The sequence below is a fragment of the Nymphalis io genome, chromosome 9, assembly GCF_905147045.1.
Source record: "Nymphalis io chromosome 9, ilAglIoxx1.1, whole genome shotgun sequence".
NCBI classification, from domain to species: Eukaryota; Metazoa; Arthropoda; class Insecta; order Lepidoptera; family Nymphalidae; genus Nymphalis; species Nymphalis io.
The window spans coordinates 9,371,691-9,432,638 of record NC_065896.1 but is presented as its reverse complement, the minus strand read 5'-3'; the positions used below and the strand labels follow the sequence as shown (position 1 = coordinate 9,432,638).

Below are 60,948 nucleotides of genomic sequence, written 5' to 3'. Positions count from 1 at the left end.
TTAAAAACTTTCAACTTATCGGAAAATGCTTTATAGCCAAAGATCTATTATTTAATTATTGGGAAAACGAGTTTCAGACAGAAATTGCTTAATGAACTTGTAGAAAATAAGAACATAGCAATCGTAAATCACAATTTTATATCGGCGAAGAAAATATCAATTTCCAATTTAGAAATGTATATATATGTTTTAGTTGCAATAAAACTACGTCCGGGAAAAGTAATTTGAGCAGATCGTTAGAGGATCACCGCTTCGTGTATGTTTTAGCCCACTTGAAACGTAAACTTCCGCCAAAATAATAATCTGGAATGATTTCAAATATCTATGGTTTTCATAAATGTCACTATAATTGGACTTGCGGAATTTAAGGAATAATGTGGGTTCGTGTTGCATGCAACATGCTTTGGCCTAAAGGTTGGAAAAATACTTGAAACATTTCAAATAATAGATGAGAAATTTTCAATGCTTTATAAATGCGGCATTTATATAATACTCATAATTACCAACAAGTTATTCTGGAAATGCTTGATTAGTATTGTTAATAAAAATAATGTCGAAATCAATACAATTTTTATAGCAAAATGTATAGATTTTTTTTTGCAGACTTCATTTTTGAAACATATGTGTAAAAATTGAAAACGAATTACTAATAAATAAATATAATAATACTATTGGAGTTAATTAAACATTGCTGTGGATTATTTATATTTATCTATTTAAAAATATAATTACGTAGTTTTAAACTGACCATAAATATTATTGGTAAAATTCGCAATACACATTACAGCGTCAGCTTACAATTTGCGTAATGTGCTAGTTGCGAGCAAAATGTTCATCCGTACTTTAAGCTCTATCGAACTTACTGAAAATTTCATGTAACATCCATATAACAATACACATAAATCTATATAATAATAGATAGTAATTCAAAGCGACACGTGCATGTGCTTACAATGACGCTATGTACTTATAATGTAACACTCAGAGGGATTAGTCGAAAAACCGACAATAGGGTGGAGCATGCGTAGCTCGCAGCATACGTCTCGGCTCGCACTACTGACTATACGAACGTTCGCATTGAAATACATTACATTACGTTAAAATAATACAGGTCAGTTGCAAGCTTAAGACTGCAAAGCTTTCAACGATTTCAATTATCAACCGTGACATATTAAAGTGCCTACAAGAAAACGAAAAGCAACTGAATATACGTTATGTAAACCTTGCTACGGTTATTTAACGACTATTTTATGAGGTAGTGGAGCCGGTCTGACTCAATGTCACATGTGTCTGAGACTACTAGAAGCTACTTTTGTGTGTATTATCGATTTAAATATGAAATAAATTATAATTTTTATAATCTAAATAAAATATCCACAACATAAGATCTTATCGTATACTTAAAAAGTTATAATCTTAGTAAGTGTGTGAAATTATTTAAAAAAAAAATTAAACGTTTCATGTTAAGTTGAGTGCTACAAAGCATTTGAAGAAAATTTTCGACTAAAGTTTTATATCAAACGCATTTGTATCGCTATAAACTTTCAACCCCCTTTCAAACGCTTGTAAAGAACTCATAAACGCTACAATGTTAACATTTTAGGATCTCATAAAAAATTTAGACAAATTGATGTAAGCATAATTCGTTGGGGGGAAATAGATGCTGCAGAAACCGGTTCAAAAGTAGTTTAACGCATTGTACATAGTTATAATTGTTATTTTATAACCCATCGAATATTAATAATAATAAAAAATGTAGTCTCTGCAGATCAAATTAGGTGCACCAGTTTTTATATAAAGCAGGTTTGTTTACTATCCAATTCACTAATAATCAGATGGAATGGAAATTCAATATGTCTGGAAAGAGGGCAAGCACATCACCAACAGCTTTACGTGCTAACCGGGGCACGGGCATGTAACACGCTCTTACTCAAGCTGCTATTAAGACTTTCTAAGCAGAAAAACTCAGTATCTTTTTGTTGGCCCGATTATTTATCAATATATACTTATATATTATTTGAATGAAAATACAATCAGTTGGTCCCATCGTGATTGATTTTGATGATGGAACCAGGAAGTGGATAGCGGAACTTTTTAGGCGACTATCTTCATGCTTAGAGTAATTTCTATTTCACGAAGACCCATACAAAAAGTTCGTGTTGCATGGAACATATTTTGGTCATAGGTTGGAAAAATACATGAAACATTTCAAACAATAGATGTGAATATTTGCAATGCTTTATAAATGCGGAATTGCATTTTTATAACACTTATCTATTCAAACAAAACTTGTCTATTATTGTGAATAAAAAGAATGTCGAAATCCAAAATTGTATTTTTTAAAACATATGTATAATTTTTTCTGCAGTATATTATTCAAACATAGGGCCCATTTCAAAATAAGCGTGTTTGACATTTTTTTTCTGTTACCAAGCTGCGCGCTTTATTCTATTTAATGTATTATTTTTCTTTATATAAAGATCATGTCGATGTTCTTAATTATTGAAGGCATGCATATATATATATGCATATGCATAGCTAATCTGAAGCCGATCTAAAGCCGCTTGCATTTTACGAGATAATGCTAGTGATTACAAAAGCATACTCTACTACTCGTCTCCTTTATAAATTATAGGCAACTTAATATTACAGTGAAGGTACAACTTATATTACGAATATTTTTCTAAGTTTGAAAGGAGATCGCGATTACGCTGGGGAAAAGCCAAATAAAAGTTTAAGGTGAGAGGTCTATGAGGAAATTGACAATAAAGGCAGGGAGCAACAAAGGTCATGAATAAAAAGTTAGCAAGCGATTTTCAAGATAGTCTTGTGTTTTTTTTAAATATTAATTAGAAATTTGTATTTACATAAGCATAATCTGTATTATAGACTTCACTAATATTAATTTAACAGAATTCATTAAACTATATAGATATTATTCTTTTAATCATATCTTCGTACATCTTGGAATTTAACGCATAGTTTGAAAGATAGTAAATCTTATACCTGTTCACTTCCCATATTTTATTATAATATCTGAAATATTCAAGAAACAATATTTTGCTAAACGGTAATTAAAAAAAAAAAAACAAAAACTTACCAAGCTTAAATATTTTAAATTTACAATTAAACATAATCTAGTAATAGTTTTTACAAAGTTGTAAGGTTTAGTTACAAAGTTGTAAGGTTTTTCTACACTCTTAGATAACATGGCTGTTTATTTTTTGTTTTAACCAAATAGCGTTTTATCACTAAATGAATGAGATACGAGTCCTTGGTACTTTTTGTGCTAGCTCGTCTGGATTGCTGCCTGCCTTCCGTAAACAACAATACTTAGTTTTGTTGTTTCAGTTTGAAGTGTGAGTGAGCCTGTGTAGTTAAAGCCAAGGGAGATAGCATCTTAGTTGCCAAGGTTGGTTGTGCGTTGATGATGTACACACGCACACATCATCTACATATTACAGTGCCAACTTCGACATCAGGTGGTCAACTTGCAAGTCTACGCCTACCTATTAAATTAAAATAACGAGATTGAAATCAAAACCTTTCGATCATCGTACAAAATTATGAAAGCATTTATACATTATATTTACTACAATATTGTCTCGATCATCGATCAGCTGAGCGACTATAATTACGATAGACCGAGTTGTTTGTTCTCCCCATACTATCCGGAATTACTGTTTGTTCACAAAAATAAACGCGATATTTTCCGTTCTCGTGACGCAATAAGCTATAAACGCGCCTTTTCTGAACTATAAAATCTTATTTCGTGGAATAAAACTCTTAAATGACGGATCGATTTTATTCGTCGTTACTATTGATATGTAATTTAAGTATAATAAAATTATAGGAAATATAATTTTCTTTATATTTTTTTTTTTAAATTATGATTGCTTTATTTCAACTATTTACTTAAATATAATTAGGAAAAACAAAACAGTTCAGTATTTTTTTTTTCATCTGTTTGTCAAACGATTTCATTTGGTAGCTATAATATTGACGCGCTTTTTTTTAATTGATAAATACTAAAAAGTATTTATAATAAAAAAATGCAAAAAAACAGTTTCGAAACAAGTTCATATACATATGTTTTTTGAATTTTTCAACAATTGTTGTGGTCCGATTTCGGCAGTAAACTAACAATAGTATTATTACCCGTAGCGACGTAATACCAACTATAATACGCTTGCGCAGATAAAAATTCTGCCTTTAAATACTATGTCTCGCGTTGCCACCCTTTTTGGCACATTTGATACATTAAATTCAATAAATAAATTATATCATAACATACGTATTTCATTTAAAAATGTATGGGTCTGTATGACTTCTGTTACAAGTAACTTTTATGTTATATGTATCTTTGTTATGTGTACAACATTATATAAGCTTTGTAAGTTAAGAGACTATTTATGTCCTACTGTTGGGCTAAGAGCTTATTTACGTTCCTCCAATACGGGCTGGTTGGTGGATACACATGTGGAAGATTTTCATCAGATACGTGTAGATTTCTTAGCAAAATTTTTTTACCACCACAGTACGAATTTTAATACAACCTCAACGTTGCTGGCCGATTGAACCCCGTAATATTTGGTTAAGTTGCACACGTCCTGCCCACTGGACATTCTATAATGTTCTATAATATTCAACAGCCTCAATGTTGGGAATAGCCTCCCTAACTAATACCTGGCCCAACTATATTATATATGTATTTTTTCAACAAATATTTATTAAAATAGCTAAAAAATTAATTAATAAGTTTCTTACCAGTTCTTCTAAGTGGAACGTAAATTCAGAACGTGCTAACATTACGTTTAATCATGTAAATTGAATGAACATGTATTTAAGCACAATACATTATCATAGCAGAGGTTAAAAGCGTGCACAGGCGGCCATGCTTCTCTCACGATGTTTGCCTTTATCACCATTAACGAGATGAATTATAAACACAAATAAAGCACATGAAAATTAAATGGTGCTTGCTCGAGCTTAACCCTGCAATCTTCGATTAAAATTCACGTATTCTTGCCACAGGGCCACTACGGCGCTTTAAAAGAATTATAATTCAAGTATATACATGAACTTAGATTGCTCAATACATCTTCATACATTAGAAAATAAAAACGCCTTAGTCCCATCGTTTATGTAACGGTGCTACGTGGTACGGCTTAAGCCAGTGTTATTAGGGGCATAGGAGTACATTTTTTACATTTGCAACTTTTGGACTGTGTTGTTATAAGTTACCCTATATCTGCCTTTCTGTTCGAAATTAAAATAAATATATTAAGACATAATTGTAATCTTACGAACCTGAAATTGGTTTCGAAATTTCAACGTGTATCTAAATATCTCGTGTTCTCGAGATAATTAATTTCCTATAAAGTTCGTGTAATAATAATTGAAGCGTACGTCGAAATTTTCTTTCCCTTCCTACCAAACATGTTAACAAGCCATATCTCAAGGTTAACGTATGAACATATTCGTAAAAAAAGTACAATTATGTGTTTATCATTAATTCGAGTTACTGAATCATAGTTTTAATATTTACATATATAACATAGTTCAAAACGACTATTAAATAATGTTTAAATAAAATAAAATATTGTGAACGATGAAGAGCATTGTATAATTAATTTTAAATTTAATTCAGGTAATTACTATAAAAAAGCACTTTACAGTTTTATCTACTTAATTCTGAGATAAGAGCTTTCAACCATATGCCATATCCTCCATGTAACATAAAATATAAACCTATCAAATATTTATAGCAAGTATTATATAAATTAGTTGTAATAAAAAAAACCTTAGGCTTGATTTTATATAATAATATCGTGTTCTTATATTCGATGAATTCCTTTCAAACAAAAAAATATAAAATTTTTAGCTTCGCAAAGGATTATGAGTGCGTACCTTTTTAATGGTTGCGTTGCGTTGCGTTTTAAGGTAACGGATTGATAATTATTCTAGAAATGTCCTAATTGGTTCCATTTATCGATATTTTTCAAATATCACTAGGTATTAGTTTCATTACTATTTCATTTATTGACAGTGGCGTCAATCTAAATTCCAATTATATATACATATATTAAAAAATATAAGCATTCATACGATCACCAATGTAGGTCGGTTTTACCAATAAATGTTGTTTAAAGCGTGATTAGTTATACCATGACTGCCTCGTTGATCTAGTGGCTTGATGTAAGGTACTGAGTTCAATTCCCAGGTCAGACCAATAAAAAGTTATTGGGTTTTTTTGTCAAAAAATTCTCAGTAGCAGCCTGGAGTCTAGAAGTTGGAAGTTCTCGTGCTTCGGAAAGCACGTAAAGCCGTTGGTTCTGCGCCTGAACTCTTTTCGGTCGTGTCGGATTGCCTCCCATCGGATTATGAGAGTTAAGGAATAGAGAGTGTTCCTGTGTTTGCACACACACTTGTACACTCTCTCTTGAAATTGGCCGCCGTGGCCGAAATCGGTCTGGAAGACATCGAAAGTTATATCATGCCGTGTCTTCTTTTGTCGAATGTCAAATTAATGTTAAAGTAAACATTGATTTCTTTTTACTTTCATCATTTATATAAAGGTTTATAAGTAAGGCCATATGAGTTTCTAGAATTATCTAGCTAATTAGTTTGTGTAGTACACAGTATATTCAGTACTTATGTCTTCTAACTTTGAAATCGCCATTGGTTGAAAGTTTAACCCTCACAGAAATGTTCGTGACTAGTCTATGTGTACATGTGTTAATTAAAACTAAATTTAAATAAAAACAAAAAGTAATAATACAACAACAAAAATATGTTTATATATTTATTCAGAATACTTAACTAATTACACTGGCTCACTCACCCTACAAACCGGAACATAACAATACCAAGTACTGCTGTTTTGCGGAAGAATATCTGATGAGTGGGTGGTACCTACCCAGACGAGCTTGCACAAAGCTCTACCATCAGTAAAGTAGATACATCTAAACATTGAAATGGTTGAAATTAATATCCACTTAACAAAAGTAAAGTAAAAGTAAAGAACAAAATAACGACGATTAGAAACGTGTGGACAATTTTGTGCCTAAAGAAATATAAATAATTCTATATTCATGTATATCTTGTGTACTATAACATCCCCTTGTCAGATGGTTAGTCTGCGTTAAGAACGCCCGCTGTGACTAAAATTACTCCGAAGACAATCTTGTATTGAATAATATGCCTTATTTATTAGTGTAAACAATTACCGTGATAAAAATATAACTTTTATTGTAAAAAAAACATTGATTGATCTTTATGATAAAAATACTCGGCAAGTTATCTTCACTACCGTTTAAATAAGTAATAAAAAGAAATCAGTTTAATAAGTAAATCTATCGTGTGGAGTTTTAAACCTAGAAAAGCAAAATGAATCCGCAAACTACACAATTTAATTCAGTTGTTAGAAACTGTTAATCAATCACCGATGCTCCTCTGGGATTAATTGGAAATTGTAACTGTATTCACTGCTGTGAAATCCTAATTAAGCCACGTCCTAACAAATGACCAACCGCTGAACGCAGATAATGAAATGAGATTAAATTTTAATTTTCAAATCCACATAACAAAATCGCATTTGGTTTCATATAGGGCTTCTTCGTTTGATTAATTTATAATTTCATGCTAAACTGACTAAACTTCTTAACGCTCATTAGTCGCCTATTACGTCATCTTCAGCTACCGACCAATGTCTATTCAATTTAAAGTAGTTTAATAAAAATTAGTTAGTCTAACTTTGATCGGCATTTCAGAAACTGGATGATAGTATATTTTTAATTTACACGTATAATACGTGTAAATTAAAAATATATTGTTTTACTATTACCGTGTTCGCACTGACGAATAAAATCTTTTTTGTTCTTCATTTCGAAGTTTTGGTCCTGTTTCCAGAATGGAGAAACATGTCTCTAAGTTTTTAAGTTGATTCAGTATAAAAGAATATCTGTGTGTGTATGTATATATATAATATTGTATGTACGTATGTAATATCGAGTAATAATAATTAAATCGATAATTTTATTTCACCTTATTAAGTATGAAAAAAATGCTAACAAGCTATAATTTTTATAGACCCCTTGTAATGTAATAATGTAATTATTTATTACAATGCAAAAATCTTTTTACACCATTAATATATTTCCATTAATAACATTTCACATACTTTTGTTTCTTAGTAGCATATTTTTAAGTTATACTCTTTATTTAATGTTTTACATTGAAAGGCTTTAAAATATAAAAAATCAAAATTTAACATATTTATATATGTTATTGAGTCACATTTTGTTTAAAATACTTCACGTTTTTAAAGGCTTAAATTGTTTACCACATTTTAAGCGACAACAAATTTTACATTTTTTTTGTTTTAAATGCAACTCATTTTATGTACAGTCATACAACCGAGTTAACATTTAATACAAGAGTACTATTTAATTCCAGTTTGAACCGGTTAAAATCGTTCATTATAAATAAAATCAACGGCGATACTATAAACTCCACATGCACTATAATTTATTTTGTATTATTGTTTTAAAGTTTTCGAATCTTTATGCTTTATTTAAAAATATATTATTATTTAATTGTAAATAACTAATAACCTCGTATTACATTAACAACACAACATTTGTTCTAGTACCTCATAGAAAACCTAATAATTTTACCAAAAATGGACGTTATTGTTGTTTTCTCTGACACTTTTTAGATCTGTATTTAACAGTAAGTAGTTATGTCACGTCTCTCTTGCGTTGTCATAGAACAAAAAGTTGTAGCTTATGTTAGTAATATGATAATGCGAGGTTATTAATGTTTTACATATTATGTCAATCGTTTCCACCTTATTTTAATCACTTTTAAATGTTTGGCACAACAGCTACAATAATTATATCGTGTTTACTTAAGTTTTAGTAACATTGTACAACTAATTGGTAGCGTAGAAGAAACGCGTAAGGACCATAGACTTAACAACATTAGTATAAATAATATTCACATTTTAATACCCTTTGTCTTACTTTATCGGGTGACATTTTCTTCGAAGTTAACTTAGGAAGAATTGATTGGATGAACGATGAGTTTTATTCTCTATTAAAATGATATTAAATTCAACTTATTGTACAGTTAACTTTTTGTGCAGTGAAGTATATTTTTAGATAATTAATTTCATTTCACGCTATTTTATTTCACATTTTTCGCCCGTTTGAGTTTTAATCAAATCAAGTGGCGTTCAGCGTTCTCGTATAAAGTTTATAACTGAACTTTTGAAAAACTTTTGAAAAAAGAAATTACGTAATTGAAGAACTACCGAGGCGTATTTGATTAAAGAGCTCGGACTCCGATTCAACTTTTTTCATACAGCAAAGATGTAATAAGTTTTTATTATCAAGTCTTTTCTTGTAATATTATTGAAATTACGAAGGTATAATCGTAAACTAAATTCATATGGCTTAATATTATATATTTTTAAATTTTAGTATCTTTAAAAAAAAGCTTATTATTATATATTAAGTCTTATATAAGCATTTTTATATATAAGCCTACTTACGTGTGTGGACTTTAAGTTTTTAGCTTTGCTTAATATTATTATCATTAAGAAAACAAATTTCCTTAACTAAAAGCTATACATGGTTCGAAAGAATATCAATGCTGGTGATATTGCTGAACTGCATCACACTGGGCATGTACCAGCCCTGCGTTGATGATCAATGCGTCACCAACAGGTGTAAGATTCTACAGGTATGCCTTTAAAATAATTTAATTTTTTATTAGTTTTACTAAAATTTTATGGTCTGTATATAAATAATTTTGCACATTATTAATATATAATAAGATATTACTTCTTATGTCACTAGAATTAAATTACTTAACGAAAAAAATGTGTTTCGCATTATGTTGGAAATAATTGATGGATGGGTTGTCTCAGCTTTAAAAAGAATATTTATGTAAAATTAATGGTTATTGTGTAATTTTGTATGAAAAATTAATTTGTTATATTAATTTTATATCTAATGATTTTTAGGTAAGTGTACATTTCTCTAAAAATTTGAATATGTTTATTATTAATTTTCAGCTGATGGCAACATGTTATAAAATTGTTTAAGTACATTTGATATCACAACTTATAAAAAAATACTTTATAAAATATACCATACTGCTTAAAATCTAATTAATTATTATTATATAATAATAATTAATTATTATTTATGAAATATTACTTGCTTCATGTTTCATTACAAGTCAAACTAAAAATAGATTATGTCAGAACAATTTTATCAACAAAACAACTTATATATAATATCTTATGATAAAAATATTAAAACAAATTATTATTGTGTGATATTAAATGGTTTGTAATGTTCCAGGTTTTCGATGACATAATATTCGCATTCTTCACCCTTGAGATGACAATTAAAATGGTTGCGATGGGTGTTTACGGGCACGGCACGTACCTTGCCGACTCTTGGAATAGATTAGATTGCTTTATTGTTATGGCTGGGTAAGGCATTATATTATACACAGTCTGAATTAAGAATACAATTTACTGGTAGAAAGATTTCCTGTTCATCAGTTATTTCGCTACTAAACAGCTATACTGGTTTCATTTGAATTTGGTTTGGTTAGGTGAGTGGCTGAGTCAGCTTAAGTATAAGCATATAGAACAAAACATCTTAGATCACTACATTTGCAAGGCCTGAGGACTTGTGTATATTTATTAAAGTACTCATGTCTATTATCAAACTGCGGAAATGAATAACTTATCGAGTGGTATATTTACTCGTGTCTTTAAAACAATAATTAAAACATTAATGCCAATTTTATGACGAAAGTGTATGGATTCCCAGAACTATACCTAGACTATACAATTTTAGACAAAAAAAAAATCTCCTAAAATTTAAATATATTGTTTGAATAATTAACATTATTTAGTTGGTTATGTTAACAATAAAGTACCCCACAAATTTTCAAATTCATCCTCTTTATTTATAGTATAGGTAGGCGGACAGCCCACCTGATGGTAAGTGGTCATCAACCTCCATCGATATTGACTTTGTAAGAAATGTAAACCATCGCTTTCATCACCAATGTGCCACCAACCTTGGAAACCAAGATGTTATGTTTCTTGTGCCTGTAATTACACTGGCTCGCTCACCCTTCAAACCGAAACACAACAATACCAAGTACTGCAGTTTTGCGGTAAAATATCTGATGAGTGGTTGACAGACGAGCTTGCACAAAACCCTACCACCAGTACAAAATTATATTATATATGTTATATATTTTACGCTTTTTAGTAAAGAAAATTATATTGACGTGACGTGTTTTGAAAGAAATTATCTTAGATGTTACCTAAACTGCTCAAATATACTGCTGATTAATTAAACAGTAAATATTAATATTTTTATCAAAATCCAACTTGGTTATACAAGGAAGATTCGAATATTTCTTAGAATATGGGCGAACTCTAATTAAAATGTAAAGTGATCCTTTTATTTGGCATCTCCTTAATTCTAAACATTTTCTTTCTAAAATTTCCTTTAGATCTATAATGGTTTTAAATTTTCAGGGCTCTAGAATACGCTTTGAACGTGGAGAATATTAATTTATCTGCCATCAGGACTATAAGAGTGCTTAGACCATTGAGGGCCATCAACAGGATACCTAGTAAGTATAATTTCTGCTTATAGTGAGGTATTTGTTCCGGTTTTGTATTAAATTATTATTTTATATATGTACACAATCATAACAACATTCACTTGATCTATAACCATCATGGTATTTTTGTCATTCTACGGTTGAATGATTAACAAAAACCCTTCAAACATAGTTACCGTCGCAACCTAACAGGCTATTTGTCTGGTTTTAAAGAAAATCCTTGTCGAGGCACTCACAGAAATTAACTCTGAACAAAATTGAAAGCGTGGGCGGACGATCGATGAGCAACAAGTAAACCCACAAACGTGGATACGGGGAATATTAGATCAAGAGAGCTATTCTGCAAACAAATTTACATTACCCTCGAACGAATTTCACGCGTACTTTTTCGTACTACATATTTTCACTGCTTTAAATATTGATCGTCATAGTTTGTACGATTAACATATTTTTTACGAAAACATCGTCGAGAGAAACGAAGAAATTTTGTTTCGGAAATCAAATCAGCAAACTCGTTACAATAGGGTCGTAGGAATATTTGATATACACAGTGTCGCGGGATGTCAATTTGTATAATAACTTTACAAAAAAAAGGTAATTTATTTGTAAAATTGACAGAAGGAAACAAAAAGCTAGTTCAAATCTTTATTTAAATTAATTCTACGATAGAAGAACCTACCCTGGTTATTCTATCTTAGCTTTATTATTCAAAATGAATCAAATAAAGTGGTTAATACAACTGTTAATTAGCGAATGAAAGCGCCTTTAATTTTGATTAATTCAACAATAGCCCTTGTCATAGAATTTCTAAGGATCTTAAGTAAAACTAGAGCGAAGAAAAGATTTTTTCCGGCTAACGTTTTGTTTGGCCCCTTCGTATACGGAACACTAAAAATTATCCCACAAGTTCTTTGTTCACACGCACAAATGGATGTTTCTCTTGATTGCGAACTTCATTTCGAAGAAACAAAGGCGAGGCTTTATTAAAAAATATCTTTCATTCATAATTACACGTATAGAAACTAGATCCTACTTCATATTGTAGTAGTTCTGTATTTAGTACAAATGACCTGACCTTAAATTAATTACGGATGTAAGAAAAATCATTTAAAACATTTTCAATAACCAAACAAAAAAGTTGTATAATAAACTAGTTTTTACCCCTGTTATATTCCTTCCATTTTCCGGGAAAAATTGCGTTGATAATATTATACATGCGTGGTATCTCATGTAAGGGCCATTCAAAGTTGGCCCCTCGTATATATGACTGCACCGTCCGTCTATTGGCTAGCCTATGAGGTCGCAAAAACCAAGATCCTCTGAACCTCGGATCGAGACATAAAAAAGTTATTGGATATTTTTCTGTCGAGAAAATCTCATCAGCAGCGTCTGAAAATTGGCAGTGGTAACAGTCTCAAAAAGCACATCAAATTGTTGGTCCCGCATTGAACTCTTTCTGGTCTAGTCTCTTTTGAGAATGGCCACCGTAGTCAAATATGGTTGTGTAAAATATGGTTTTATTATATACTCGTCTTAGTGAGATAAAATATATACCAGTTTTTAAACGTAAGCTTTAAAATGCGTTTCATCAAAATCGATCTTTTAATTCTACTCGAATATATAATTTTTATAACAGATAGTAAATAAAAATAAAAAGATACACAATACCAAATTTTTCTTTAGCCCTGTGGTAAGAACGCGTGAATCTTAACCGATGATCGTGGGTTCAAACCCGGGCAAGCACCACTGAATTTTCATGTGCTTAATTTGTGATTATAATTCATCCCGTGCTTTACGGTGAAGGAAAACATCGTGAGGAAACCTGCATGTGTCTAATTTCACTGAAATTCTGCCACATGTGAATTCTACTAACCCGCATTGGAGCAGCGTGGTGGAATAAGCTCCAAACCTTCTCCTCAAAAAGAGGAGAGGAGGCCTTTAGCCCAGCAGTGGGACATTCACAGGCTGTTACGGTTACGGTTGAATTAGCTTGAATTTTTTTTGTATACTAAAATAACCCACCTTGCTATATTGTTCATGAAACAATGCAACTGAACAACATATTAACTTATCTTGTTGTAACATTAAGTTTATTAGTTAAAATATTTTATTTTAAATTAAGAAGAAAAATTCGGAATATGAATAAATTAATTATCACACATATGTTTTTGATATGATAAATTACAGATCAATAATGATTTATTTCTGAATAATAAGAATAGAAAAAGTTTTTAATCAATAAACCGTATAACATTTGAGACACTAGTAGCAAACCTTGCTTGTATTTTAAAATGTTGAACATATTTTAACACGTATATAAGGTGAGAAGGTATAAACAAAGACACAATATGATGTTTTACATGCTCCCATCGAAACCACTCCGCAAAATATATGCTACAGCAAGTATAACCCGTTCAAATATTAAAGTATACTGCAACGTACATATTTGCTATATGTGTCAGTTGGTTATTAAGAACTTATACAGCAAATCTAAAACTAATTTTCTTCTTCGGCTTCGCCTTCGTTTAAGGGCGTTTCTTGAAAATCAGATCATAAAAAATCGCTCTGTCAAAAAAGCAAAAAAACTATGGATCCCAATTTTACCGAGCTGATATGTTCCAACACAGGCTATATATAAGCTCGCTCGGCTCGCGCTAGCTTGAACCTTTTAACTCGCCATAACTGTTTTATTAACGTTTTTGTTAAAATGAACGATGAACAAGTAAGTACGCTAGTAATTTGGTGACCTGTGGCTTTCTGCATAGATAAAAGCTATAACCAAATCCGTGATAACATAAAATAAATTGGATTTTATTCGTTTTCATAGAAAAAAAAAACGTATTCTTTATATTCGTCGTTTAATTTTGACGTACTTACTTTATTGATTACAGTGATTATTCGACTTTTCCATTGCGTACAAAACACAATACGGAATTCTCTGTAAAATCAAGAGACAAAGCATTCTGTTTACAAAGGGGTAAAAGCAACGAAATTGTATAAATCACACCATCTAGTTGCACTCTGAGGTCGTTAGTTGAACTCGACAAAGGTTAACGACAAAGTTTCACAAAACACTGGAGAGTGAACCAGGAGAATAGTGAATGACAACAAAGACAGATATCACTAGCTTACACAAATTTTTGTCTTTCATCTATCTATGCATTTTTAATTGCTAATTATAGTTAACAACGATCAGCTAACGTGACTTTTATAGCGTTGTCCTTGAAAATGAGATAGTTTTATGTTTAGTGATATTACACTAAATATTCTTTAAAATAAAAATAGGATGGGTGAGATAAAAAATTATAAACTTGACTATTCATTTAGTAAAAAAAAAAACAAAAGGTTTGCTTTTCACAGGTTTGGTTTGTCCGTACGCTTTGAAAATTAATTATGAAGGACATACGACTAAGCAATAAAATATATAGCAATTTTATACACTAGTTGACTGTACTAACAGCGTTTGACATTTAAGAGTATATAATAATTATATTTGAATATAATAGGTAGATTAAAATCATCGACGCGATCACCTCTCTTGATCGGCTTCATAATTTAATCTAAACTAATAAATCAAGATAAAAGAAAGTCTACAATATATATAGCTTAGTACAAAAGAACGAGCTCATCAGCACCCTTGCGTATAAAATGGCTAAATAAAGACTCCCTCTGCCCTTCAATATGCTTCAGTCTACAAATTAAATAAGTATTATCAGCTGGCTTCGTAAAACTAAAATTCACATTAATGTACTAACTAGAACGTATCGGAAAAAATAATTTACTTTTCTTTACAATATTTAAATTTGTTTTCGCTATTTTTGACAAATTATCAAAATCATATAATATAACATCAGAGTGAAAAGAATAAGATGGGATTCTTATAATAAAAATCTTCGTTTATATGCATTGCCTTATATCCTCAATTAAACTAATTGTATAATTAATAAATAATAAATTTATTTATTTAAACACAAACATAATCATAAATTGATACATGGATTACAAACTGGTAAGCTTATGTACTAAGGCATAACATTATAAGTATCATTAACAAAAAGATTTGGTTTTGCTTTTATTTTATTAGGTGACTGGAACTCACTATCTTCATGGGTTATTTGAATAACCTGTGTTAAGGATAGCAATTTCCCTAGTATGGGTAAGCAGTAGGCGTAGAACTACATGCATGTAAATATTATCTATTTAAGTCTTAAAGTAAATAACAGTATTTCTATCCACAAAAAGAAACAATAAAAAGGCGATTTATTTTGAAATATATAGATGAGAAGGCTTGAAATTTGTATTCGTGAAGTTTCCTGGAAAAAGAAATAATAATTTAACTGTATTTCATTATCATATCGATCTATGAAAGTAAATTGGTGTAAAAGAGTAATTACTAGAATCTTCATTCCGATCAGGTAATAGGTTTAGGATTAACATTCAATTTAACCCTATACGACGATTTGAAAATGCTTGAACAGCTTACTTGAATAAAGGATATTTTGATTTTATCCTAAAATTAAGAAGTTTATTTGAGGAGACCAACCATATTCCACAATTCAGTCGTTCATATATTTTAATATTTTCTTTCACAGGCATGCGTATCTTAGTGATGCTTCTCCTGGACACTTTACCGATGCTAGGAAATGTACTACTGTTATGTTTCTTCGTTTTCTTCATATTCGGAATTGTTGGCGTTCAACTCTGGGAAGGCATCTTGAGGCAGCGCTGCGAACTTGTCCTACCGCCAAACGTACTACGACCTAAGTATGTTACTTAATTATTAGCACGACATTTAACGTATTGTTTCATATGATCCTGTTTATATTATGGTTAAAAGTATTGAATTAGGAATGTTTACATTTGAAAATTAAAAAAAATAGTATAGTTGTCTTAAATTTATCTGTTATGGCGTTAAACTTTATCTTGGATTGAGACTTTGAAATTGTTAATTTTGTTACCGAATTAGAAATTAAAATACAAAAATACAGTATTAGAGAACAAATACGTACAGTGCCTTGGATAAAATAGCAGTATATAATTAAATTTTTATTTTGTACCATTGCTCGAGGTTCGCTCGTTTTAGAGGCACGTCCCATTGCTCAAGTTGACTGCATGCAATATTTAACGCTTACATCACAAAGAGCACAACCAGGGCTGCTCCACGTTACGATATTTAATAAAATGACAGACTCTTTCCCACTATCGACATCACAGACGCGCATGTTCAGATAGCTAAACCACACGTTAATATTGCATTCCGTCGATATTCACACGAGACCCAGTTCGGATACACGCATGACGAATCGTTAACGTTGTTGCAAAACTAGACGTATCATGTAGTTATGAATGTCATGCATATCTGGTACATAACATCGTTCACAAAGTAACAACTCTAGTCTCGCTTAAAGAACTGACAATTAACACAGTAATACCAAGTCTAAGATATAGATTTTCGATGGTACACTATGTGTAAAGTAGAACAAATAACGTGAAGCCAAACATGTAAACGTAAGCGGATATGATTAAAAATCATTATACAAATAATAGTATTTACATATTTGGTTTCTTAATTAATGAATAACAGAATAAACCATACATATAATTAGGATACATAACACCCGTCATTGCTTCCAAACTTTATTTTCCAGAGACCTGTCCGAATGGTACAGAGTGCGCGTCAGAGTGAACTCGTAAGAATTTAGGATCACAATAAGTGTTACTATTGAGAATATGAAATCTGTTGTAACGTGTACCTTTACACATCTGCCGTCCAGATGTGCTATTTCTGTTTTTTTTTTCTCCACGAATTGGCAGTTTTATGACCAATGTTAGGGTTAAAGCAATTGAATTAAAATCACTAAATTATTAACATTCCACAGACATATGAGTAAAGAACTGCCAGTTTGTTAAATTTTGAATACAGATAACATTAGATCTTTCGGTTACTTCTTAATTTTTCGTTTATTTACACTTTTTTTGGATACAACTTATTTCCAAGCCCAATTTTGTTTTAAAAATACAAGCACTGTATAAAAATAATGAACACCACACAGATTATCGAAAAAAATATTTACGTTCCCTTTACAGATACAGAGAACACAGTTTTTAAATATCTTTAAACATATATAATATAACAAAACTAAATTTACAATACAACATTCTCACTTACCTTATTTAAGAATAAAAACGTTCTTTTTAGCTAATATTTCAAAATATTGTGTGAGAATATCGCAAAAGGTAAAATCACAATAAACCTTATGGCGGTCATCAAAAGGACAAGTATCATAACGAGCGAGGACCTAAATGATTTGGGTTTCAACTCCATGTTCCATTTGTGCCGTTAACGGATAATGGGCAAGGAGCCATTGCCGTTAATCTTCTCCATCCACTAATGTTCACCTGACTCTCCCAGTATTTCTTTATCGGCTCTTTTATTAAGGGCTATTGCTAATAATTTTCACCAGTTTAACCCTCCCTTTTGCTTTCATTGTCTGCATGCTATATTTAATGTACCATTGGTTCTGCATTAATTGCATGAATAACAGTGCCCGCTGGTATAATTATTTGCTTTCATTAGAGCTCTATATAGTCGTAATTAGTATAATGCCTTCAATTAGCAACTAAAAAATACCTACATATAAATAATATAACAATAATTTCCTAATAACTACTTTTCTCATTCAAATTTATCAACGTTAATATTAAATAATATATGAGCTTATTATTCACTACCCAAACTCATCATATTACTACCAATCTAATTCATTCTAAATATAAATTATGTTAACTTATCCATTACCGAAATTATATATATAAAGGCTCAATTATCAAAAAAAATCTATATTATATATAAAGAGATTTTTATTAAATATTCTACCGGAGCTAATATTTGGTGCAGAATTGATATATATATTTCATTGTATATAGCATCTCGTTCCACTACGAGTTCTCGAAAGAGCTAGACTACATATGCACAACGCCTGAAGACAGTGGAATGCACCTGTGTGGAGACTTCCCACCGTATCGATATGGACCTCTCGTATGCAATGAGTCTGCCAGGCCATTTTCTTACAACCATCCGACCAATAATTCTTGCGTTAATTGGAATCAATACTATACGAACTGTACCCAAAGAGGCTCGAATCCCTTTCAAGGCACCATATCCTTTGACAATATCGGTCTTGCTTGGGTTGCAATATTTTTGGTAAGTTTTATTTCATCAGTTTTTGTCGTATGAACTATATCGTAAAAAATATAGTGGAATTACTATACTAATGAAATACCACTTTTAGGTTATATCCTTAGAAGGTTGGACGGACATCATGTACTACGTTCAAGATGCTCATAGTTTTTGGGACTGGATTTATTTTGTTCTTCTTATTGTGGTAATTTTCCATGAATACTTAAAAGTGTTTATTAAGCTCTTTAAACATTTATAGTACAAATTAGTTATTTTTTTTAGATTGGATCATTTTTCATGATAAATCTCTGCTTAGTCGTAATTGCAACTCAATTCAGTGAAACAAAGAAACGTGAAATGGAAAGAATGCGAGCTGAGCGTGCACGCTTTACATCTTCATCAACGCTAGCTTCGTCGACTAACAATAGTGAGCCGGCTACTTGCTACGCTGAAATTGTCAAGTATGTCGCGCACTTGTGGAGAAGGTTCAAAAGGCGGATGGCGAAAAAAATCAGGTAACAAAGGAAATATAAACCGGAGTCATATTTTATTTTTCACCAACAATTTTTAATTAGCAGAAGATTGTATATAACAAATTAATTTTAGACATTATTTTAAATTTTATTTTAGGGTATATAAATATCAACGAGCTCAACTGCAATGGCGAACAAGTCGTGAAACACTGCAATTACCATCAAATCGTCCGAAACAGCATCATCCTTGCTGTCCCCGTGTACACCCACAGGTATATTTTAATGTAGATCAGTCAGTGTATAATACACTGATACATAATTCGTTTGAGAAATATAATATGAATCAAATGAAGAAAATCTGATATCAATATAACTCTAACCTGGTACCCGGTGTGATGGTTTTATGAAAAGTAAGAACCGGCAAAATCTGATCTTGTGTTGTCATTTACACCAATATTCTATTACTAAACAATAAAAATTGTCAATATGAAGTTTAGCTAATATAATTTATAATACCAATGTTTGAGCCGAAGCGCATTTTGTGCATGTAAACCAGAAGGATTATGTGTATTTCTTCTATAATAAAAGTAAATAAAAGTACAAAAAATAACATACGAGTCATTTTGTATATGTGTGTTGAAGTTAAATCAAAATTTATTCTTCCTTTCCCAAACTAGGGTAATGGAAAAGGTGGTGATGAAGCAGGAGACGAACCACTTAGCAGACCGAGCTTATTACGAGTACCTTCGCTCTCTGCTGCAGATCTTGAGGTACTACAGTAAAACTAATGTATTGAAATAAACCAATTGACTACATTTTGTAATTAGTTACTAGCTCTTTATTTTATTTGAACGAGTTAAAAAATAGTAAAATATATTCGTATATATTTTCGGACAAAATTTAGTACAGACGTACGTATGATCATTTTTTTTATATACAGAATGCATCAAATCTGTCACTCTTATCGCCTCCGTCCCTTGCTCGAAGACGATCTTCAGTAATGTTTAGTGACACAGTTCTTCTACATGTGCCGAACGCGCAAAACTTGGCTCATCCACACAATATTTGCTCATCCGAAAAAATGACACAAACTGGTAAGAACGATAAATGGCATTATATTAATTATGAAAATTTGTAATAACAACAACAACATCGTGTGATAATTACCATCTTATTACGTTAGGCCGCACATTTCTTAATTTAACTAATCTTATATTCTATTCGTTATTTTCAAATTCTTCAAACTTACTATTTCTTGTGAAAAATCAAAACTTTTTTTAACAAATAAAAAAATATTTATAGATTCATTGTGTCAACGTGACTGGCTTAAGTGCCAAAGTGGTGAGTCTAGAGAGGTAGATCTAGACATGATGTTAGACGGGCATGCGCAACTATACCTGATCTTCACTATTATCTTGCACTTCTTACAATCTTTGATGAAGAGAACATAATTAAAAATATAAGTCGATTAAAACACTAGTACGAAAACGTGATAAATATAATTTATCTTGTGATAACCCTCAACTTATATTTTGTAAAATATCAATGGAATAATAAATATTAAAACATCTATCAACTATCTAATGTTCAGAATCTCAAGAGACTTTTACAAATCGCGGATTTCCATTGTAGAATATCTTTACTCTTACATCAATTCTTATAATTACTCCTTTCATTTCTTCAATAGATGTCACTGCTCCGCTTTTAAATATTAATGTGTACGTATGTAAAAAAAATCGGAATTCCGTATCGTTCACTTCAACAAATGTTAGATTTAGTTGCATTATAAGTATCATAAGATGTAAATGTTTTTTTTATTTTGATGTTAAGTATAATATACCTCATGATACTTTTAATAATATAAACCTTTAGACTATAAATTTATGTATAAAATTAGCATATCTGCACAGTAGTGACACTAATTTTGGGCATAGAGTTCGACCTGCCGGCAGGAGAGACAGCGGAAGAACGTGCAGCCGCAGGTGGAACCATGTCATGTCAAGAACTACTAGCATTGTCTGGAGCTTTATCAGCTGCCTTACCGACTGGACAAGTCGCTTTAGATTCATTCTTTGAAGAACTGACCAAAGGAATTAGCAAACGAGCTGGTGAAGACAAATTAGAAACGAAGGTAATAGTAACATTTACTTAAATTAATATTAAGTAAGGTAAGTAGGTACTAATCTTCGATCATTGTTACAGATTGTGGAAATAGATGATTTTTCATGTTGCGCTGAACTCATAGCAGCTGAAGCAGCGGCCGCTGAAAAGAAGAAAGGTCGACTTATTAAAGCTTGTGTAAGACTCTGGAGGCTGATAATGAAACGTTTTTCGTTATTAAGAAAACATATAAAAGAAATTGTAAATCACAAATATTTTCAACAAGGTATTATTTAAGAAAATAGAATTTTAATTTATTTATGTAGAAAAAAATATTAAATATTATTCATTTTAAATTCTCTAAAGGTATTTTGCTGGCAATTTTAATAAACACATTATCCATGGGAATTGAGTATCATAACCAACCAGAAGAATTAACGGTTATAGTTGAATACAGCAACATTGTATTCTCTGCTATATTCGCAGTAGAGATGCTCCTTAAAATTATTGCTGAAGGACCTTTTAAGTATATATCAAATGGATTTAATGTGTTTGATGGTGTCATTGTGATCTTAAGGTAAATATATTATCTTAAATATGAAACTTTACATATATTTACTCATTCCTGATATTACATTAAAATTTACTTTTTTATATAGTGCATTTGAACTAGCACAAAGTATGGGTAACGAACATGATTTAGCTGGAAGTTCAGGATTATCGGTGTTAAGAACATTTCGACTCTTGCGCATTTTAAAGTTAGTGCGCTTTATGCCAAATCTTAGACGCCAGCTATTCGTCATGTTGCGGACAATGGATAATGTCGCCGTCTTCTTTTCGCTTCTGGTTCTATTTATATTTATATTCAGGTAATTATACGCTTCGTATATTGTACGCTTTCATCGATATCAATAATACGATTATATTTTATTATTTTTCGGGCAAGGTATTGGGGTTACCATTTCAAATTTAAATTATGATATAAAATAATAAATAAAACTTATAAAATTAAAATGCATGAAGTTAAAAAAGTTTTAAAGGGAAGGATTATAAAATGATTTTATCGATATAAAATTGAACATTATAAAAAAATATTATTTATTTATTGTTTTTATTTTTTATTATCTTTTAATAATCTTTAAAGAACAAAAGTGATCTCTATCAACTTTGCGACTAACTGCAATCTTCTCTTAACATGTCTTATTCTAATAAACAGGCTTTGTTTTTCTTGTTTTGTTTTGTTACCTACGATTTTATTATATATCTATGATAATATTTTCCGCTGATATCTTGAAAATCTAAAATATTTCGTCGCCAGTATTTCTCGTCCCTTTATTGTAAATTAAGCGTTACTTATTTCTATAGTAGCCCTAGTAGTTTCAATTAGACTACAATAAACAATATAGCAATCAAAAAATGTTTGATTTTATAAATTTTTTTTCGTAGACAGTGAAGATTTATACGACACCTCATAAAATATAAAATAGTTTCTACTTAACTGTCACACCCGCATCCTAACCTGTGCACTATCTAACTGTGAGTGATTTCTCCTGTTTTCATTTCTGCCTTACCCTTATCTTTTAGCCATTTCTACTTTTGACATTAATGGTACATACACCACCACTATCCACACTCTTTACAACTTTTTCTCTTCTTCTTAATCTTATTTGTAATAGACTTTCATGCTTCCTGCTTCTTGTCCACTCGGTTAATTTACACCTTGCACTTCTCACTTATCATCTTAGATTTAACCTACACTTATATATTTAATACTTTTATTAATGTATCCTCCAATAACATCGAAAAAACTGTAGTAATCGCACTTTTATCTAATCGTATATTGCGTGATAACGTTCAGCATCCTCGGTATGAACCTCTTCGGGTGCAAATTCTGCAAGAAAGATGAAGAGGGCGATGTAGAGTGCGACAGAAAAAACTTTGATACGCTCTTGTGGGCCTTTGTCACGGTGTTTCAGGTATTGAACATTTTAAATTAAAGAACCTAACAGACAATCCAAAAACAGACAGAACTTGCAACATTACTAAACGCTTACTTACGGGTCCGTTAGCAGTAAACACTCACGACAGAATGACAATCATTTTCATTGACGATTGTCCTTGTGACGGCTTATCGACTAACCACGCGAGTACACAACGACTCTTCACTATGCTGCAAGATATTTGGCCTTTGACAAAATTTTGTGCACATGTTATATCGAAGCAATCCAACTTGCAGCTCAGTGCGTTGTCAAACAGGCGTTCAGACGCGTAACCGCTACACTAGAACCCGCGTAGTACAGAAATAGTACCATTGGTAACAGATAGCTCGAACATCATTTAGAATCACGATCCACCTATGTTGTGCCGTACAGTATTCCCATCAAAAGTTGTCGAAGCACATTCTTAGTCTGAGAGCTTGGTTGATTCGTAGGGTAGATTAGGTTGATCGAGCCGAGTCGCGGGTTACCCTTCGTCAGTTCCTCTGATTCCACTACTACAGCTGTATTCAGTTAAACAACTCTATCACTTTGCATGCTGCTTCTATTTAGGTCTGTATGAAACAAGTTATTTTGGAAATTTTAGTCAATTAAAATTTTTCACTGTTTTGCTACACCTCTTTTTCAGCAATTTCACTTGTTTCGTCAGGATATCCTGCATTTTCCTTATTTCAACAGCGACCTTATTTCCGATTCTTTCCTCTATTTTAAAAATAAAATGTTTTTTAAATTCCTAAATTAAAAAGTTATTGTTTTTTTATATTTTAACAAAACTTATAATAATTTATACTATTGATTTCTGCATCGAGGCATCTTTAATGCATTTAAATGAATGAATCAATATCTACATTCAATGAATCATAAAGTATTTGAATGATTTTTTTTATTATATTTATGCACTTTTGTTTGCCTATTTTCTATTTCAATTTTTATTTTATTGCATTTGATTATTCAGAGATAATGAGGCAGTATATAAAGATGAATGTTAATTAAGATAATACTTTATGGGGAACTTGCACTAAATAACGATATATAAATACATTATTTAATTAAGATTTATTAACATGCCCGTTGGTGGTGGTGTATCAACGGCGATAACACTGCTTAACTAATTTGACCGTAATTTGTATTGTTTCGTTCATGTTTATTTAATTTACGGTAGAGACACAAATATAATTTTCCAGATATTTAATGGTTTTATCTTGTGCGTGTTGTGATAAGACGTGTCGGTTATACAACTCTTAATATTAAACTCTACCCTAAATTAATGTATGCATCGTTCAACATGGGGTCGCAGTGTTAGCGTCGCGTACGCACTTTACATCGTCTCGACGACTCGGTCGCGTATGCGCATAGCATTTTGTTTTTCTTTCATTTTTTCATCGGGCCCACATCATGCAGTATTCTCGGCATGTATCTATTCGGTGGTAAGTTTTGCAAGTTCGTCGAAGATAACGGATCCGAACGGGACTGTACCTGCCCGGAGATCGTCTCGCATCATCCCAAGTGTGAGTGCGACAGGAAACATTTTAATAATATTCTCTGGGCTACCGTCACTGTGTTCCAGGTAAGTCTTGAGAGACTAATAAAAAGTTACATTGTCGATTAATTTGCGATCCCGTTCGAAATTTTACTGGCTTTTAGAGGGTAGAAATTGCGTGTTTCTCGTATTGGAAACGATTTCTAATAAACTTTGGATATTGTCGTCTTAAGTTGGTTCAATTTAGCAATAGATTGTAGTACAGTACATAATCTTTAGGAATGTTTAAAACGATAACGAGAAACTCGCTAAAGTAGTTCATTTATCGAGTATTTATTAGTTGTATACAGTGCATTTATAACGAGCAAATAGAAATTAGTGCATCTTGCTTATAGTGTATTAGTTAATGCTGGACCCTTTTTGCTTGTGTACTCCAACCGCCGTCTGTGTTACCTTTCATTGATGTGTAAAGTGTTGTGTACACTAACACAACGACATGAAACTTATTAACACTAACACGTTCTTTACTTACAGTTATTTTTATTTGATTCGTTTTTGTTTCTTAACATTTATACTAACAACTTTTCCACAACGTTAAGGCACGACTTATACACAATACGACAGCACACCTCGCTTATTATGATTTATTACGGAAATATTTGAAAATACATGTTGTGGTAGATTGAATTGATATTTGTTATATAATTTTAAATAAGATCCCGTATTTACAGGTATTGACACAGGAAGATTGGAATGTTGTATTATTTAACGGCATGGAAAAAACAAGTCATTGGGCTGCGTTGTACTTTGTAGCTTTAATGACTTTCGGCAACTACGTTTTATTTAACCTACTCGTAGCTATACTTGTAGAGGGTTTTAGCTCAGAGGTACATTAATTGAAATGTAAATGTAGTTTTGCATTATTAAACAATATTCGAAGTAACATTTCAATGTTCGTTTTTAGAGAAATGAAAGAAGGGAACGCGAGCAACGCGAATTGGCTAAATCGAAGTTGTCGAGCGAATGTTTTTCTGACAACAACGAATTACAATACGACGAATCCAATTCAGGATCTCACTCTAGTGACAGTTTTTCCCAGGTGACTTTATTTTATTTCAAACACGTATTTTTGTATCAAGCATGTATACGTACTATTATATGCATCAGTCGAATTGTAAAACATCAGATTGTCTACGAGTGTAATGGCGAATTTAGCTATTTTCAAGTGAAACCGGTACATGTTTAAGCAAAAATAATATAATTAAATTTAATGAACAATATCGAAAAATAAATCTTAATTGTTATTGTTAAATTCAGAATGAAATAAAGAACTACTGGAAATCAGCAGACGATGTGAGGAAAGCGAAAGACGACGTTAACGGTCACAAAGATAAGACCACAAAAGTTCGACGTAAAACTAAATCATCAGCTCATCATCCATCATTATGTAAAGATTGCTCGCAATCCAACAAATGTAACATACAAAAGGTAAATAATTCATTTATAAACATACATTTGGAGGTAAAATGTGATGAATAAAATGTATATGTATTTTTGAAAATTGTAGTGTAGTTAAGCTTTAGCTGTGACCTCTGTTGGTTGTGTACCAATAGTAACTTATTTTCCATAACTTGCATCGATAAACCTACATAAAATGTCAATTTAATTTATGCATATATACATAAATAAACCACACATATAAACATCCAACACATTAAATATAGTTCTCAAATCGTGTAATATATCATGTAATATATCGAATAAACCTCTTATATTAAAACATTTTATTGATATTACAAAAAATTCAGCATTCATTCTCTCGCATAGTACAAAAGGTTTTTATACGTTTTTTTAAATCAACTTGCTCTCGGATACACGTGTTACAAAGAAACACCTAGTCGTATTAAATCGAGACTTTCTGTAAATAAACTGTTTGAAAAGGTATTGAATCAGACGAAAACGGTTTCAATTCAATCCAATCTATTCTCACTATTCTCAATATGTTCCAATCTAAGGATCAATTACTTTCACCCAATTACACTGAAGAAAGTTAAGGAAAAAATGTGTGATGTTTAAAAAATTGTCAAAAAACTGTAATATTCGAATAGGCTTAGTTTAGTTGTCTTCAGACGTCATCCGATAAGTCATATAAGTTTTATAATAAAAAGAAACCTAACGAAATATTATGTAACTAATGATTATAAAAATTTTAGGAATCAAAAATGTTAGCCAATACTGAGAACAGTACAGTCGTACCAATGATTACGCACACAGCAGCTACACCACAAGATTCACCATCAACAACTTTGGAACCTGGCACGACATTTAGAGACTTCAATGTAGCTTTGACATTAGAAAGATCAACGATGCTGTCAAGCTTAGATTCCATTGACCGGAGTTCTGTACGTATTATACCATTTTTGGTAATATCATAGTATGCTTAATACTTGCTTTACTAAAAATCAATTACTAAAAAAATTAAATCTTTTAAATTATATAATTATAAATTCCCATTTTATTTCAGTGTACCAGCATACCAGGTTTATTAAAACCACCTAATAGTTACACTCTGACACTTCACTCCGCAGCCGCTCAATTAGGTGCTGAGAAAGCCAGACTTCCTCCAATGTCCCTTGCCCCACCACCCTTGTCTCTCGCTCCTCCTCCATCCAGATCTATATCTCCCGCGTCAACTCCAACCACACCAAGATCTGTACCTTCTCCGATACTCCCAGAAAAAAACCTACAGGTCACTATCGCAAAAGACGATAATTGTCTAAACGTGACTGACAAGTCTAGTTTGCTGAGCTCACAAAAGTAAGTCTGAGATCTTAGAGAAACACTTTTTTACTCATCGTTTTTTGCAATTAGCAAAGGATTTTATTTTGCATACAGTGCCAAGTTAAGTATATGTTTCAGTTACTATAGTTAAAAGTAAATTTTCAGAAGTCTCGCAATAACTACTCCAACCGTTAATGGAGACGATAAGTGTAGAGTACAGCGGGGATATAGCTGGCGTCTTTCAAGACCAAGCTTGCGACGCAAAAAGCAAAGAACGGGATCTGATTCAGACGCTGTTATACTAAACAATGGTCGTGACCACGCCGCTTGCAATGGTAAGAAACGAAAATGAATCTTATAAGATTCAATGATAATAATCAGTTTAGAATTTTCTTTGGCATGAACAGACTCAAAAAAATTAATCAAGTTGTATAAAATTTACCTAGTTTTTAAATTATTCTTGATCGATGTCGTAAAAAAATATTATATTAACTATTCATTGTCCATAGGTTCAAATTTACGAAAGAACGAACTACTCCTCTCGTCTTCGATGGTGATCAAGAATGACACACAATCAGAATTTCCAAATAACCGTTCCAAAGCACAGCTGCCAGCTGCAAGAGTACTTGCGCCACCAGCGAGACGAGTTTCAGCTCACACTACTCCTATACTACCAGATGTAAGTAAATCATTATTAATATTTATTAATATTACATTATTTTGTTCTTTTTTTAAATTTAGTATAGTCAAATTTTTAAAGAGGCTATTTTATGGTAAGTGGTCACTACCAGCAATAGACTTTGACACTAAAAAATACTAACCATTTAAATGCCAAGGTGCTTCAGACCCTAAGATGTAACATCCCTTGCGCATTCAATGTTCGCTTCACTGAACCACTCACTTACTGCTTAATATATAAATACACTACATCATTCTTAAACTTAACACTTTACAGGTTACAGCGCACAAAATTACAGACTCAATTTTTATTAACTTACATTACGATACTATTTAAACATATTCACTATTTTTTTCTCTTATTGTTTACTTTCAATACAATACACGATAACTTTAAATACAATATTATAATACAATAATCACGAATGTCTAGTGCCAGTAATTTTAAATATTTAAACAATACAAATGAAATAGATTTTTTTATCACATTTTACGTTTAAGGTATCGTGGAAAGCACCAGAAGCTGGTTTTTCATCAGACTCTACAGTTAGACTAGACACTGTGAAAACTCCTCCACATAGATTATCCCTTACAAATGATTATTTAACAGGTGAGTTTTGTACTTTAAACATTAAAAATAAATAATAATAAAAACGCATTTCTTTAAAATATGGTATTTTAATTTAGTAATAATTTACTTACATAAAATACTTTATTTAACATACACAATCTCGCCTAATAAGTAAGCGCTAGATTTTTTATTTCCATCGCCGACCATTATCTAAATAATAGACTTGTCATTAAAAGGCGAAATTTATAAGTACCACTAAGGATAGTAGATTCAGGATTAACAAACATGTCAATAAAAACGTAGCCGTACATAGCTACATAAAACTAGAATAATGTTGAAGTACTTCTAGCACAATTATTTAAATATGTTTGCAGTGACCACGGTATCCGAAGTAAAGGCTAGTAACCTAACGCCGACAACACCACAACTCGCTCAGATACCACCGCGACCACGAAACGACTCATTACGACCAAATAATCAAGGGTTGCCTTTGATTAAGCAAATCAACGAAGACGTAAATGTTATTGACTTTATATACTACATTAAGTCCAAAAATAACTGCAAAAATTATATGTTCATGTTGAAAATAGTTATTAATATATTATTAGCTATTTTAAATTGCAGGAGACGGTGATAATATGAAATTAAAATGTGCTAAAATTTCTAGGTTAAAATAAATATAGTGTTTTCAGATGACAGAAAAAATGGTAATATGACATTATAATTACACTGTACAACGAACTCAAGTAAAACCGGTCGATTTCACCATGGACACATTATTGATAACCAAATCACTTGCTTGTTTTAAAATAAAATAAAAAACAATATTTAAAATATACACATTTTCAGGTCACGATAAACAACAATATTTGTATTTTCTCATCGAGATTCGATAGACGGCAGTTTAGATTTAAGGATCTTTTTCGATTTATGGAACCGACGGGGTGTCTTAAGGAAAAAGAGGATTATTCTCTTTACATATTTGCTCCAAATAACAAGTAAGAAATAAAATATGGTTACATTTTTTATTGGCTTGGATAATCACATTGAGTATCCAAACGTTAAGTAAATATTGGTTAAAGTGACACTTATTGAATTTGTATTATTGGCTTTGAAACTTGACATCTATCCATCTTGGGAATTTCAATTAACGTATCAGAGGAGATTGCGAATTCTCAGAGGATTGCTATTATACTCACGAAGTGCAGCGAGGTGTCTAATTGATTATAATTTATCGGTCTTCGAAACGTGGTAGTTCAACTTGTATTATCTTTCAAATAATAATGATATATATTTATATATCTTATTGAAGAAGATGAATAGCAATGTATAGCTTTAATCGATTTAAAAATAACACAAATATAAATCTTGTTGTTTTTTTTAATGTTGTTAGAAGTTTAATTTCATCTTTTAAGTACAAATTCTCTAAAACTTGACACTTTTCAGGATAAGAAGATTATGTACGTGGATGGTTACGAGAAGTTGGTTCGACAACATAGTGCTATTGTTCATAGCATTAAACTGTATTACACTGGCCATGGAGCGACCTAACATTCCCCCTGATTCTAAAGAGAGATCCTTCCTTTCAAGCGCTAATTACGTTTTTACCGTTGTATTTGCGGTTGAGATGTTTATTAAGGTTACTTTTTATTCTTACTTATTTTTTTTTCATTTTGATCTTAATTCTTTATTTAAAATATTTTTATGTTCACGCCTACATTTAATAGTGATTTGATTTTAATGTAAGTTTTTTATTAAATTTATTTAATTCTATTGTATGAAGGTGGTGGCATCTGGAATGTTCTACGGATCGGAAGCATATTTCACTTCAGGCTGGAACATAATGGACGGATCACTCGTCATTATATCTATAATTGACCTATTGATGTCTTTAGTATCTGAATCCAGTCCAAGAATATTTGGAATTTTAAGGGTAAGTATTGGAAAAAAGTATAGTCGTGTGATATATATAATATCATATACCACACGACGCATTGCGTACTTTCATTGTATGTTACGTGCACTTCTCAGAATCATTTTAAGTTAAGTGACTACTATGACTATTCCAAAAATAAATTTAATAAAAAAAAAACAAATTAATTGTAAAATATTTAATATTACGAAAAATTTCAAGCAAGAATAATTATTTTAGGTATTTAGATTATTAAGATCATTGAGGCCTTTAAGAGTAATAAACAGAGCCCCGGGTTTGAAATTAGTGGTTCAAACATTGTTATCATCACTGAGACCTATTGGGAATATTGTACTTATATGCTGTACGTTTTTTATAATTTTTGGTATACTGGGAGTACAGGTTGGTATCACTTCACATACACTTTTCATAATTACTTCATTATCTATATGAGCCCTAGAATTTCTTAAATATTTGACTTAGATTATTAATCATTAATTAGAATAGGAAATATAACATCATATTATGAACAGATGAATAATTATAGTGCTTATTTATTGCTCTAATGCGGGTTGAATACACATGTCGCAGAATTTCAATGAAATTAGACACATACAGATTTTTTCACAATGTTTTCCTTCACCACCGAGCACGAAATGAATTATAAGCACAAATTAAGCACATGAAAATTCAGAGCTGCTTGCCGGATTTGAACTTGCGATCATGGTTTAAGATTCACGAGTTCTAACCACTGGGCAATCTCGCCTCATAATAATGTACAAGCTCATATAAATCATGTTTTTTTTTAGTTATTCAAAGGAGCGTTCTTTTATTGCGAAGGCGCGAATATAAAAACTGTTAGGAATAAATCCGAATGTCTAGCGATAGAAGGCAACGTGTGGGTAAACAGGAAGTATAACTTCGACGATTTGGGTAAAGCTCTGATGTCACTGTTTGTCCTTAGTTCGAGGGATGGGTGGGTTAATATTATGTATACGGGTCTTGACGCCGTTGGAGTTGATCAACAGGTACGTTAGAGCTTATTTAAAGTCCAAATGCTTGTTATATATTTAATCAGAATAAAATAATACAATATATATTATCAAATATATACCATAATATCAAATGATTATTTATTTAAAAATTGTAGAGTATTATTTTCGGAAGTTATATACTATTATAAACTATGAATTGATTTTATTATAATATCAATGCATTTTGTATATTCGTAGTTCATTGTTTTTATATTATAACGAACCATTTCTCCGTAACAGTATTAGATGTATCACATTAAGTAATAAATAATTGTGTTATTAAACATTCTCAATCTCGTTATCACAAATGACTTTAGAAACTATAAGTAAGTGTTCTTTTGTTCTGTTTCAACAGCCAATAATAAATTATTCGGAATGGCGACTTCTTTACTTTATCGCGTTTATATTACTGGTGGGTTTTTTCGTACTGAACATGTTTGTGGGAGTCGTTGTGGAGAACTTTCACCGCTGCAGAGAAGAACAAGAGAAAGAAGAGAGAGTGAGACGGGCTGCTAAACGAGCACTGCAAATGGAAAAGAAAAGACGAAGTAAGAAATATGTCGTAGTTACAACTTTTTGAGAACATTGAAAAAAAAAAAATATCTAAATGATTTTTTTTTCACCAAATATGATTCCTAAAAAGTTAACATTGAAATACTTGAATTATTAATGTCTTTTTATTTCCAAAACTATTACAGAATTCGTAATGTAATGGACCTTTTGATATACTTGAGACAATTTTTTTTCATGAAAAAACTAAGATTAATGTTATGTCGGAATTTCTTATAATAAATTGAATTAAGTTAAAAACTCACAAATTCATTTTGTTACAGAAATGCATCAACGACCTTACTACGCGGATTACTCCCAATACCGTCTCTTTGTACATAACGTCGTCACTTCAAAGTATTTCGACTTAGCCATAGCAGGTGTTATCGGTCTCAATGTCGTTACCATGGCTATTGAATACTATAGAATGCCACCAGCGTTGCAATATGCATTGAAGATATTTAATTACTTCTTTACGGCCGTTTTCATACTTGAAGCGGCCATGAAACTTGTGGCGCTCGGTTTCAAAATTTATCTAAAAGATAAATGGAACCAACTCGATGTTATAATTGTAATACTATCAATTGTGGGAATAGTATTAGAAGAATTAGAAACGAACATAATACCAATAAATCCAACAATAATGAGGGTCATGCGAGTGTTGAGGATCGCGAGAGTGCTGAAGTTGCTGAAAATGGCGAAGGGCATAAGGGCGTTGTTAGATACGGTAATGCAAGCGCTGCCGCAAGTCGGAAATCTGGGACTGTTATTTTTTCTTCTGTTCTTCATATTCGCGGCTCTGGGTGTCGAATTGTTTGGCAGACTGGAATGTTCAGATGAGATTCCTTGTCAAGGTTAGTAAATGAAAAATATAAACAGGTTTTGATTTGTCCATTACTTTTTATTACAATTACAATGGATTTATTTTCATTCATAACAATTGTACTATCAATAGGTCTCGGGGAACATGCCCATTTCGCTAACTTTGGAATGGCGTTTCTCACATTGTTTCGGGTGGCGACGGGTGACAATTGGAACGGCATTATGAAGGACACTCTGCGGGAGGACTGCGACAGCTCCGTAGATTGCGTGCGGAACTGTTGCGTGTCAACTATTATTGCACCGATATTTTTTGTCGTATTCGTACTTATGGCGCAGTTTGTCCTCGTCAACGTTGTAGTTGCTGTAAGTTTAGTTTTACGTTAACTGATATTGTTATTAAATATTTACTGTTTATTAATAGTTCTTGCGCTCTAGATATTACATATATCAACCAATATTATAATGGGCATTGTTTAATCTGACATTTATATGCACGATTTTGTTCGTTTTTAGGTCCTCATGAAACACCTAGAAGAATCCCACAAACAAATGGAAGATGAAATTGACATGGACGTTGAACTGGAACGCGAACTGGAACGAGAAGCTGACGATGAAGAAGACAGGGCACTGTGTCGTGCGCTCGAGCAATGTACTTCACCACCTCGGTCTTTAAACAAGGTACCATCCCTTCCGGCAAATTTCACTTATAGCGAGCCAAAGCAACAGCCGATACCCTCACCCGCACGCAGACGACGCACACTACACTCGCACCACGCTTTACTACCAGCGGCCCTACCACAAAGACGAGCCTCCCTCTCGCCTCATGCATTCGGACGACGTCGACAGGACTCCACTGAGACACCGACTGCACTCTATGAGGAGGACGCTCGTTTCATCGATGCCGACGATGTCGACGAACTCGAACCTGGAAGCCCGCCACGAAGAGACTCATTCGCACAGAACAGAAGACAGCGAGCCGACAAGAGGAACTCACTTCGCGGTGAGGAGGCAAGGCTCCTGCGGCCGGCTCCAGTTCTGCTTGCTGTCCCCACGACCAGGCAGAGCATCCGACGAGGTAGCTCCAAGCGAACGATGTCCGCGGATTCAGGTGCGCCGAATGACATATCGCATGCGGCCAGCTCTTCTCCACAGCTTTCCCCTGATGACCCAACAATAACTGAGGAGGAGGAAATCAGGATCGTCATAGCTGAAAGACGAAAGATCGATCCAGTGAGGCCGGAAGCTGAGGACGTAGAGCTGTCGGAGCGTGGCTCCTAGTCCAGGCGGGGCCGGCCGCAGCAACACCACGAGGTCTACATCTGAATCAACTTAGATCAGGAATCTAGGTGTGAACCTCTTCCCTCTCCATACGACTTCCTGCCTTCCTTCCGCGAGAGTGATGGATCATTCAAAGTTTGGACTCGGTTGTAAAGTGACAGTGAACGTTGTGTATTAAATTTGATGACTTTTTCAAGGATAAACTAGAACTAAACTTTGATCACTTTTTTAACCGATTGAGTGGATGTTCGTTTTTATGTTCAGCTCTGTTCTATTCTCTTACGTCTGATCTATTCCGAAATCCTTTATTTCCCACTGCGGCCGGTTCGACAATTTTATCGAGAGACTTTAATAAATTTAAGATTTATTTTTTAACTTAGTTAGGTAGCCGTTAGAACTAGTCAATTTTGTGGTGGTGGGATGTTTTCTACGAGTGCTAATACTTCATAACTTGTTTTAGTAATTTATTCGTACGGTGCTTGTTGTCAATGTTTGATTCGTTGTGTAAATTTTACTTTAGGACTCTGAAAATCCTCAACGAATAATCTGTTTGCGTGTGATAATATTTAGTTTTGATTGATGTTTGTGGTTTTGTTTTAGGTGTCGTATGTTAGATTTAATTTTAATTTTAAGTACGGGTTTCGAATCATTGAAATTTAGAGCTGTATAAGTTAACGGTTTGAAAAGCCTATTATAATGTTGTTTTAAATGTTAATATTTAGTTTTTACTATACCGACATGTAGTAAAGGACTGTTTAGACTCGTAGTGAACTTTATCTAGTTAAATCTATGTCAATCTATTAGTATTAAAAACAGAACCAAAAGTTCGCGAATTGAGTAATATTCTCTTTTAAGACAAAATAATATTTTCTGAATATAAATGAATCCTATTTTCATACAAAATCATGTACTTATTTAGATTTTAACTGGCAATACGCACATGTTAGGAAGTAGAATTACATTCGAATTGTGAGATACATTTCTAACAAAGCAGATAACATAAAACGATTTCATGAACCACAGTAGGTTTGAATAATCCTAGTGTTTGTATTTAGCGATGTATTTTAATAGCGGTGCCAAATTTACAGATGTTTTATTAAATTTTATTTACACATTGTCTTTAAAATTCTATTTACTCTATGCTCAGTATCATTTTTTTAGTAATTTCGAAAGACGACACTCGTGTTTCTTCTTAATATATTTTATTTTATTACAACGTATGTAGTTCTCGTTATGAAAGATGTCATTAGTTAGGGAAGTCAGCAATAAATTTTATACTTCAACTGTGCCTTTCCTATTTCTAATAAATTAGCTTGTGAATCGATGATAGGCTCAGATGTATATTGTAGTTTAACAAATTATATAAACAAATGTTACATTTCTTTAAAAAAATCACTTTGCACTTGAATTATTACTTCCAAATCAGAGATATCATTCCAATTATTGATTTTTCATTTTTCATAGCACTTTTCTTAATTATTTCATAATTAAAGATTTTTATATTATTCTTGCGTACTAATTACGATAAATTCAACTATTGCATTTTTGTATCGCATTTTTCTTGCTTTTATTTTTCTTTTTCTTTATATTTCTTACTTCGTTCTAAATATAATACTGTCTTCCACAATCCTTTTTATACACAATATTTCCAATACAATTCAATAATCGTTCTTAATGAAACTGTAGATTTTTCCATTAACATAACATAAAAAATATATTTCATGTAAAATGAATTGATTAAATGGAATTTAGTAAAATTAAGAATAGTATTTTCGTGATAAAAGCAAATTTCGTGATAAAATGTTTAATTGTTTTTTTCGGTACTGACTGTATAATAAGTTTAAGAGGTATGAACAATGTTCATTAGTTGAGTACACCTGTTACATTTAGCTGGTGATCTGTCGAGTAATGGAAGTTACGAAATGTTAGGTTGAAAAATAAATTTGAAAAATCAAATTTGTGTTTTATTGACTAGAACCTTAATTAAAAACATCCTCTATAAGTTGACAAAAACACTATTACCAATTCTTAAACAACATATTTTCTTCACTCTTAATTTGTTGACAGCTATGTTCGTTTTATATTCTTGTTTTAAGCTAAAATATACGTTGGTATATAATATATTGACAATATTATATAAGATCATATATAATGATTTATGACATCACTATTAAAATTACAAAGGTTAAAAAAAGTTGTAAAACCTGCACCTATTTATTTTTAACCTTATCTGACCTAATGAACTGACGACCAATTTTTTTTTTCTCTTTCCCCATCGAATTTTAGATCCGAATCGTTCTTCATTTAAATTTTTTGGCTAATTAAGGTTATTTATATTGAGGCAGTTTCAACAAACATATATGTCGATAAAAACAAGTTAACTAAAAAAACTATTAATCGAATAACGAATATACTGTAAAAAAGGTTTTACATCGATGGAAATTAGAAAGCAATGAATATCACTTCAATAGACACAAAGGATTCGCAAGCGGCGGGTAGAATTGAATTAAGCAACAATCTTTGCTACATCGTACCTTGTAAGCGAGCGCTTATAATCTTATTTGCATAATTTCTCAAAACGAGTTCTAATAGGAGCTTTAACGTGTTTAACAAAATAATTACGTTATATAAATAAATAAGTCTTATTAATTAAACTCTTTATTCTTATTTATGTTATATGATATTGTTAATTTAATTGATGAAAACTTTTAATTCACATTCATTTGAATTGTATTGATTGCAAAATGATCTTATTTGAATGCAAAAAATCTATTTTACTATGAAATGAAATATAATATCGGTTTCTCTGCATATAAGAATAAATAGCCGTGTTGTTTCCAGCAGAGCAGAATAGAACCGTTTCATCCAACCATGAATGTCAAAAGTCCAACTATATTTAAGAGTCAACATCTCCACAATCCACATGGTGGTAGAAGACCAACCTACATATAAATGACCAAGGATGCCGAAACTGAAATATTTTATATGTATAATTGGAATGGTATTATGTACGTTAAAAGATTTTTCACTGAAACACAAACTGAATTCCACGCTGGCGAAGCCACGTGTTTTATTAATAAGAGTATATAATAGATAGTTTTCCGTATTACGAAGATGATTTATGAAAAGTTTAATTCTATAAAATGGGATACAAAGAAAAAAAAATTAAACGAAAGATAGACACAATTATTTTAAAATGATTTGTTATTTCATTAGATTTCGTCATTCTCAATACTGTTACTTCACTGTGTATATTAAATATCCAACTAACAACTTCTGATAACATTACTTTGAAGAAATAGAATGCCCACTTTTCAACTTTAAGCTAAATATAGCTTTTTTAAATATAGTTGGTAGTTTCTAGTTTGACCATCAATAAGCAAGTCCAATGCTTGAATGTTGAATAAAATATTTTAATTGTGATGTATTTTTTTTAATAAATTTGCATCAATCAATAAATTATTTTACAATAAATTAGGTGACAATATTTTGTCTACTTTCTTCTATTATAGTTAAGTTCAAAATAATTGGTTACGAAACATAAAAAATATTTTGACATAAATTCAATTTCAAAAATAGGAGTGCATAAGTGCACCCAAGTTTAATCTACGGGTTAGAAGCCATTCTTATAAGTAAGCTTCGCCTCCAAAGTCTCGTTCAGAAAAACTAGCAACGTACTGTACTGCATTTCTAAACGGCCCTGGTACCTCGAACATCCAACAATAACGATTGAGTTACGTTTACAAGTTTGCGTTTCGACCTTATAAATAAATAAATAATTATTTTTACATAGCTGCTTTACAAACTACTTCCCTTGCACTTCTATGGCCCTGGTATATATGAGGTCTGAAACGCTATATAATGCTGCATACACCAAAAAATCGAACTCCGAGTCCAACTTACGACAGTCAAATCGAGGGTGATGCTGTTGAATATTCTTCACCTGTGTGTTTTATAAACTCGTAACAAGCGTAAGCGCTCGAAAGACATACACGACGAACTCTTCGAGTTAAAAAATGAAATTAAAGATATGATATTCTCGTGGATGTCTCAACAAAACAATGAAAGAGCACAAATTACTTCTTCTCTAAGAATTATAGAAGGTATTAAGATTTATCTATATACATGTATGTATGTATATACATATATATATATATATATATATATATACATACATACATGTATATATATGCGATATATGTATATCTTTTAGAGTTGACACACAATAACCTTTTTTATGATAAACAAATTTGTTCTAAAATAAAGCATTATTTGCGGAGTCGTTTTTATAAAGATGGTATTTATTCTTATCTAAAGAAACACGTTATTTATCAAGAGATTTTAAATAACATTGCCCTTAAATATTTTGATTTCAATGAATATCTTAGGAGATATCACAGTTTTAAAATAACTCGGCAGCAAAATAATTATCAAGTGTACGGCGCAGGGTTCGGGCGTGATAGCATGCTGAGCGGCCCAGACGCGAAGTCATCTCCCTATGCAACGGTTATGTTCCACGAACTGCTTTTTTGTATGTTTTTGCGATAACTCATCGTATCATAATAATTTTAAATAATTTTTTTTTTTACTTAATAATTTTTAAAAGTTTTTAAAATTTTTTTAATAGTCATAGTATGTAGGTGGATGAAGTTACTTAGCATTCAACATAGGTAAGTACCTTTACCTCGGTAAGTACCGAGGTACATGATTTCATTTTGGAGTAGTTTTCTATTGGGTTTTATTTGGTCCCTAATTATCTAAGTACAAGGTATATAAGTTTTACTAATTTAACGTTTGATTTTATTTCATATTTAAATAGATACACACCTACATAATTATTTCATTAAGTATTTAGCTAGGTATATAATTTATCTTTTTTTTACAATTTTTATAAAAGTTTTATAAATTTTGTTCTTAATTATATAGTTAGTTTACAATCTTACGAATCTTTCTATCTTACAACTGTCTTATTATATATATATATATACATATATATATATATATATACTAATATTATAAAGAGGTAAACTTTGATTTTTTGTATATTTGTTTGTTATGAATAAATTCAAAAATTTCTTAACCGATTTTTAATATTCTTTCACCTACAGAAAGCTACGTTATCAGCGAGCTACAAAGGCTATAATTTATTTTCCCCTTTTTTCCTTACGAAAATTGCAATTATGTAACCCCCGGTTTCATTTGTTTCCTATAAAAGTATTTGGCGAGCGATTATTTGATGATACCTAAAATAATGTATATTATTATATAATTCTCGTCATTAAACCTACAAAAAAGTCCACAAGACTTATATATCTTATTTATTATAGTTCATCACAATCGAATCGAATCGAAAGATGATGATATTCGTATCATGATATTAATTCTTATGCGAACCATGGATATCGGGAGCGAACACTACTACGCCTGTCTATTATTTACATTCAACTTTTATTATTTATAAACTAGAAACAGTTGAAGATTTGTTTTTTTTTGTGATTATATAAAACTAAGCCGCTACATAAAAATTGAGCGGCCGCGATAGTTTACCTTACGAAAGTGCCCTTTCGAACTTGGACAGTAAACTATATGCTTTATATAAATTAATAGAGTAAGATCCCAGGGCCCCTAGACCTTACTTATTTTCTGATGGACAAAGTATGTACAATAGAGTAGTATTAGTGTGTACAGTGAACGTATACATACCAGGTGCTACAGATACGTAAATATTGTACTAACTTTACTTACAGTCTAAGGACTAGTTCTTACATATGTTAATATTGTAAACAATTTGAAATTAATACTGCCAGACACCTTCTATTGGCAGTTTTTAATGCCAGACATTTTAAATATCGAAAGCAAGAAACACATCAATACAGCCTGAGACTTGATTTGTATCAATGATATTTAGGGAGCTGTTTAATTATATTTTGTAAGCTGCCAGATCAATCGTAGCGGCCAAAAATCCCCTAAGCGTATTTCAAGTGTCGCCGTAGGGGGATAGTTCCTATGGGGGTACCCCCTGGAACCCCCATACGAACCCCCTAGCCCTAGCGGTGCTTACAGCGGGAGGAAAAGGTGCGCATAGCCTCGGCGCCTCCTCCCCGGTCTTCGGCGAAACGGGTCAGCGGAGGCGCCCGTCTCACGCTCCCGCTCCGCGGCCACATGACACTCTCGCAAAAAGAGACCATCTGCATTACGCATCAGCCGAGCGTATTTAACGCCATGCTCCGCAGCGAGAGGTTTCCGCCGACTATCATCCTCCATGCAACACACCCCGTCAAGATGTAGTGCGCCGTGTCCAGTGTACTTTTGGTAGGAACCGGCCTAAGGCGCCAGAAGGGTTGATGAGCTTCGGACCATGTTAGACAAAATGTTGCCCGAAGCTTCATCTCCAACACTGGTATAAGCCTAGTACAGAGGCCCTTGCAAAGTTTGTAATGCTTGATTGTTATCAATAACACATTTTTCTTTTTTTTATATAAGTGAATCCTTTACATATTTATATAATCCTTTATATATTTTTAGACGTAAACTTTGACATGTCATTATTCACGTAATACCCGGAAAAAACTGTTTTTATACCAAAAACTTTTCGTTTACGGATATGTCGAGACTGTCTGGAGCCCAACCGAGGTCACACTGACCCACTAACTATAATTTTGCTTCAGTCACAGCCAAAACATTTTTATGGTTTCTGAAAGTTATATGTGCAACATTATCAAGTTTTTATCGATTTACTTTATTAGTAAACTTGTAATATTTAATGAAATTAAACGAAAGTTTGTCGATATAAATAGTAATTAAATAAAACAAAGGGATATGATTTGTATTCAAGATTTAAAGAACAAATAAGAAAAATATTAATAGCTTTAATGTGATTTTAATTATTTTTTTAACATGCATTAAACGTTTTATCTAGATTAAAAACAGAAACAACTTAATCAGAACCTAACCTTAACCTAATCTTAACACTGCAATAATATGTTTTCGAAATATATGTTCATACAAATACCTAACAACACCAATACCAATGGTAACAATAACAAATACCAATGTTTTTATTAAATAAAGTCGTAAAGTAGTCGTGAAGCATTAATTTTTTAGACTTGGTCAACTTTTTTAACTTTTCTCTTGCTAATTCATTTAAACAATATTTAGTTAAATAATTACTTATCCAATATGAAAATTTGGATGAAAACGACAGACATTAAGTTGCTTTGTTCCAGCGATATCGCATTGACCTACATAACAGCCTCCCTTTCTAAATGAATATCAAACAAACGGTTAATTTTTTACGACAGCCATAATTTGTTACGCCAGATTTTAATTATTATTTTTGATCTTTAGATTGATTACGAATTGTTAACCCAGAGAGAATATCTCAAATTATAATTAAAACAATACTTGAGGATTCATTAATTTAAATTGAATCAAATGGTTTTTTTAGCGTTTATTAACTAAAAACACGTGTAACTAGGAAAAATCTGCGCACGTGGATAATGTGAAGCTGTTATTCACTTCACTCAAATTATATTTTAAGTTTAATTCAAATTGTCCTTACTTGCACTATATAAATCAAACTTCACACTGTTATTGATTTTAACTTTTTATTAAATAAAAAAATATGATATTAATAACTAATTAGGAACATCCTATTTAATACAAACGAAGCCACTTGAATTTTAAAGAAAGGGTATTCTAAGTTTACATGTAGGATCGCAAGAGTTTGCTAAAGCGATTTTCGTGTCGAAAGTTTATAAGATGTAAGGGCGTCAGAGTTCCAGATCGTTTTAAATTTTAAATTCGTCTAAAAATACGTTAAACTTAAAACCCATTTAATGTGTAACGCAAAACCTCTTAAAACGTAAAAATTAATGATAGAAATAAGTGAAGTTCTATAAAATTATTAATATACAACATAGAGGTTGGAAAGGAACATTCGACTCAAAAATAAATTAGTCCGACGAGTAGTAACACATATACCTGTTAGAATGTCTGATATAACTTTCATTCAATTCTATTTACCAGTTTTTTTTTAACTTATATCTTTACTTGATAGTAGAACTTTTTGCAAGTCATTTTTCCAAATCCTATTTTGGAGATTAGCCCGTTGAACAAATTTTTCAGCCACCAACTAGCTTACGTAAACTGGGCCCAGTACGTGTCTTCGGTCCTCTTATTTATACGTCTTCCATAGATTAGGTTACCACTGCTGAAGGAACCAGGAAGTGTCTTCCACATTTATATATAAATGATAATAGAACTCACAGAGAACATAGATTACAGTTTTTTATGAGAGCGCGTAAATTATTAACCGGTCAGTTCGGTCATCATTGAGAAGGGAATAAATCCACGCATGTGGCGCTGTAATCGTGCATCCAACCAATAAGAACGTTTCTATTCAGTTTTCTGTTTTATGAATAAAGAAAGTACTCAAACTCATTCCCAATAAATAATAAAACCTAGATAAATCTTGTTTCTTAATAGTGTGTTGTCTTATAATTTGAAACAAAAATTAATAATTCAATAAGTAGTATATATTCTGATAAGAAAAATAATTATAAGTTTATCCCGGTTCGGAACATGCCGCTCACCTTAAAAGGTTTTATTGCTCTTTTATTTAAGAGAAAAAAAATAAAACGATTGTAAACATTGTTGTAGTAACACAAATTACTACATGAAAATTAGTTATTTAATAGATAATAAGTTTTTATTCGTATCTATTGAGATTGTGTATATATAATATATTTATCTGCTATTTATATAATTAAGCCATGTACAGATATACAACTGTTATTTTTTACCAAATTTCCTAGACGAAATAACTATCTATGCGATAACAAAGCTTCTTGTATATTTCACTTGCCTCTTATCTATGTATCAGTCTCATTTGTATAGCCGAATAGTTCATTCAACTTAAAAATAATATTAAAAAAAATCAAGTAAACATGTATATCAAAATCAAAATTCACAAAGGGTATAAAAATTTAACAACAAAAATTAGTTCAAATTTTTACCACGATTAGGTGAAAATGAAAGCTTGTATAATAGAATACCTTCTATACAATGAAGTTAATATATATCAATGAAACGTCAACAAAATAGGTTAGTTCATGAAGGTAGCTTTTTAATTTGCTAGAGACAAACATTTAGACATTTACCATTACCATTTGCAAACCATTAATGGATACGCTAACATAGCTTGGAATATACCTGAGGTATAGTTTATATGCATTGCCTTCATGCGTTGTTGTCCTAGTGTAAATAATACGATTGTCGATGTAGTTTACATCGACAAACGTATTTTTTATATTAATAATGAAATTACTTACATTTAAATACAAATAAAAATTAAAAATAGTTACTGTACAAATCGTGACCGCGTGGAATGGTGGCAGAATGCTAGCAGCATTTCAGCATTATTTTTGATATCAATATAAATAGTAAAGCTATGGATGTCCTTTCCTTCTCAACCGACCTTCTCTTTTCTTATGGAAGGTTGAAGCTTATTCCAGCACGATACGCTACGGTGCCTTTTGACAGAATTTTCAACGACACAGTCATATAGAACTCATCATCTCATGATGAAGATTCCTTTTAAATTTCTTGCCGGTTGAGTTAGTTTTACATAAGTGATGTATAGTCTATTCGTATCTAACGCTTTCAAGAGAAACCTAACGACTTTCGAAAAAAATACTATTACATAAAGTACATTATTATATTGAAATGACTGAACCACAGATATATTTAGTCGAAGCTAATTCCAAATAACAATTAAGTGCGTGTTACATATGACATATATCATTGTCGTCACTTGTCATTGTACGGTATAAATGAAATTCAATGAGTTTGGTTTTGTTAATAGGGGTTTAAACAGTCTTTTAGCTATCTGTTTTATATTTTTTTCTCTTCCTACACGTGAATAGACCTTGGTCTAGCAGAGAGCTATTTACAGGGCTATCAATTTATTTACGGGCTACTTACTTATTACTTTACTTTTTTTACTACACAAGGGTCACGTGAAACGTTATGAAGGTTGAAAATTGTTTTACTTGACCTTGTACGGAACAGCCTTTACTCTATTGCTTATTTAACGTTACCGCAGCGACTTTGCAAAGTTAATACATCTAGAAATACAAGCAGATGTGTCTGTATCCCTTAAAGTACGATCGATTTTCTATAAGTCACACAACGCAGGACTTACGTCCTAAACCAACTTCTTATTCACCGTTACGGCTATCCCTATCCCATTATCGCACCAATTTCGTAGCATCCTCAGAGAAAAGGTCTCGAATAAAACCATGTAATAGCTCCTTTATAGACTGCTTTTCTGTTTACGAGCAAGGACCAATCTATGGACCAGCTGCCAAGACTTTATATATCATAATACCTTCTCAAGTAACCTTGCTTCCGTAGAATAATTTTATATTTATTTCTATAACCATTAAATTCATTTGCATGAAGGTTTGTGCTCGTTGTGTTGTCAACAAGCAGTGCGTAAAACAATTGAATATTTTAAGTACAACAAAATTTAAAGTTATATTACACCGAATACAAGGCATGACTATTTGTAAATATAACTAATGTTATATTAATTGTATCATCATAATTCGGGTGAGGCTGCAAGAAACCTCTTATCTTGCTTATCCATCATAAGCATGCTTTTATACTAAGTTCTATTTTGACATAGTAATTTCATCTATATTTTACTTCAGGTAAACTTTATAAAGAGTTAAATAATAAATAAATAAAAAATCACACTAATCCTTCCTAAATCTGGACAGCTTCTGAGAATTCCTTCACAGAAGCGTTTATTTGACGTCTAATTTCTGACGTTTTTTCTGATAACTTTTAATGGCCCTGGCCATTTTTAAATGTAGTTTTATAAAATGATTTAAATATGAATGTACCTATCATATCATATTTAAATATGTACTTTTTTTTCTTTCGCTCACGTTAAGTCTTCACCTCAAATAAACAACCTTCACTTCCGTAAAACTTCAGTGTCAACAATTATCTTGTGAAGATAAAGTGGCGCCCATAACGAAAATTAGAAGTGTTAGAGACTAACAACTTACACGTATGCCATTTAAGGCATCGTAGTTTAAATTAAACATAACAACAGCAATTAATGTAATTATCCCTGCAACAAAAGGTAGCCGTATTCTTAGGTAGATTTAACCCAACTAGAATATAAGATAACGGATGGTAAAACTTTAGAACTTAGCCGACCTTTAGTGTGTTTTAAAGCGGTTGAGTTTCAAGTTTGTTTTAGTCAGCGCAAGTTAATTTTACGGAATTAAAAGTTTAATTTGGCATTTTATTACATCGACGACCATTTTGTTTGACTATCGTATAACTTATTCCCTGTAAAATTTTATTGTGTATCTAGCTATTTCAAGCGTAGATATAATTTATAATTTTTTTAAAAGAAGTGGGGCAGTATGCTAAACTAAACAGCACTGAGCGCGCCGAAATACCCACTTAAACACCAGCGCCCATAGGCCTATCTATCCGGACCTCCTTTCGCAAGGGGCATCCCGAATATAGAGAACGTGCAGCACCGAAGCAACCTCCCCGGTCTTCTTCGGCGGATCACGAGGATAACCTCTAAGTTAAATTAAAAACTTTAAATATTAATAATACCTAATCCGTTATTATAGGCGACTCCTAAGGCGTTTACAGATTACAGAGAAAATGTTTGAAACCGACTTTTAATATATATATTTTTTAATAATAATTAATTTATTGGTTGATAAGTAATTATCGTTACTACAATAAATATGAATACGCCTTTCCAAATACGCAGCTAAAAGAAGATAAATTTTTTTTTTTTTTTTTCTACACTTGCGAGTGGATTATTTCTTTGAATTTATAACGCATGCACATAAAATCTACTCAATAAACTCACGTTCACTTGTGCACTATAATATGTCCAACGCAGTTGACTAATCTCTTTAGAGATTGGCCGCCATGGCCAAAATCAGTCTGGAAGACTATTATTATTATTCTTATTTTTTGTTATGTTGATACTGTGCGTGAACTCTCAATTAGGTCATGTGGAATGCTTTTACATCGGATTACAAGAGTAGGAAGTAGAGAGCGCACTTGTTGATAACGTACGTGTACGTGTTTATCGTATTGTATTGTGTCTCCTGCATAATGACTAGGATATGATCCCATAGCTATTATATTGATTGCAGGTAATACTGTATATGTCTACTATCCTTAAAAATATTATAAATGCTAAAGAGAATTAATTTATTTCATTTGTTGCGTTTTCACGTCTTAACTCAACCGATCACCATAAAAATTTGCATACACGTTGTCAGTGGTATAGGAAAGAACATAGGAACCTATCAGCTTATAGACATTTATTCCTCAAAAAAGACAATACAGTTACTACATGAGAAATGTTTACAATTTTAAAGAAAATATTATGCAGGTAGTTCGTCTTTCTTGTAATATTAATTATTTTGTAAAAGTAATATAATATTAAGTATGTTATATAATATTAATCTAATTATAAAAAAATAAAATAAGCAGTATCGTTACGAATGTAAACAAAAGCAAATAATAATTAAAACAGGTAATCAATACGTTGGTTGTAGGTGTGTACATAATTAAAATTAAAAATAGGTCTTTATAACATGTGCTAATTTGCATTTAAACATTTGCATTGAGTTACAATTTTTAATTATTGGGAGTAATTTGTTATAAATCTTTTAAGGTAATCATTTTTTTACCGTAGTTTCTTCGTGTCTTACCTATAAATATCCTATCTCTCTTAAACGCGAGCGAAGCCCCGAGCGGAAAATAATATTATATAAAGTAACATTTGGTTTTTTATGTTACCGTTTATTAAAAACTAATATAATTATTATATTTAATGAACCAAATGAATCTTCTAAATGTTTCGCTTTATCAAGATTATAATGATAGAGTTATTTGAGTCATAGCATTTGTGAACAGAAAAAAAATGCCATTTAAAAACTTATTTTAAAACAAAATGGATGCATCAAAATTCGACGGCTCAAATAAGGTTCAATACAGTCGCTTTAGCTTCAATAATACTGTTACGAGGGAAACAAATTAAAACAAACATTTGAATTAACTCAATTCTAAATATGGGTATGCAAATATTTTCCTACAATTTATCTTTTTATTTCAACACTCAAACCATTTTATTTTTTGTTTTAAAAACGTAATACAACTTTTAATATATATGTCGATGTAATCCTGTATTTCGGTTAGTAGTTGTTATTTTTGTGTATTTGTTTATCTTGCTTGTTTATCTTGTATGCCGAGATAGCCCAGCGATAAGAGCGCGTGAATCTTAACCGATGATCGTGAGTTCAAATCCGGGCAAGCACCACTAAATTTTCATGTGCTTAATTTTTGATTATAATTCATCTCTTGCTTGACCAAACATCGTGATGAAACCTGCATGTATCTAATTTCACTAAAATTCTGCCACATGTGTATTCCACCAACCCGCATTGGAGCAGCGTCGTGAAATAAGCTCCAAAACCAGCAGTCAGACATTCACAGTCTGTAATGTATGTTTATCTTCTTCTCTAGTTAGATTGTATGTTTGTTTGTCTTCTAGCCTTTCCTGTTTTACAGGATTTCATTCTAAACTTCTGCTTCTCACGGAGATTCATTGATGGGTGTAAGATTAATACCAGTAATAAGAAAATCTTCAAGCATAATAGGATCTTTTTCATATGAAATATTTTATTTAAATCTCTGCAATAAAAAGCCTTTGACCACACCCTTGCTACTTAAATAATACTTAGTCTTTAATCCTGACTGAAACCACAACTTCAAAGGAGAATCTTTGAAATTTATCGCTTAAAGATATTATGTATAACGGTCATTATCGTTTGTAGCAACAAGGTAAAGATCTCAACGTTCTATTGAAATCCTTCAACGTAACCTCAATTTGGATAATGGTTAGGACGTACTAGTATTCTAAGATCTTGGTCTTAGAACTCTTTAGTAAAAGCCATGAAATATATTTTATAATAATATATTGAATTTAATAATTTTTAGAAGACTATATATCTAGATTACGTATATGACTTACTTAAATTTAATTCATTATTATGAATCACCGATGCTCTTGTCTGATCGATTCCAGCCACAGCAGCTGTTCTCAAGGGAGACTCTATCTGCGGAAGACATATTATAGTACACAATTGTATGCGTAGTACTCACTAGTAACTGACTCTAATTATCTGATGGAACAAGAAATTCTTAACGACGAGTATAGCAAATGCGACCAATTATCCGATTCATCAGGAGACTTGCTCGTCCGTATTCCTAAAATAATTAACAATTGTAAGGTTTTACTGATTTTTAATGATGACTTTGAGATTTTTAGAAAATAATGGTAATATTTTTAACTAAATTAATACTGGTTGGAAACTATTGATCGAAAAAAAGGTACGCGATATAAAAAAACAAAACACGGAAAAATTGACTTGCTTGATAGTTGTCAGTGTGATTACGCGAATTCCAATGAAAATTGTAATAGAATTGTAAAATATTAATTAGTATTAAATTATATTATAAGTTACGTGTGAAATAAAATAAAATGTTAAAAGTTAATGTGAAGAATTATTTACTGGAGTATTTTATATAATATATAAATTTTGATCAAAAGTCAGATTTCTTTGATAGAGCTATAATACATAGTATTTTTGTTGTTATATATTGAATTTAAAAAGTATTTTATTTCGATATTACAACCGTGTCTGTGTCATTATCCTGAAACGAACTATAGCTAATGTTATTGAGAAATAATATCAACCAGGATTCGATGAGGTCGAGCGGATATTACTTACGACAGCTATCTGGCAGATGTCGGCAAGTTGACATCTGCAAGCAAAATAGACTACCGCTACATAACCATAAAAATTATTCTACTTTGTTTTTTAAATATATAACGTTTACAGCGTTGGCTTCCTATTTAATAAAATAAAATATTGTTAACTCGTCATAAAATTTGTTACCTCGTCATAACTAAAAAAAAAACAGGAAAAACAGTGTGTGTGTGCCTATGTGTGTGTATGTGTGTGTGAGTGCGTGCGTGTGCGTGTCTGAGTCTGTGTGTGTATGAGTGTGTGTTGCATTTTTATTCAATTTTAAGGGTGTAAATATATTTATATTTGTGTCATTTAGTTCCAAAGGGTACTTAAAGATGAATTGCTTTAGTTGTCTGATGTGTATTTCCTAAGGTTAAGCTTAGCATGTAATATGTTATATATTCCAGTAGCCAGATAATTGTAGGATCTTTGGACAAATCTTGTCCTAAAAAACGGAACAGGACATTTATTTAGTCTTATCAGTAATCTGAGTTATTAAACCTTCGCTACTATGGAATCTTCGTGTTATTTGGTATATGAATAGCTTACGTACATTCAAAAGTTGAGTTGTATCATACAATAATGTGGTTGAGTGGCGAATTGGAATTATGGTGCCATAATTACCTTTAATACGGCTCTCTGAGCTCTTTCTAGCTTGATTAAGTGCACTTGTGCTACACCTCCCCAAGGATATATGCAATAACTTATTCTCCCAGTGCTTTGTATGTTCTAATAAGTAAGGAAAAATTAGCCACTGTGCGTAGGTTTCTGAAAACAAAAATGAGTTTTCTAATACGACTAGAGATAAGAGAAATATGAGAATCCCCTTTTAAATGTTCATCAATCATGATACCAAGATACTTGATGGTTTTAACGCGGCTTAAAGAGGGGCAGTTGCAATTAGGTGAAGTGTCAGAATTAAAAAAAAAATTGTGACAAATAAAAAGTCGAGTCAAATAAATCATTTGCTCATTGTTCTTATTTTATCGTGAGCTTTTAATAGTGTAATAGTTTTGTATTCGCCCGATGTACGTGTACACCCGATTGAAGTATAAAAGTTGTTACATATCCTGTCACTGTTGGCTCGTGCGTAATACATACGCTTAAAAGACCTTTGTGGTTTTAGACCAACAATTACTTTGTGACCGTAGCGCCTAAAAGCAGAAAAAATATATACAGTTCGCACTGTCTGTTTCAGACTTTTAGCTTTTAGTATCCATTTTATTAGAAACTGGGGTGGTAGATGTTAGCTCTTCTAGTGTCCTTTTTTGTACCCTGACTACGTGTATTCTTAATTACATGATAATCGGTTTAGTATTCAAGGCGTGACAGCATAAAAAACAAAATAAGTTTCGCGTATAATATTAATTAGAATTTTCAATGATTTTAATCGAAAAATTTATAAAGACATTTTGATACACCGGATTAAGCAGATTAAAATTCTTAATTACTTATATTCTTGAACTTTTTGGGGGTAGCGTTTTGTTATGTTTAATTTAACTTTAATCTTCTAGTTTATATAAATTATTTTTTAAATCTAAGTTGAAAAGCTATTTGTTGAATCCCTAATGATAATTAAATTATAGAATGATGAAGCAAGCCGTTACAATTTACATATCTTTCCAATTAATTGTTCCTCTGGTTTAAAAATCAATCATCATTAGGTTTGTAATAATTAATTTGACTAGATTGAATTATTGCAATTATTTTTTACTATATACATGTATTCTTATATATAATGCATAGGTAACATATTAAGTATATTATTAAATTTCGAATCTTGCTTTAACCTAAGAACAACCATACAAGCTTTGTATGGTTATTCTTAGGTCCTGCGTGTGACTGCTGGCTTCGCTCAGATTGAAATCTAAGTCATTTTTTTGTGAAATATTTGGTTTTATTTCAAGAAAGACACCACCCAATACATAAACGAGAATACGAGATGCATAAAATAAATGTATATAAAAGAATTGCTCATTTAATACAATAAGATAAGATAAATAATGTATGATTAAATCACAGCACATTTAATATCAGATACGTTTATTCGAAGGCATTATTCGATCGAAATGGGCTTTTGTAAGGCACGTTACCCGAGGGACATCCATGCAGATCAAAGAACATATTAAGAAATCCAATTTTCTACGCACTTCGATAATGCGTAATTCAAATCATTCTATTACCAGTTTTTTTTTTCGACTAAAGATACCAATATCATATTATTTTTAAAGATTTTTATGTGAACCGTTCGTATAAGAGATATGTGTGTATAATACCCGCATTGGAGCAGCGTGGTGGAATAAGCTCCAAACCTTCTCCTCAAATAGAGGAGAGGAGGCCTTGAGCCCAGCAGTGGGACATTCACAGGCTGTTACGGTGTATAATAAATTGAATGGTTGATGTGATTTATTTATGAGAAACTCTTGCTAATCCACTCGTCAGTTTTTCGAACGTCAAACACTTTGTAATGCTGTATTCAAGTTTCAGTAGTAAGTGTGCCAGTTTAGTCATAAGGTATATAATATCATAATATATATCATACTTTGACGGCGTAAGGAATGACTTATAAGCATATTTTTCGAAGCACCAATGTTTTTTTTTTTTTATATAAAATTGGTAGACGGATGAGCATATGGGCCACCTGATGGTAAGTGGTCACTAACGCCCATAGACATTGGCAATGTAAGAAATGCAACCATCGCTTACATCGCCAGTGTTCCACCAACCTTGGGAACTAAGATGTTATGTCCCTTGTGCTTGTAATTATACTGGCTCACTCACCCTTCAAACCGGAACACAACTATACCAAATACTGCTGTTTTGCAGTAGAATATCTGATGAGTGGGTGGTACTACCTCGATGAGCTTGCACAAAGCCCTACCATCAGTAAATGTGAATAGGCAAATAGTCACATTAACATCAGATTGTCAACTTGTCAGTCTGTCTGTATTTTCGAAATTTTATCCGTGCAGTAACGGAGAAAGAATACATTTCACTGCCCCTCTCTTTCCCATGGGTGTCGTAAGAGGCGACTAAGGGATATCTGAGCGACCATCTGCTCATCTGGTGGTAGGATGCTAACATCCGCCTGGCTTGTTACCACCGTACGCATGGTGAAAAACTCGTGAAGTGGCTTGCAGCCGCGTTTCGAGGTCAGCCAGCGTACAGCCAGAGCCCGAGCGAGTATTGCCGCGATGGGTGTTGGTCCAATTGGAGACGGCTGTTGAACCAATGCCGGGGGAAACTGTATTGACCTGCCGGACAGGGAGACCCGAAGAAACGGCTGTTCCGCTGGCCGCCCGTGGCATAGTACAGGGGCCCGAGCGTGCCTAACCAGCTCGTGAGGCTGCCCCACCAGGCCACGCATAATCTCGGGGTGGACCGTCGTGCCGGTTGGTGACCGGTAGGTGGGGTCCCGGCGGCCACTTCCGGGGGGGTTCGGGGGCCCTTCCGTCCGGCGGGTCAGTGTATTTTTCCTTTTGGCAACCACTTGGGGAAACACGCCTCCACGCTTTGCCCATCCCTATCGTGGCAATACATCGCTCGCTTCACGTCTCTTTTCCATTCTATTTTTCCCAAATGGCGCAACAAAACAGAAATAACGGTCGTACAGCGGTGCACACCCCCACCATACCCTCGCTGTTTGAGGTCGAGTTCTCTAACATCCGAGGACTCCACACTAACCTGAACGCTGTCCACCACCATCTCGAGACAGCACGGCCAGCAATGTTGTTTCTCACGGAGACACAAATACTCCGTCCTGCCGATACCAGCTACCTTAATTATCCCGGCTACACGCTTGAAGAATCCTTCAAAGCGAAAGCCGGAGTATGCTTGTTCGTCAGGACGGATGTTTGCTGTCACCGACTGCGCTGCTTGGAGGACCCCTCCTTCTCCATGTTGGTGGTACGTGTGGACCTGGTTCGTCAGAGCCGAGTCTACGTGTGCCTCTACAGATCCCACAATGGTGACTTGGAGACAAGCCGATTATTTGACCATCTTAGTCGGGTGGCAGATGCTGCGCAAGAGCAATTTCCTAACGCGGAATTGGTGTTTTTGGGGGATTTTAATGCTCACCACGAATCCTGGTTGAAATCCCTCAAAACTGACCATGCTGGAAGGACTGCTCATGCTTTTGCTCTCACACATGACTTGACCCAACTGGTTGATCAGCCCACCAGGATCCCAGACATTGATGGGCAAGCACCTTCTCTACTGGACCTTCTGCTGACTTCTCACCCGGTGGAATATCAGGTTGTGGTTCAGGCTCCTCTTGGCTCTTCGGATCACAGCCTTATTTCTACCAGAGTGCCACAGGCCAAGCTGCCGCCACTAGCGGTATGCAAACGTCGCGTTTGGCACTATAAGTCGGCGGATTGGGACGGTATGCGCGATTACTATGCGTCGGTCCCTTGGAAGGAACGTTGCTTCAGTGGGAATGACCCGACAGCTAGTGCCGCTGCTGTTGCTGGCGAGATCATGCTGGGAATGGAATACTACATTCCTAGCTCAGATCTCGTCAGTAGGAGTTCGCGTAACCGTTGGTTCACTCGTGAATGTGCCGATGCTGTATCATCTAAGCAGGCGGCATATCGCAAGTGGATCAACGGCTGTATTAGCGGGGCATCTAACATTGACTCACTGAAAGCAAACTATAATAAAAATTCCAAGTCCTGTAGAAAGGCATACACGAGAGCGGATGCACAGCGCATTGTACAGATTGGTCATGACCTTGTTTCGCATCCTAGGGGCTCCCGTAGCTTTTGGCGTCTGACCAAGTCTGTGCAAAACAATTTCTGCCAACCTTCGCTGCCACCGCTCAGAAATCCGGATGGATCGCTAGCTCACAGTCCGCAAGAGCAAGCTGATCTCCTGGCTAAACTCTTTGCCGACAATTCCGTCATCGATGATTGTAGTGCACTGCCACCTACAATACCTGCATGTGGCCATACGATGCCTGACATTAAAATCAGGCAACGTGATGTGCGTGCGGAGCTGCAATCACTTGATGTACGGAAAGCTAGCGGTCCCGATGGAATACCAGCCATAGTGCTGAAGAAGTGCGCAGCGGAGCTGTCTCCTGTGTTAACGCGCCTGTTCCAACTTTCTCTCTCTTCGGGAAGTGTGCCGGAGGCTTGGAGAAGAGCTAATGTGCAAGCGGTTCCCAAAAAAGGGGATCGGTCTGACCCGGCAAATTATCGACCAATAGCTATCACCTCAGTACTTTGTAAGGTGATGGAACTGATTCTAAACAACCAACTGATCCATTACCTAGAAGATCACTGTCTAATTAATGATCGTCAGTACGGGTTTCGACCAAAACGGTCCACAGGTGATCTTCTAGCGTACGTAACACACCTCTGGGGTGAAGCTATCGACAAGCATGGAGAATCGTTGGCTGTCAGCCTCGATATCTCGAAGGCTTTCGACAGGGTCTGGCACAGAAGTCTTCTCTCCAAGCTGCCGGCATATGGTCTGCCTGCTCAGCTATGCACCTGGATTGCCAGCTTCCTACACAAGCGTAGCCTTCGTGTTTTAGTAGATGGTTGCGCTTCACAATTCTATGTAGTGAATGCTGGGGTCCCCCAGGGATCTGTGCTATCTCCCACACTCTTTCTTTTGCATATCAATGATATGCTCTCTCTTGGGAACATACATTGCTATGCAGACGATAGTACAGTGCATGGTGGCTACCACGGACGCGCAGTGGCTGGGTGAGCGGAAATTGAGGAGAGGCGGAAGGATCTTGTCATTGAACTCGATAGGACGTTAGAGCTCATCGCCAAATGGGGCTCTGATAATCTTGTTGAGTTTAATGCCAAGAAAACATAGGTATGCGCTCTCACGGCGAAAAAGTCAACATTTTCCCCTCTGCCCTCCCTCTGTGGTACTCCGCTGGTGATGCAAAGCAAAATCGCCATGCTGGGGATTGACGTTCGCTGCGACCTTAGTCCAAGGGATTACATCGAGGCTGTTATAAAAACAGCTTCACGGAAACTCGGAGTTCTGAACAAGGTGCGGCGCTTTTTCACGCCACAACAACTGTGCCTGCTGTACAAAACACAGGTACGGTCTTGCGTGGAATATTGCTCGCACCTTTGGGATGGCTCCGCTAAGTACCTACTTGAGGCCTTGGACCGGTTGCAGCGACGTGCCATACGTATTATTGGCGACGTAAAGGTCACAAACACCCTTGAACCTTTACAATTGCGTCGTGAGATAGCAGCACTGAGCGCTTTCTATCGACTGTATCACGGCGAGTGCTCTGAGGAATTATTCTCTCTAATTCCTGCTTCCCCCTTCCTTCTTAAGTCCACGCGAGCTGGTTCTCGATGTCACCGACTAACTGTGACATCAATTCCATCGCGAACAAAGAAATTTGGCAACTCCTTTCTTTGTCGCACTTCCAAAAAATGGAATTCCTTACCAGCTCACGTGTTCCCCTCCTCTTACAACCCGGGTTCCTTCAAACGAGGCGTGAAGAGGCATCTTGCGGGCCGGCAAGGCGAAGGCGGCTAGTGCAGAACGTTTTTCCCGTCTGTACTGGCCGTCGTCGCGTTTGGACTCTACTACCACTTACCAACAGGTGGAATAGAGTCATTTGCCCTCCCGGCGAATATAAAAAAAAAAAAAAAAAAAGATTGTGTGAATGCTTATAGACATTCTTCGAACACTATATTATTTATACTTATAGTTTTAGTAAATTCTTGAAATGTATATTTAGTGTTATGTAAATTTTAATCAATTAATTTTAATCAATAAAAAAGTATTTCTTTAGGAATAGATTGACGATGTCTGTGAATATTCAATAAAAATATATAAATAATAATAATAAAGACTGTCTCTCACCGCGGCCATTGTTCAACTTGCTTTGCCATATTATTAATTAAACGAAATTTGTTCGAAAAAACATTCGCACATTTTTTCTTTTTAATAATAAGTAGGCAAAAGTTCTTATATATGAACCTAATGGTATATTTTTAGTTAATAAATAAATCATGCACTCAAGAATATAATTCTAGAAGCCTTTAATCTTCAAAGAACTTTAGTACTCAGCTGAAGTTATCTGTAAGTATGTTCGTTGCGAAAAAGGTTCTACTGTTTTTTAAAATCGCTTTAAGAGAAAAGTTTTTAAGATTATGTAAATGTACAATGAATACAGACATAAGCAACTTCTTAAGGGTCAATATCTTGTAATGTGCCGTGCGCAGTGGATTCAGATTACATAATATACATGCCAATTACATATATAATATGATATGTATTCTATATTCACATTATTTTAATGTAGGTATTTTATGTTCAAATACCAAATATACATAGCAGAAAAAAATACAATAAGGAGTTTAGCTTGTTTTTCTATTTTTATATAGTAATAATAAGTGTCTTAATAATCTGTGTTAAGGGCAAGCCTCATTTCCCTTTGCTATATTTGTATGACCTTCACCCGCACACAGATACAGTAACTCGCAGAGCTCAGACAAGTGATTCTGAAGTCGTTATAAGAGGAGCAAACACCTCTCAAGTAGGTACTCCCTGCCTCCCTTTATACTCGAAATGTATAAACTTACGCAGTATTAATCACGGCTATAGAAAAACGCTTCAAACAATACGGAATATTGAGAGGCGATGGCACAAATCTTTTGTAAGAAAAATGTGAGAAACTCTTAGAAGAAACTTCACAATAATATATTTTTTTATTTAAAAAAAATAATCGTTTGTTTTTTATTATATTGATTGATTGATGACTTTCTAAAATTAATTTAATTTAAATTATCATAAAATAATTATCTTATGTAAATAGCTTAAATGTGTAAACTGACATGATATATATATGAGCTGACATTAAATTTTAACAAAGATAATTAAAATGTTACTTAAACTGAAATAGAACAACGAAATGAATCAAATAACATGTTATGTTATTTTATAGTTTTCATTTTTATGAAATACACACACTACTCTTAATAGTAACTGAAACTAAAAACATATTAAATAATAAACCCAAATATTTATACCATCTTTTTAAATGTGTAGCTACAGCTTAAGAAAATGTCAAAATATTATTTACTTCGCTTCGCTCTTTTAATCATAATTGATTCGGAATTCGCCGGCAAACTAATCGCCCGCTAAATAAATTTTATAATTATGACCGTAAAGATTCTTTACTTTAAAATTTAATATTCTCTTTTATAAATGAACGCAAATATCAAACTATATAAGACGAGGTCCATTGGGGAAAATAACTTATAAATCATTTCCGACCAATAACATTTTTCACCCTTACACGGATGCAGGGAGTTAATTGGCGGAAAACTGCGGAGAAAATATTTATTACAGAGTGCACATCACCTTTCAGAGATATTAAAAACGAATAACTTTCATAAATATACTTATGCAATTTTATTGGCGAGTTCTTTTACTCTTTGAAATCTTCACATAATAAATTGTAACTGAGGGTTTTTATTTTTCTTTATTTACCTAATTGTTAAATAAATTCCAAAAGTCTTATACTATTTTAAGTCATAATTTAAAAACTCGACATCGATTTATATTACATGTTTGTCAATCGTACATTTTTTTAAATTCTTATTTTTATGTAGTCGGAGAGGAAACCGTCGATTCAGGCACGTTCCAGCAAACGCTGTCAAAAGTTTTAAAGATACAAGAAAAGTTTTGTTAAAAGATTTATAGATGTCAGCGTATTCTTAAAACGTCTAAAGAAACGTCAGTGACATTATATTCTTTCTTTTATAGAAAAATAACAATAGTTACTATTTTATAAACATATATACGGCCTTACTAATAAACGTTTTTTAGCAGGAGATTAGTTAAATAATTTAGTTTTTTTTTTTATAGAATAGGTAGGAATAAATGATAAGTGTGTGGTACGTACCAAGACGAGCTTGCACGAAGCCCTACCACCGGTAATTTTCATTCGTGTCTACTTGGTTCGAGTGTCCAATTAAAAATGACAGAAAGAGAGAAATCACGTCCATACTTATAAACGTTGCTTAGCGGTTTTATAATTAAACAATGATTTTTGCTCTTTCTGTCATTATTGATTTGACATTCAATAGAAGAAGACAGCATTATTTATCTACTCACCTGCTAAGCAACGTTTATAATTACGGCCGTATTTTATTTTCAATAATTACCTTAGTAGTGTATCTCTTTCTATCATCAATAAACTTGTCAGTCAAAAGAAGAAGACTATATAAGAATGTTGTATAACCATTATACAACATTCATTAGCTATAAATATCTAACCGATGGGTTCAAATTTTATATTATGTACGGATGTAAAATATATTTATTTAACATTAATTACTTAAATAATCAAAAATTTATTTTCTTTATTATCTGATAATGACCGCCCCGATTTCACACGGCTAGAACTAAATAGATAGATATATAACTTCTTTGAAACTTTAAAAAAAAACAATTCAACCTTATAAAATTTTCAAACAACTTTACCTATTTAAGTAGGTCATGCTCTAGAAGTTTTCAAATATTATCATTACATTAGATAATTGAGACAAAAGAATCATAAATTATAATCAACCCTCGTCGTCGTAGTCTATTTTTGAAAACAAATGCACATACGTACCGTCAACACGGCGAGACGCTACTAATCATATAAGATTTGTATAATTCCATTATCTCTGCACACCATTGAGCTATAAATCTATTGTTTGATAATTACTCATGATAGTACAAACTAAAGCATATAATGGGACCGCAATGATAGAAAGCCTTTATACTATGTAACGTATAACGACCTTATATATTATCTCAAACGCAAAATTAATTAGGAAATATTTGTTTCTGATACGTAGTCGTATCAATTTAGAAAAGAAAATTAGTTAACAGCAAGTTGCTATTAGCAGCAAATTGCATGCATCGCCAACATTGCGATTTGCTATATTAATGCTAATTAATTTGTATATTTAACTTGTTATTGCAAAAAAGTAACTAGTAAAAAAATCATTAAATAAATTACACAGAAAAGTGAAATAATGAAATTTAAAAATATAATAAAGTATTACTAAAGTAACTGCTAGGCTAAGAAACACATGTAACAAAATTTTATCCGACAGGTTTCCTCATGATGTTTTTTTAAGCCATAAAGCACGAGATGAAATATTATAAATATAAATTCAGATTCTTGGTTTCAACTATTATAAGAACAGCCCAACTCGTTGTAGATGAAAATATTTAATTATTTTTGTCCTATTTTTAATAATGCTTCAAAAATATGTTTCTACATACATATATCGTCTTATTTCTTAAGTTTAACATACGCTTGTTAATCGCATTTGATCACACACTTTTATATATAATATTCTTACTCACTCTTATATTCGTTTAAAGTAAGGTTTTGTCTCCAACTTTACAAAAACATTCCTGTTACAGTTTTCCTTTATTTAGTGTAAATAAATTGATTTGAAAATACGTTTCTTATTATTAAAGGAATATTTAAATAATAAAAATAAGTCTGAACTTCAGGAAATGTTCAATAATTTTGATCAGATTTAATCGAATGTGAAATACTGCGAAGTAGAAAGTTTCTCAATATATTATAGATGGTATTTTAGTAATCTCAATGCTCATTGTTACAGTTTAACAAATACGTACAAAAGTTAGACGAAACGTCGATCATAGTTAAACCAAATCGATCGGAAATAACCACTCCAAACCGTAACCTGCCCGCAAGACAGCCTTTACCATAGAATTGAGATAACATGAGAAATACCATCATATAATAAATTAATAATAGAACAAATAACCATCGGTATATAAAATCAATGTATCAATTATATTATTAACTCACCTGTTTTGTATCGCGCAAGCCACTTCTATTACAATATTTTTGCTACTGGTGGTAGAGCTTTGTTACTGGTAGTAGAGCTTTGTGCAAGCTCGTCTGGGTAGGTACCACCCACTCATCAGATATTCTACCTCAAAACAGCAGTACTTGGTATTGTTGTGTTCCGGTTTGAAGGGTGAGTGAGCCAGTATAATTACAGGCACAAGGGACAAAACATCTTAGTTCCCAAGGTTGGTGGCGCAGTGGTGATGTAAGTTAACATTTCTTACAATGCCAATGTCTAAGGGCTTTGGTGATCACTTACCATTAGGTAATATAGATATATAATATATGTATATAGTATAGTATAGTATATGTGTATAGTATATGCTCGTCTTATATATATATTTATAGAATAGGAAGGCGAAAAAAGGGAAAAGGAAAGGTATACGACCTTTTTAAATGTACAATCTACAACCTTAAAAAATGTCAAAATATTATTTACTTCGCTTCGCTCTTTTAATCATAATTGATTCGGAATTCGCCGGCAAACTAATTGCCCGCTAAATAAATTTTATAATTAGGACCGTAAAGATTCTTTACTTTAAAATTTAATATTCTCTCTTATAAATGAACGCAAATATCAAACTATACGAGACGAAGTCGAATATATTTTGTCTGTAGCCAAATCGATAGCTACAATAAACTAAGGATAAGACAAACAAAAGCTAACAAAAGACCTTTTTCTG

At 32.7% G+C, this 60,948-nt stretch overlaps 1 protein-coding gene across 1 annotated transcript; it reads left to right on the top strand.

Annotated features, from left to right (window-relative positions):
- The first annotated feature begins 9,654 nt into the window (after positions 1–9,654).
- On the top strand, positions 9,655–36,428 carry LOC126770476 (voltage-dependent T-type calcium channel subunit alpha-1G-like). The gene is made up of 35 exons (XM_050489867.1): positions 9,655–9,747; positions 10,374–10,507; positions 11,576–11,673; positions 16,257–16,428; positions 17,313–17,354; positions 18,592–18,868; positions 18,957–19,049; positions 19,127–19,359; positions 19,475–19,589; positions 19,995–20,087; positions 20,258–20,411; positions 20,620–20,658; positions 21,252–21,448; positions 21,520–21,703; positions 21,784–21,994; positions 22,077–22,286; positions 23,276–23,393; positions 25,626–25,781; positions 25,859–25,993; positions 26,212–26,382; positions 27,108–27,296; positions 27,419–27,711; positions 27,841–28,010; positions 28,185–28,354; positions 28,855–28,963; positions 29,299–29,438; positions 29,774–29,922; positions 30,371–30,563; positions 30,708–30,857; positions 31,077–31,238; positions 31,646–31,864; positions 32,226–32,418; positions 32,704–33,273; positions 33,375–33,604; positions 33,755–36,428. Exons 1-35 carry the CDS (start codon positions 9,655–9,657, stop codon positions 34,517–34,519), a joined length of 6,627 nt encoding a protein of 2,208 aa, XP_050345824.1. The 3' UTR covers positions 34,520–36,428.
- Positions 36,429–60,948: the final 24,520 nt, after the last annotated feature.

Excerpts from the sequence above, each read along its gene's own strand:
- LOC126770476 (XM_050489867.1), top strand. The coding sequence starts at position 9,655 with ATGCTGGTGATATTGCTGAACTGCATCACACTGGGCATGTACCAGCCC. Across the intron at positions 10,508-11,575 it reads TGCTTTATTGTTATGGCTGG|GGCTCTAGAATACGCTTTGA; the intron begins GTAAGGCATTAT and ends TTAAATTTTCAG. Across the intron at positions 30,564-30,707 it reads CGGTTGAGATGTTTATTAAG|GTGGTGGCATCTGGAATGTT; the intron begins GTTACTTTTTAT and ends TATTGTATGAAG.